This window comes from Ranitomeya imitator, chromosome 9 (assembly GCF_032444005.1).
Source record: "Ranitomeya imitator isolate aRanImi1 chromosome 9, aRanImi1.pri, whole genome shotgun sequence".
NCBI classification, from domain to species: Eukaryota; Metazoa; Chordata; class Amphibia; order Anura; family Dendrobatidae; genus Ranitomeya; species Ranitomeya imitator.
In genome coordinates, this window is record NC_091290.1 from 117665841 (window position 1) to 117726818 (window position 60978).

At 42.2% G+C, this 60978-nt stretch overlaps 1 protein-coding gene across 1 annotated transcript; it reads left to right on the forward strand.

The window, feature by feature from the left end:
- Positions 1 to 23397: 23397 nt before the first annotated feature.
- On the forward strand, positions 23398 to 48785 carry IRX6 (iroquois homeobox 6). The gene is made up of 7 exons (XM_069738414.1): positions 23398 to 23469; positions 24179 to 24433; positions 26126 to 26235; positions 37859 to 38151; positions 39025 to 39624; positions 47279 to 47387; positions 48535 to 48785. The coding sequence occupies exons 1-7, from the start codon at positions 23398 to 23400 to the stop codon at positions 48551 to 48553; spliced, it is 1458 nt and encodes a 485-aa protein (XP_069594515.1). The 3' UTR covers positions 48554 to 48785.
- Positions 48786 to 60978: the final 12193 nt, after the last annotated feature.

The following is a 60978-nucleotide window of genomic DNA, read 5'->3' on the forward strand; positions in this document are numbered from 1 at the left end:
TCAATGAAATTTCAATAAATTCTGTAAAAAAGCTGAAGTTGAAGAGAGGATGGCTTTTATAAATGGATTATGATCCTACACACAAGCCAAAATCCACAAAAGGTGCAAGTTGAAGGTCTTACAATGGCCCTCACTGTCCCCTGATCTGAACATCATTGAAAATCTGTGGCTATTCCTCAAAATAGCAATGCATATGAGACGCCCACCAGGGCCATGTGGTACTCGGTACCGGTACTTAAAGGGATGTGTCACGGTGCCGGTGACCCGGTCCGTGGCCCTGGGTGCCCATGTTAAAGGAAAGGTCTTTAAAGGGGTGTGTGAAATAATAAAAGTTTGTGACGCCACCTGTGGTATTCGGTCAGGGGTGACCAACGCTGCTTAAAAGGGTCCACTGGGGTGATGTTATGGCAGCAGGGATGGTATGGCTTCCCACAGGTGAAGCTTGGTCCCCATGGCTCCCGGTGTAGTAGGGACAGGTGGTAAGTGGTGTAGAAAGAAATGGAGGACAGAGGGTTGCTGTCTCTTTACCTCTTTACTGTATGATTCAGTCAGCCACAGTCCAGTGTACCGGATCACAGGTGCTGGTGGTGATCCGACTGGCTTGGAAGCGTCTCAGGAATCCCTTTAACCAGGTGGAGTTGGAAGCCTTCCTTCTAGCACTGTGTTGTTTTAATCCCTTGCTGCCTTAGGCCTCACACAAGGTCCTCACGTTCTCTCTGTCCCTCTTTAGGTATGACACTAACCCGTACGACAGGTAGCTCGAGCCTTTTTACAGGATCTCTATCACGGCCCGGGCTCTATCTGTTACTGTGTCCTTGGGTGTTAATGGTGGACAGGTAACTTGAAATCTATCAGTCCGCCAGTTTCTGCTGTGGGGCATGAAGTTATCCCCACAACCTCGGTCTTCCGGCTACCGGTATATGCGCTCAGCGTGGGGGAAGTTCAGTCACAACTTCTCTCTCCAGCTCTTCACTTTGCCTTTGCTCCTTCCTCCTTTCAGTCTCTTTACAAGTTGCTCTGCTCTCTTTTTCCTTCCCAGGAGCTGCACAATAACTCATCTGCATGGCCCCAGCTTTCCTTCCTCACTCCTCACTCTCCTCTCACCAACTGACCAACTCTCCCCAACTGCCTAGCAACTGACTCCTCCTCCTGACCAGAGAGAACAGCTCCCCTCAAGTAGGGTGTAGAGCTCCCCCTTCTGGCCTGGAGTCAGAATGGTGTTGTATGTGCTAAATACCTGTTAAAGGAATCCTTCCTCGCTTCCAAGCATGGCATCACTCTCCCCATGAGGAAAGCAATGCCACTGTAACAACCGGTTACCTGGGGTGTTACACTCCCCCATGTTAAATCCAGTACTCCCGGACTGGGAAAACAAAAACAATTAATTGGTTAAAATCATGTTCAAAAAATTTTAAAATGCATTTTAACTGGTAAAATAACTTTTTGTTCCCTTTATGGGAGGCTGTTTTCTTGAACGCTACATAACACAAGTGCAAACATTTTTCAAGTGCACAATATTGCATTCATAACACTTTTACTTCTTGTTCTAGGGCAGGTCCTCAGGCCTGCATCCTCCTGGACTAGAGGCCAGCTGGATCTTCTCTTTTGGGGGCACTAGCATGGACTGCATGATTTTGGTTAGCGCAGCGACACTATTGCTCAGTTCCTGGACCTGGAGATATAGGTCTGCAGAGTCTTTCTTTAAGGTCACTCAGCGAGTGGGACTCCCTTGAACACTGTGGCAGCCAGGCCGCTCCTGGTATATAGGGCTTGGATAAAGGCATTATGGGAGCTGTAGCTGCGGTTGGTTCGAGCCGTTTTATGGGCGTTGTGGCCACCGCGGGGTCTGGTGGCATCATGAGGGCTGCGGCTGCTGCCGGCACTATATCTCCACCTGGGCTGGACATAGCCCTTCCCCTGTGCTAACCTCAGCCAGGCCTGTCATCTGGTTACCAGTGTCTGCAGCAGACTCACCGGCGCTCTGTTCGGTGCTCCTTCCGGTTCTCCTGCCAGGGCTTTTGGTTTCTTCTCTTGCATACAGCTGAGCACAGAGCGCAGCGTCCTTCGTGCTCTTTCTTCAGGCTCTGCGCTTTTACTGCACTCATCGTGGCGCTCTTTCTGACGGCTATTTTTGGCAGCTATTTTGAAAATGTTATCGCGTGCACCGTGTGCTGCTGTTATGGCGATGTTTTGATGGCGATGTTTTAAAAGCTCATTAAAGTCTCTCGCACACAATTTAATAAAGTCTCTCTTAAGTACAGTCTCTTAGGCGCACAAGACCCAGTTTGCTGGGTTAGTCCATCCTGTTCGTGATGCCAAAATGAGACGCCGTGCGGTACTTGGTACCGGTACTTAAAGGGATGTGTCATGGCGGCGGTGATCCAGTCCGTGGCCCAGGGCGCGCATGTTAAAGGAAAGATCTTCAAAGGTCTGTGTGAAATAATAAAACTTTGTGACGCCACCTGTGGTATTCAGTCAGGGGTGACCAACGCTGCTTAAAGGGGTCCACTGGGGTGATGTTATGGCACCAGGGATGGTATGGCTTCCCACAGGTGAAGTCCCAAAAACCAAATATGTAATAGTAAAGTCCATAAATGAAAGACAGATTTGGTGGTGTGTGCTGTTTTTGTAGATTTGTTTTCTTAATTAATCATCTTTTATCTATTGGATTAGCTGATAAATGTCTGAATGTTTCAGATCCCATTTCTGGGCCCAGGGCCGGACTGGCCATATCACAATTCTGGCAAATGCCAGAAGGGCCTGTCTGATCATGTGCTGCCTTTTCTACTACGTTGTTATCGGTGTTCTCAAGATACCCATGCAGTTAAGAGTTGTGATGGAGCATCACTTACCCCAGCAGGTCATGAGTATCATTAGAAATATTGGACTTGTAGTAAATCTACCTTTCCTCCATCCAGGGTAATATTAGTGATATATCACATATGGCTCTTGGGGAACATGGGCCTGTGTGATTTCAAATGCCAGAACTGAATTTGAGCCCTAGTCCCGTACCTGGTGGAAAATGATTGTCCTTGTTTAGATTTGAACTAATAACCCTAGCAATGGAAACCTACAATGCTTATTGCATATATTACAACTACTATTTACTACTGTTTATTGGTGCATGAGTTTCTGTCTCCAACAATAGTGTTATATTGTCAAAAATACATTGTCTAAAAAAAAAGAGTACCAGGATGCTCTGGCTCACTGTTCACACTGTGTGTATCTGGAGCGCATTCTGCTTTCACTTTAGAAGCTGGCAGATGAGATGCTAAGATCCTGAGCTGTAAGAAATACCAGTTGTAAGCTGCGTTAACTTTGTTCATGAATAAATATATTTTCACTGTTGAATAGCTGGACTGTACACAGAAAAATCCACTGCCAACATAACCACCCAGCCACCGTGCTGTCCAAGAACTGTTTACTGGCTAAGTCATGAAAATGACTTTTCACAACCTTCTCATAGTTGTTAGAAGAGAAACTAGTTCCCATTGCAGCCACTCACTTCAATTTTTAAAGTGTGCCTGAGAGATGGAATCTCAGTGTGCTCTGTCCGAATTCAACCCATGGCTTCAACAACATTACTAACCACTGAGCCAAAGGGTGAAAAAAAGAACCTAAAGTATGGAAATCAAGATTATGATAAAACCTTACATGGGTGTATAAAAAATACCCAGATAAAATAATAAAAAAATAATAAAAACAAGGAAAGGTACAATGAACTAAAATGCCTTTATTACATAAATATATATATATTATACAGGGCAACAATAGGCAACCACAAAAGTGTGCCTGTAACTGGAGGACAGAATAATAAAAATAGCAGCAAAAAATAGCAGCAATATTGTAACGGACACAGAGAGGGCTAGGTGTATATAAAAAAGAAAGAAAAATATACAAAAAATAGAAATAAAGAGCAATATATATATGTACACTATGTATATAGATGGCAATATTAGTATAATATCCGTATGTAGAAAAATGGCCGTATAATAGAGGGAAAGGATGGGCACTGAGCAGGCTAAATGAGGGCTATGTAAAAAAATATAAAAAAATATATATACGAATGAATTTGTAAATTAAGAACACATAACGTGTAAGGTGTCCACAATGGAAAAGAGGTGCAAATGAAAGTGCAGTACAAAGCAAATCAGGCTAGAAGTACAAGAGGACTGCTAAGTGATCAAACACCAGTAAACACACAACGTGTAGGAGTGGTGAAAAATGAGCCCAAGATCACAGAAGCTGCTCAATGTAGAAATAACCATACGGCCACAAAAGATAATTACCTCTGCCAACTAAGTGTCCGGTCCTCCAGGTACAGCGCACCCCGACGCACATTTCGGACTGTGTCCTTCGTCGGGGTGCGCTGTACCTGGAGGACCGGACACTTAGTTGGCAGAGGTAATTATCTTTTGTGGCCGTATGGTTATTTCTACATTGAGCAGCTTCTGTGATCTTGGGCTCATTTTTCACCACTCCTACACGTTGTGTGTTTACTGGTGTTTGATCACTTAGCAGTCCTCTTGTACTTCTAGCCTGATTTGCTTTGTACTGCACTTTCATTTGCACCTCTTTTCCATTGTGGACACCTTACACGTTATGTGTTCTTAATTTACACATTCATTCGTATATATATATTTTTATATTTTTTTACATAGCCCTCATTTAGCCTGCTCAGTGCCCATCCTTTCCCTCTATTATACGGCCATTTTTCTACATACGGATATTATACTAATATTGCCATCTATATACATAGTATACATATATATATTGCTCTTTATTTCTATTTTTTTGTATATTTTTCTTTCTTTTTTATATACACCTAGCCCTCTCTGTGTCCGTTACAATATTGCTGCTATTTTTTGCTGCTATTTTTATTATTCTGTCCTCCAGTTACAGGCACACTTTTGTGGTTGCCTATTGTTGCCCTGTATAATATATATATATTTATGTAATAAAGGCATTTTAGTTCATTGTACCTTTCCTTGTTTTTATTATTTTTTTATTATTTTATCTGGGTATTTTTTATACACCCATGTAAGGTTTTATCATAATCTTGATTTCCATACTTTAGGTTCTTTTTTTCACCCTTACACCGAATGGTCTGCCATTCATGTATTAAGTAGTGGTCCTCTTGTATTTGCACATTTTGCACAACCTTTTTATTATTACTATTTCAGCCCATCTGTGGTTGTAATATCTTCAGTTATTTGATCGACCACTACTTCTGTCCCACTAAGCACTGAGCCACCATGCTGCGCAGGAAATTATTTATAGGTAGATTACACTGGTCAACACAATTTTTCTGGCAAAAGGTTTTAAAACATATTTTAAGTCAATTTTGGCTGCTGATTATGAATATGAACTCCGTTTTTGGCTATCACGTCAGGATTTCGAGATATTTTCAATTTTTGATGAAAATTACTCCTAACATTTTATGATAAAAACACATGATTTTCGGTACTACATTTTGTATATTTTTAATCAAGGAATAACAAAGATTACAAAGTCTATGTGCAGCAAATCAATTAAACTTACAGAATTAAACTACGAAATCTAAAAACACATATATATGGCACACAGATGAATGGCAAATGGCAGTTATTTGAACTTTCTTTTCTCGGCTGATCTGTGATGTACGGCTTCTGGGTTGTCTCTCATCAAGCTCCAGCAATAGTCAGCCATCATATGTGAGTCCCACTGGCCTTGATACCGTTCTTCCATTGTTTTAATGCCCTGATGAAAACGCTCCCCTTGTTCCTCGCTCGCATCCCCAAGGTTCTCTGGAAAAAAGTCCAAATGGCTGTGTAAATAGTGAATCTTGATGCTCATTCTCCATCCAAGATTTTGCAGACTCATTAGCAGCTCTTCCACTATCTCTTCATAGTTGTCGGCTTTCTTATTCCCTAGAAAATTCTGCACCACATTCCAAAATGCATTCCAAGCTCTTTCTTCTGTCTCATTCATTGATGTGATAAAATTTGGGTCTCTCATAAGTGTTCTTATTTGAGGTCCATCAAATATTCCAGCCTTTTTCATCTTTTCGCGAAGACCAGGAAAAGTTGAACATATATAGTTAAAGCATTCTCCACTGTGATTGAGAGCTTAGACGAACTGCTTCATCAATCCAAGTTTTATGTGTAAGGGAGGAAAGACAATGTCCTTCCTATCCACTAGAGGATCATGGATGACATTCTTATCGCCAGATGCCAAACTCTGTCGCTGAGGCCATTCAGTTTTCACCCAATGCTCTGCTGTAGCTCTACTGTCCCAGTAGCACAGAAAACAAGGGTGTTATCATAACAAATGGGAATTATGCATGTTCAAAGAAAACAAAGATATTCTCACATTTATTGGGAGACTAAATGAAAACTAAAATTACCTTAGTGAACCGTATGAACCGGCACTTTTCATACACTACGTATATTCATCATGCAGAACAATATTGTGGAAGAGATTGAGGTCACCAACATTATTATTTAACCCAAATGGGGTATACTCATATGTAGAAAAAATGGGACCAGAGGTAGGACCATAATGGACAAACTGCGATACCGAAGACCAAAGCAACCAAAGAAAAGAAGCAGCAAATTGATCTTCTTTGTGTTTCTCTGTATGGTTAGTAAGTGGATTTCTGTATATTGGAGGCACCTATCCCCTGCCCGTTTAGGTGCATGCTATGGGTAGCACGGGGATTGTTTCCTTCTGTCATGTTTTTATCTGGTATTATCATTAATAAAGTTTTTTGCATATTTATATATATTTGGACTATTTGCTGCTTCTTTTCTTTGGTTGGTTTTATATTTATCATGGAATTCATGAAAATGGGCTATATACCTATAGCGCAAAAACTTTATGTGATAGATAAATTATAAGATCAGATATGAATTCAGGACCCTCAAATTAGTCTAAAACTGTTCTTAAAGTCCATGCCAGAAACATTTTTTTTGTAGACCAGTGTTATGAATATGACTACCAGCAGCAATGGCAATATCATGAAAGAGAAAACTAGATGCCCAAGGCATCACCTCAGTTAATTGATTTTAATTTCTGAAGTGTACCTGAGAGGTGGAATGTCATTATTGTTGCTCATAGTTGAATCAATCACTCCAGTGCTAACCACTGAGCCACTGTAATAGCTGGCAACTATAGTGCCCGGCAACTGCCACTGTGCTACACTACAAGCATCACCAGGCCGCCACCATGCATCACTGTAGAAATCAATAAGCTCTCACTATGCATCACTGTAGACATCCCCAAGCCCCCCGCCATGCTTCACTGAAGGCAGGGTGTTCCTTTCAGTGTATGCTTCATTTTCTCTCCTCAAAACAGAATATAATGACACTGAAACTTGGGTTACAGCATAATGACACTAACACTTTGGGTACAGGGTAATGACATTGATACCTTGAATAGGGAGTAATGATGCTGACAAATTACAGAACAGAATAATTACACACTGATTCTTGGGATATATGATAATGACACTGAAACTTGGGGTTCTCCTCTTTCTGACTGGATATTCATCTAGTTCTTATCATCTATTAGTGACAATAACCCTGTGTCAAGAATGAAGCTACATTGTATCTCGTTGTTTCTACCTCCCCATACTGGTTTAAGCATGGTGAATCTTCTGATTTTCCTTCTCTGTAGTTTATGCTCATCCTAGAGCCGGTCATGCAGATAATGTGATCTTCTTCTCTTTGCACAATGATAACAATTATCAACAATCAAAATTTAATCAGTTTTTTTTAGGTGTGATATTTATATGAGGTCGAGATCTATACTGTCCTGCAGTCCAGAAAATTATCTACTATAACAATATGTAGAATATAATCGCAGCTCACATTCAAAACCTGCACTGGAGAATAAACATATGGGACCGGCTAAACACAGTGGTGAACCGTCCACTGACCCAGTGAGAGGATTAGGTGGTGTCACAATCCATTTTTGGATTAGTGGCAGATCTGGTTTCACTTTGATTTAAATGGAGCTTTTTTCCTTTTGGGACCAGCGGGGTTAATATCCGTTTCCCTTGCTGTAACCTTACTGCAACTGAAGAGTGGTTAGGTCAGCTGATGTGGGTGGTGACCACTCCCACCATCCGTTAAATAGTCACCTGATGCCTCTGGCTGCTGTGGTGTTTCAGCTGGTTTTGTGGTCTGGGTGCCTTTCTTCTGCTGTGCAGTGTTTTGCAACAGAGAAGGCTATTCAGCTAAGTTTGGTGTTTTTGTCCTCATCTGTCTCCTGTTTGTCACTGTCACCTGTGTTGTTCCATCTGCAGTAATGAGGCTAGCACCCCTTGCCGGCCAGTGCACTAGCCAGAGCAGTACTAGGTGACAGAGAGGGACGAAATTCCTGACGGCAATGGAGGGAAGAACCCACTTAGGGTGTTAAGGGACTGCAGGGTCAGTCTCAGGTTTGAGCAGGAGGTGTCCATCCCTCATTTCCCTATCAGTAGGGCCTTCCTCTCCCCATTTCCATCCCATTGTGTGTGTGTAGTGCCGTCCACTGAGCTACCCCCTGTAGGGTCGCTACATATCGTGACAGGCAGCCGCAGGGCACAGCGCTTTGTATATGGCATCATACAAATGCATTTGCAGGACTGGATTGCTTCACATAAATATGGCAAAAAATGGTAAACTGGGAAGGAATACACATTTAATCATTTAATTATTGTGATATCAAAAGTTCTGCAGCTTTCTTAACTAATCTCTGCTTCAATCCTATCTATCCATAATGCTTCCATCACCCATCTACATCATCTATCAGCCATCCATCTTACCGAGCACAGTGCGGCTTTAGAGGACCTGACTGTTGTCTCTTGGGGCCCGTTTCGTCCCTCTTTCTCCCACATACATTTATACCAGTTTCTCTTTGTTTCTCATGGCACCGCTGGGCATGAACAGGAGTGATGGAGATGATCTTGTTGAAGCTGCTTCACACCTCTTTTCTATTCATCACATGCGCTGTGTGCACACGCTGCAGCTGGCAATAAGTGACAGGCTGGAATTCTGATTTGCAAAGTGAGGAAATTGGCTATTGCTGCCAGAACTCCTAAAATTGATTCCATCTTGAAGACACGTGCTGGAAAAGGGGCAATTGTGGATCAAGCCACTCAGTGGGGAGGCACCTATTTAATGATTGACCGATTGCTTGAGCTGAAACCCTTTCTTGTAGATATGGCCGACCCTCAGGTACCACAAGATGAAGGTCAATGGACACAGGTGGCTAAATTGAAGGAATTGCTTCATCACCCATTTACAGTGACTAAAAAGTTACAAGCAGAGGATTTAACTCCTGGCATTTTTATAAAGGAGTGGAAGAACTTGTTGTTTTGCCTGTCCCAAAGAGGAGGTTTAATCGCAGATGGCATTGCTGCTTCAGTAAAACGGAGAGAGACACTGCTACTAGAAAATAAAATTCTTCTGGCAGCTGTTTATGTGGACCCGAGTCATCGTATATTGCAGGATGATCAACAGCTTACTAAAGGAAAATAAGCTCTGATTGAGGTAGCAGTTAGGATGAGTGGGCTACAGGACGGCCAAGAGTAATAGTAGAGAGGTTGTTCTGTAGATTTGAGATCATCTATGAAGGAGGATCTGATGGAGGCAATACTATTCCTCAGAACAAATTCATAGACCGCACAAATGCTATTCAGTGCGTTTTTGTTAAAAACTGTTTATTTTCCACTTACTGCATAGTGTATAATAAATTGTAAATATGCAAAAGTCTTTTTTTCTAAAGTTGTATTCCAATGAATATATTTTATGTTCTATCTAATGGCTTGATTGTTGTATCATAATAATGATTATGTTACCATTTTACTACTGTAAATGTATCACTGAAACTTAAACATGAGCCATGTATGAGGGAGTCTGAGTCGTGGAGTCGGAGTCATGGAAATGGAGGAGTCTGAGTCGGAGTCAGAGGTTTGGCTTACCGACTCCACAGTCCTGATTTTGTGTGACTGTGTGGGTTTTCTTCCATGTTCTGAAGGAGATATGACCCCTGATGGGTGCAGTGATGTCTGTAAAGTGCTGTACAATCAATATGCTTATTTATTATGCTTCATAAGAACGGACTCACTTTGCAGACATTATTGCCCCATCAGGACTCACATCCTATCAGTATGTCTTTGGAAGTGGAGCTGCTCATACTCTGCTCCATTCATTGTTTATGGGACCGTCTGAGAATGCAGAGCTCCGTTATTTCCAGACAGTTCCATAGACAATGAATGCAATGGAGGATAAGCCTGCGCACCTCTGCTCCATTCATTGTTTATTTCCAGACAGTCCCATAGACAATGAATGCAGTGGAGGATAAGCCTGTGTACCTCTGCTCCATTCAAGAATGGGATGGATCTGCGACACTTGTGCACTGAGCTCTGGAGACCGTGTCATGGAGATTATTACGTGATGTTTTCTACTACGTGGACGTGTCAGAAATGTCCCACAGTGAATGGCCATCATCGCTGGTCTCTTGTCTGAGAACACAGAGACTAAAAGCCTTTTGTTCCCATCTCATAGATCGGTGCACAGCCTGCTGTTGCTGGTGGTTAAGCACCCATGGGGCAGTATGGTGACACTGCTGATTTCTTTTTCTTGTTGCTGTTTTCATTGGCTCAGCTCTGACCAAGAACAATGAGATTCCTCCTCTCAGACATCTCAGAAAATGAAATTAGCGACCACAAGGGAACCTGTTCTTCCTTTTCATAACCTGTCGGTGGGTACTGATAGACATATTGATGACCTAGCCATCAGGTAATTCTATGGTGGCTCCGTGGTTACCACAGTTCCCTTTCAACACTTGGGTCCTTAGTTCATTTCTGATTGAGGTCTGAGTAATTCTACCTCTCAGTTGTGCTTTAGAAATTGCAAATGGACCTGCTCTCGTTTTTTCCTGATCATCCCATTGGTGCTGGTAGTAATATCAATGACTTTGCCAAAGGTTAACTCTCGAGCATCCTGGTAGCTCAGTGGAAAGCACTGATGCTTTGCAGCATGGGAGTCCAGGGTTCTCGTCCCACCATTAGAAATTGCAAATGGACCTGCTTTAGCTTTTCCTTATCTTTCCATTGCTAGTAGTAACATCAATGACTTTGCCAAAAGTTAGCTACTAAGCAGAGCAGTAGCTCAGTGGAGAGCACTGATGCTTTGCAGCATGGGAGTGCAGGATTCAAATCCCACCATGGGAAATTGCAAATTGACCTGCTTTAGCTTTTCCTTATCTTCCCATTGATGCTGCGAGTCAAATCACTGACTTTGCCAAAGGTTAACTACTGAGCAGCACGGTAGCTCAGTGGAAAGCACTGGTGCTTTGCAGTATGGGAGTCCAGGGTTCAAATCCCACTCTGGGAAATTGCAAATGTGCATTCACTAGCTTTTCCTGATCTTCACCTAGTTGTAATATCAATGACTTTGGCAAAATTAACTTCCAAGCTGCAGGGTAGCTCAGTGGAAAGCACTGAAGCTTTGCAGCATGGGAGTCCAGGGTTCAAATCCCACGGAGAGAAACTGCGAATGGACATTCTTTTGTTTTTCCTCATCTTCACCTAGGTGCTGGTAGTAATATCAATGACTTTGGCAAAGTTAACTTCCAAGCCGCAAGGTAGCTCAGTGGAAAGCACTGATGCTTTGTAGCATGGGAGTCCAGGGTTCAAATCCCACTGTGGGAAATTGTAAATACAACTTCTCTAATTTTTCCTGATCTTCCCATAGGTGCTTGTAGTAATATCAATGACTTTGCCAAAAGTTAGGTTCTGAGCAGCAAAGTAGCTCAGTGGAAAGCACTGATGCTTTGTAGCATGGGATTCCTGGGTTCTAATCCCACTGTTAGAAACTGCAATTGCAAATTCCCTTGCCCTAGTTTTTCCTGATCTTCCCATTGATGCTGGAAGTAATATCAATGACTTCCGAAAAGATTGTCTTCTGAGCAGCATGGTAGTCCAGTGGTAAGCACTGGTGCTTTGCAGCATGGGATTCCAGGGTTCTAATCCCACCATTGGAAATTGCAAACAAGCCAGTTCTAGCTTTTCCTTATTTTTCCATTGATGCTGGAAGTAATATCAATGACTTCCGAAAAAATTACATTCTGAGCAGCACGGTAGTCCAGTGGTAAGTACTGGTGCTTTGCTGTATGGGAGCCCAGGTTCTAATCCCACCATGAGAACTTGCTAATGGACATGTTCTAGTTTTTCCTGTTCTTCTCATTGGTGCTGGTACTAATATCAATGACTTCCGAAAAGGTTGTCTTCTGAGCAGCACGGTAGCCCAGTGGTAAGCACTGGTGCTTTGCAGTCTGGGATTCCAGGGTTCTAATCCCGGATGACACTGCAAGGAGTTTGTATGTTCTCCCCGTGCTCAGGTGGTCTGCCACCCATGCTCTAAAGACATACAGGTAGGGTCCAGTGATGATGGTGTCACCTGTGCAGCATTCAGGGCTGCTTGCCCCCTTTCCTTGGGCAAGTATCCTGATTGGATGAATGTTCTGGTACAAATAACAAGATATTCACTTGTTAAATTGAGCAGCTCAGTCCTGGCCTGGCTGAGCTGCACTCTTTAAAACAATAATATTTTTTCTATTAAAGAGTGCAGCTCAGCCAGGCCAGGACTGAGCTGCTCAATTTAACAAGTGAATATCTTGTTATTTGTACCAGAACATTCATCCAATCAGGATACTTGCCCAAGGAAAGGGGGCAAGCAGCCCTGAATGCTGCACAGGTGACACCATCATCACTGGACCCTACCTGTATGTCTTTAGAGCATGGGTGGCAGACCACCTGAGCACGGGGAGAACATACAAACTCCTTGCAGTGTCATCCGGGATTAGAACCCTGGAATCCCAGACTGCAAAGCACCAGTGCTTACCACTGGGCTACCGTGCTGCTCAGAAGATAACCGTTTCGGAAGTCATTGTTATTACTACCAGCACCAATGAGAAGAACAGGAAAAACTAGAACATGTCCATTAGCAAGTTCTCATGGTGGGATTAGAACCTGGGCTCCCATACAGCAAAGCACCAGTACTTACCACTGGACTACCGTGCTGCTCAGAATGTAATTTTTTCGGAAGTCATTGATATTACTTCCAGCATCAATGGAAAAATAAGGAAAAGCTAGAACTGGCTTGTTTGCAATTTCCAATGGTGGGATTAGAACCCTGGAATCCCATGCTGCAAAGTACCAGTGCTTACCACTGGGCTACCATGCTGCTCGGAAGATAACTGTTGGCGAAGTCATTGATATTACTACGAGCACCTATGGGAAGATCAGGAAAAATTAGAGAAGTTGTATTTGCAATTTCCCGCAGTGGGATTTGAACCCTGGAATCCCATGCTACAAAGCATCAGTACTTTCCACTGAGCTACCGTGCATCTTAGAAGTTAAATTTGCAAAAGTCATTGATATAACTACCAGCACCTAGGTGAAGATGAGGAAAAACAAGAGAATGTCCATTTGCAATTTCCCATAGTGGGATTTGAACCTTGGACTCCCATGCTGCAAGGCATCAGTGCTTTCCACTGAGCTACCGTGCATCTTAGAAGTTAACTTTGCCAAAGTCATTGATATTACAACCAGCACCTAGGTGAAGATCAGGAAAAACTAGAGAACGTCCATTTGCAATTTCCTATAGTGGGATTTGAACCTTGGACTCCCATGCTGCAAAGCATCAGTGCTTTCCACTGAGCTACTGTGCTGCTCAGAAGCTAACTTTTAGCAAAGTCATTGACATTGGTCAGCACCAATGTGAAAATCAGGAAAACTATAGAGAGTAGTGATGAGCGAGTATACTCGTTACTCGAGATATCCCGAGCACGCTCGGGTGTCCTCCGAGTATTTTTTAGTGCTTGGAGATTTAGTTTTTATTGCAGCAGCTGAATGATTTACATCTGTTAGCCAACATAAGTACATGTGAGGGTTGCCTGATTGCTAGGGAATCCCCACATGTACTTATGCTGCGGCAATAAAAACTAAATCTCCCAGCACTAAAAAATACTCGGGGGACACCCGAACGTGCTCTGGAAATCTCGAGTAACAAGTATATTCGCTCATCACTAATAGAAAGTACATTTGCAATTTCTAAAGTACAACTGAGAAGTAGAATAACTCAGACCTCAATCAGAATTGAACTCAGGACCCAAGCATTGATAGGTAGGGTTGAGCGACTTTTACTTTTATAGGATCGGGTCGGGTTTCACGAAACCCGACTTTCTCAAAAGTCGGGTCGAGTGAAATCGGCCGATCCTATAGAAAAGTCGGGGTCGGGGTCGTCCGAAACACGAAACCCAATGCAGTGCATTGGGTTTCTTATGGTTCCCAGGGTCTGAAGGAGAGGAAACTCTCCTTCAGGTCCTGGGATCCATATTTAAGTGTAAAATAAAGAATTAAAATAAAAAATATTGCTATACTCACCCTCTGACGCGCCCTGGTACTAACCGGCAGCCTTCCTTCCTTAGAATCAGCGCGTGAAAGACCTTAGATGACGTTGCGGCTTCTGATTGGTCGCGCGACCGCCCATGTGACCGCTCACGCGACCAATCACAAGCCGCGACGTCACCGAAGGTCCTTCAAGCGCTGATTCTTAGGAAGGAAGGCTGCCGGAAAGAAGCAGGGCGCGTCCGAGGGTGAGTATATACCTAATATGAATATTGTTTTCTACTACGTGGACGTGTCAGAAATGTCCGACAGTGAACGGCCGCCCACGCCAGTCTCCTGTCTGAGAACACAGAGACTAAAAGCCTTTTGTTCCCATCTCATAGATCGGTGCACAGCCTGCTGTTGCTGGTGGTTAAGCACCCATGGGGCAGCATGGTAACACTGCTGATTTCTTTTTCTTGTTGCTGTTTTCATTGGTTCAGCTCTGACCAAGAACAATGAGATTCCTCCTCTCAGACATCTCAGAAAATGAAATCAGTGACCGCAAGGGAACCTGTTCTTCCTTTTCATGACCTGTCGGTGGGTACTGATAGGCATATAGATGAGTTAGGCAACAGGTAATTGTATGGTGGCTCAGTGGTTACCACTATTACCTTTCAACACTTGGGTCCTTAGTTCATTTCTGATTGAGGTCTGAGTAATTCTACCTCTCAGTTGTGCTTTAGAAATTGCAAATGGACCTGATCTCGTTTTTTCCTGATCTTCCCATTGGTGCTGGTAGTAATATCAATGACTTTGCCAAAGGTTATCTTCTAAGCAGCATGGTAGCTCTGTGGAAATCACTGATGCTTTGCAGCATGGGAGTCCAGGGTTCTCGTCCCACCATTAGAAATTGCAAATGGACCTGCTTTAGCTTTTCCTTATCTTTCCATTGCTAGTATTAACATCAATGACTTTGCCAAAGGGTAGCTACTAAGCAGAACAGTAGCTCAGTGGAAAGCGCTGGTGCTTTGCAGCATGGGAGTGCAGGGTTCAAATCCCACCATGGGAAATTGCAAATTGACCTGCTTTACCTTTTCCTTATCTTCCCATTGATGCTGCAAGTCAAATCACTGACTTTGCCAAAGGTTAACTCCCGAGCAGCATGGTAGCTCAGTGGAAAGCACTGGTGCTTTACAGTATGGGAGTCCAGGGTTCAAATCCCACTATGGGAAATTGCAAATGGACATTCTCTTGTTTTTCCTCATCTTCACCTAGGTGCTGGTAGTACTATCAATGACTTTGGCAAAGTTAACTTCCAAGCTGCAAGGTAGCTCAGTGGAAAGCACTGATTCCTTGCAGCATGGGACTCCAGGCTCAAATCCCACTGCGGGAAATTGCAAATAACACTTCTCTAATTTTTCCTGATCTTCCCATAGGTGCTCGTAGTAATATCAATGACTTTGCCAAAGGTTAGATTCCGAGCAGCAAAGTAGCTCAGTGGAAAGCACTGATGCTTTGCAGTATGGGATTCCTGGGTTCTAATCCCACTGTGGGAAACTGCAATTACAAATTCACTTGCCCTAGTTTTTCCTGATCTTCCCATTGGTGCTGGTAGTAATATCAATGACTCCCAAAAAGATTGCCTTCTGAGCAGCACGGTAGTCCAGTGGTAAATACTGGTGCTTTGCAGCATGGGATTCCAGGGTTCTAATCCTACCATGAGATCTTGCAAATGGACCTGCTTTAGTTTTTCCTGTTCTTCTCATTGGTGCTGGTAGTAATATCAATGACTTCCGAAAAGGTTACCTTCTGAGCAGCATGGTAGCCCAGTGGTAAGCACTGGTGCTTTGCAGTCTGGGATTCCAGGGTTCTAATCCCGGATGACACTGCAAGGAGTTTGTATGTTCTCCCCGTGCTCAGGTGGTCTGCCACCCATGCTCTAAAGACATACAGGTAGGGTCCAGTGATGATGGTGTCACCTGTGCAGCATTCAGGGCTGCTTGCCCCCTTTCCTTGGGCAAGTATCCTGATTGGATGAATGTTCTGGTACAAATAACAAGATGTTCACTTGTTAAATTGAGCAGCTCAGTCCTGGCCCGGCTGAGCTGCACTCTTTAATAGAAAAAATATTATTGTTTTAAAGAGTGCAGCTCAGCCGGGCCAGGACTGAGCTGCTCAATTTAACAAGTGAATATCTTGTTATTTGTACATTCATCCAATCAGGATACTTGCCCAAGGAAAGGGGGCAAGCAGCCCTGAATGCTGCACAGGTGACACCATCATCACTGGACCCTACCTGTATGTCTTTAGAGCATGGGTGGCAGACCACCTGAGCACGGGGAGAACATACAAACTCCTTGCAGTGTCATCCGGGATTAGAACCCTGGAATCCCAGACTGCAAAGCACCAGTGCTTACCACTGGGCTACCGTGCTGCTCAGAAGATAACCTTTTCGGAAGTCATTGATATTACTACCAGCACCAATGAGAAGAACAGGAAAAACTAAAGCAGGCCCATTTGCAAGTTGTCAGGATGGGATTAGAACCCTGGAATCCCAGACTGCAAAGCACCAGTGCTTACCACTAGGCTACCATGCTGCTCAGAAGGCAATCTTTTCGGAATTCATTGATATCACTACCAGCACCAATGAGAAGAACAGGAAAAACTAGAGCAGGTCTATTTGCAAGATCTCATGGTGGGATTAGAACCCTGGAATTCCATGCTGCAAAGTACCAGTGCTTACCACTGGGCTACCATGCTGCTCAGAAGATAACTGTTGGCGAAGTCATTGATATTACTACGAGCACCTATGGGGAGATCAGGAAAAATTAGAGAAGTTGTATTTACAATTTCCCACAGTGGGATTTGAACCCTGGACTCCCATGCTACAAAGCATCAGTGCTTTCCACTGAGCTACCGTGCGTCTTGGAAGTCAAATTTGCCAAAGTCATTGATATAACTACCAGCACCTATATGAAGATTAGGAAAAACAAGAGAATGTCCATTTGCAATGTCCCAAAGTGGGATTTGAACCCTGGACTCACATGCTGCAAAGCATCAGTGCTTTCCACTTGAGCAACTGCGCTGCTTGGAAGCTAACCTTTGGCAATGTCATTGATATTCCTACCAGCACCAATGGGAAGATCAGGAAAAACTAGAGGAGGTCTATTTGCAATTTCTAATGGTGGGATTAGAACCCTGGACTCCCATGCTGCAAAGCATCAGTGCTTTCCACTGAGCTACCGTGCTGCTCAGAAGGTAACCTTTAGCAAAGTCATTGATATTACTGCCAGCACCAATGTGAAAATCAGGAAAACTATAGAGTAGTGATGAGCGAATATACGCGTTACTCGAGATTTCCAGAGCACGCTCGGGTGTCCTCCGAGTATTTTTTAGTGCTGGGAGATTTAGTTTTTATTGCAGCAGTTGAATGATTTACATCTGTTAGCCAACATAAGTACATGTGAGGGTTGCCTGATTGCTAGGGAATCCCCACATGTACTTATGCTGCGGCAATAAAAACTAAATCTCCCAGCACTAAAAAATACTCGGAGGACACCCGAGCGTGCTCTGGAAATCTCGAGTAAATAGTATATTCGCTCATCTCTAATAGAAAGAACATTTGCAATTTCTAAAGTACAACTGAGAGGTAGAATAACTCAGACCTCAATCAGAATTGAACTTAGGACCCAAGCATTGACAGGTAATTGAGCTAACCATGGAGCCACCATGCTGCATTACACGATAGCTAGGTTATCAATATGTCTATCATTGCCCACCAACAGGTCATAAAAGACTAAAGCAGGTCAATTTGCAATATCTAAAGTACAACTGAGAGGTAGAATTACTCAGACCTCAATCAGAAGTGAACTCAGGACCCAAGCATTGACAGGTAATTGAGCTAACCACTGAGCCACTGCGCTGCCTGAGAATTACTTGATGGCTAGGTCATCAATATGTCTTTCTGTATCCATCGACACGTCATGAAAAGGAAGAGCAGGCTTCATTTGAGGTCTCTTCATTTTCTAAGATGTGTCTGAGAGGAGAAATCTCATTGTCCTCAGTCAAAGTTGAACCCAGGACACCAGCATTGGACAGCAGCAGTGCTAACCACTGGGCCATTATGCTGTCTGAGAACCAAACTCCAGGTAAGTAATCAATATGACTCTCAGCACCTATGGGAAGGTCAGAAAGAATTAGAGCAGGTACCATTTCAATCACTGTCTACAATTCTAAAGTACACCTGAGTGGAGGAATCTCATTGACCTCAGTCATAGTTGAACTAAGGCTATAAAGGCACAGATGATTGGCCTCGGGGAGACCAAAACATCCAACACCGCGGAGACACCATCACATGTTTCTCAACGCAGTGATTCCAGAACACTGCCCCCATCCTTATGGGAAATATGCAGATGCATGTAAAGAAGCTGCGGAGACACCATCACGTGTTTCTCGACGCAAGCAGTGAATAGCCAGGCCTTTCCCCGGGAAGGAACATCCTATGAAGGAAAGCCACCTATGCCAAGCATGGTATCCATCCACAGACAGCTGTTTCGGGGTTTTTGCCCCTTATCAGTGTGGAGTAGGAATCTGGCTATTAGGAGCAGTGCCTAGTAAAAAGGCTATAAAGGCACGGATGATTGGCCTCGGGGAGACCAAAACATCCAACACCGCGGAGACACCATCACGTGTTTCTCAACGCAGTGATTCCAGAACACTGCCCCCATCCCTTATGGGAAATATGCAGATGCATGTAAAGAAGCTGCGGAGACACCATCACGTGTTTCTCGACGCAAGCAGTGAATAGCCAGGCCTTTCCCCGGGAAGGAACAACCACGGGAAGGGCAGCATCCTATGAAGGAAAGCCACCTATGCCAAGCATGGTATCCATCCACAGACAGCTGTTTCGGTGTTTTTGCCCCTCATCAGTGTGGAGTAGGAATCTGGCTATTAGGAGCAGTGCCTAGTAAAAAGGCTATAAAGGCACAGATGATTGCCAAGCATATAATAGCCAGATTCCTACTGACACGTGATAGGTGGATGTCCTGTTACAGACTTTGTCTAGAAGTTTAATGCAGTCCAATTAAGAGTATGTGCAAGTAGAGTCTTTTTGCTGAAATTTTGATGCAGAGAATCCAAGTTTTTGAGAAGTTTTGCATTTTCGGGGATTTAGAGTGTTTCTGCTCAGTCTCCGAAAAAACTGATTGAGAATAATAAAACACAGATGTGATGTATATACTTTTGTTTCAATTATGACTGTATTCTCCCATGTGATGTATATACTTTTGTTTTTTTCTGTTTTTTTGTTTATGTTTATTTTCATATTTTGTTCTTTTTTTATACATTGGATGTCACTTTCTCTGTATATATTTCCCTACAGCACACTGATGAAGGTCCAGTAACGACCGAAACGTTTGTGAATACTGTATGTAAATAAAACCCCCACTTTGCATCACAACACTTTTGGAGTGTGCTAGTCACTTGCATTTTACATAAAGGCTTGGGAACCTATGACCGTGCACCTCCTCCTTTTGGCTGTGCTGAACATTTTCTATATAACTACTGGGTTCACCTTGTTGGGCTAGATGGCTTTTACACTTTTCTGATCAAAAGAGCGTCAATTAGAATCATAGAATGTTAGAGTTGGATTGGACCTCCATGGTCATCGTGTCCAACCCCCTAGTCAATGCAGGAGTCACTAAACCATCTCAGACAGATGTCAGTCCAGCTTTTGTTTGAAAACTTCCATTTAAGGAGAACTCACCACTTCTCGTGGAAGCCTCTTCCACTCATTATTATCTAATATTCACTTAATTGTTTACATGTACTATCACTATTTAATATTGTCTTTTCCGCATAAAACTATGGAAACTGGAAATTATAAGAGAACTATAAAAACAAAAAAGAATGCGGAAAGCAGTGACAAAATGATTACAAGTAGTAGATTTCTGTCTCGCTCACTGCATGGCGCTCCTTTATTCTGTACAGTGCGTAAAACAAGGACATTTTCATTACTTAATTGAGGCAATTACCCAGCAGTGGTATTAGGCAGATTGGTCTCTTGGCAGTCATCAATCACTCCACAACTGACCTGTCAAAATCCAAGCAAAATGTCAGGTAGGGCAACTTTTCTTTATTATAGGGAAAGCAGATAACTTTTCCTAATTAATTAAGTAAGACGTCATTGTGTCCACATAAAGTGTCTTTGTCCTAGATGTGCTCCTGAATGTTCTACAGGTATTCTAGAAATGTCTTCTTCTTGGAATCTTACGTTTTTATTACATCTACAATTGTTAAAGATGAAAGCAATAAATCTTTTCTCTATAGAGTTGCCAACATTTAGAATTAACCTATTTAAACCCTGGATAATTATGGCTCTTAGAATTAGTTTTTTAGGGGCTTTGCTCATTCTGATCTTGTGTTCCCTTTAGGGCGCAGACAGACGGGCGTATCTATCGGAACAAGATCGGAACACAAGCAGCTCTCGAGACCTGAGCGTGACAGCTTCATGTATTTCTATGCAGCTCTCGCGATCGGGTGGGGAGAGCGGCCGGCCAGTCCGTGCACTACGTTCCGATCCCGTTCCAATTTATATGGCCATCGAACGTTGCAGTTAAGCTGAGCAATCTTGGAAAGAAAGGGTTAAAATAATTCACTATTGAGGTTCCATTATATGGATTTTTTTAAATTGTATGACTAATATCATGTCATTAATATCATTGATATCTATTACATTTCTTTATTTAGTTCATTTTTCTTGAACTTTTTCTATGTTTTTTTATTTCTTTATTTTATTTTTTACATATTTGATATCTTTTTACCATGTGCATGCCTAAATACACAAGCAGATTAGATCAGAGGTCCCCAACTCCAGTCCTCAAGGCCCACCAACAGGTCATGTTTTCAGGATTTCCTTTGTATAGCACAGGTGATGCAATTATTACCTGGGCAAGACTAAGGAAATCCTGAAAACATGACCTGTTGGTGGGCCTTGAGGACTGGAGTTGGGGACCTCTGGATTAGATTATAGGATCCGTACTATTCCATGGTCAACATTGACCTCTGCATAGACTGGGCTAAATGACTGGTTTCAGAATTAGAGATGAACGGACCTTTTGAAATCTGAATTGCCCATAATTTCTATTAACGGAGAATAAATTCCAGTAAATAATACGGTCTTTTTAATACATATCCTGAACACACACACACCAGGAACATGAACTATGATTCTATAGTGAGGGTGATCAGTGAGTGGAAAAGGCTGCCGCGAGAGGTGGTGAGTTCTCCTTCAATCGAAATCTTCAAACTGGACAGACATCTGTCTGAGATGGTTTAGTGACTCCTGCATTGACCAGAAGGTTGGACATGATGACCCTGGAGGTCCCTTCCAACTCTAACATTCTAGGATTCTATGAATGAGTATGGGTGTAGGGGGAGAACATAAATAAGAAAAAAACTAAATGCATTTTGAAACAAGCCGCGTTCTTAAATTTGGTCTGAGTATGAGAACTTGGCTTGTATTTGAAACGCGTTTTTTTAATGATGTTCTTCACATGCCCCCCATGCACATTCATGCTCCTAGTGTGTATGTAGTTTAAGGATATTTTTTTAAGATTATCATATTGGAAGGTAGATCGTTTTTCTTTTCATCAAGTCCCATGAAGTCTGTGCAGTAGCGTGATCATGGATCGTTTGAACAAATTCACAAGGGTGAGCTGATGATTTTCTTACCTACCCATGATCATACGGTACAAGGTGCTACAATGTAGACCGTAAAACACCCCTGAGGGGCATTATTTGGAAGCCAGCGCTGCCTCGCAAACCGATATTATCCCGCTCAATGACTCTTCAGCAGGGAGGGTAACGGTGCCGGGAAAGTTTTTATTTTTCAAATGGTATCACGGAACCCCAAATTTCAGGAAATTTGACTCAAATTTGAGATTCTGCAGATCGCTCTCAGATACTACTGTAGTAGAAAACTACTGCCAGCTCGATGAATCGAGAGGTCATCATCAGCCAAATTATTTTATTTCTCTCTAATTTGAGCTATCATTTTATTTTATGGCTAAATGAGTATTTTAGGGGGTAAAACATATTTATATCTAAGAAATGACGACATGGGTGCTGCACTTTTACGATTATTTTGGTTCTATCCAGACGTAGCATTTTGTTTAGATGTTGTGTTGCGTAGTCTTCGTAGAGAAATAGGTTGGTCGTGTGTTCAGATTTCTCAATGTGCTTTGTCTTTTTTTTTTTTTTAGATGAACATAGATGAATATTTCATGAGAATAAAGCAATATAGTGGCATTGTTTCCAGACTTGCCACCATTCCTAGGACAAATTAATTTGACTGAACACAGAGCCGTCACTAATGAAGATCGGAAAATGCCAAGTCAAACGCGTCAAGTAAAACATTTCCATCCGCACCTTGGGCACACGCAATATAGGATAGTCAAACCTAGATTTTTAATTTTACTCGAAGGATTAAAACCACATTGGGATTAGGAACGTTTAACATTTCGAAACGATTTCTTTTACAAATCGCTCAAGTTCTTTGATCCGACCGCCAAAAGGGAGACGACGATTCGGAACGAAGACGTAGGGCGTTCTTATTAATGTTGTCCAAACGTTGTTTCTTTGGGCTTCGATGAGTTAAATCAACATGAAACAACTTGAAAGATGCTGAATATGATTGGGATCCTATCCTGCCCTGGGCTTTGGGATTACCGTGACGTCATTTTTCCTCCTCTCCCGTGGATAAATGCTAAAGAACTATAGATAAGCAAATAATACAACAAGCCGTCATCATATCTAGCAAGATTTATTCATCTTTTTTTTTTTTTAACTCTTGTCTGCTAAAGCCATCTCTCCTGATTTATTATTCTGACAGGAAGCCTAACCTCCTCGTAGCATTGTCCTGCAAGCTCAAGATGCCGTTAAGTGCAATCATATATAATTAAGTAAAAAGCCGGGGCTCGAGATGGGCATCTGATTCCGCCTTCGGTTACGACTCATCTGCGGGTAAACTATTATCTATGGTAATAAAAAAATCAGGAGCAGAGATGTCATTTTCTCAGTTTGGATATCCATATAACGGCAACTCTCAGGTAAGTGACAGCACTGCACGGCCGATCCGAATAGATAGTCATGGAAATTGGAAATCCTGGCTTTTTTTCAGATTTAAAGTTATATTTATTTTTATTTTATATTTTTTTTTTTCATTTTTTTAAGTTATATTTAAAAAAATAATAATTTATTTCCTAAATCATGCAAAACATTATATATATATATGTATATATATATATATATATATATATATATATATGTGTGTGCATGTATATATATATATATATATATATATATATATATATACACACGCATATATAATGTAAACTTTAACTTGTATATTAAGTAAATATCAAAATTTAACAATGCATCATTACATTCATAAAGAGGATCAGATCTAAAAAGAAAAGAAAATTTTTGCACATATATATATTTATACATAATGTAAAATTGTGAACTTCAACTTTCATAACTAAATATCAATTTGTAAGAATGTATCACAGTTTATTTGAAAAATAGACAGCAATATTATTTTTACTTAGCTAAAAAGAGAACCGTTACTAGGAATTAATAAGTAATTAATGGTGCTATATAAATAAATAATAATAAGTATAATCATACTAAGACTTTCCAGTAACATATGGCATGTATTATTACTTGTGGACTTTAATTGAATTTTGCCTTTTTATATTGCTTTATATACTTTATTTTGTTTTTCATTTTATACATTATGTTATGCTTTATTTGCAGTTTTTGGTTACTACAAATCCAGGCACAATGTGTTATGACTCCTCAGTCTCCAGATCTCTGCCTGAGGTCTCTGCGGCTTCTGCCCAGACCCCAACCATCTGCTGCCCCTCTTATGAGAACAGGCTGCTGGTCAGCACAAGGACTGATCTCAGCGCAGCGCTCGGAGTGTATAACCCTCAGTATAGCACCGCCAGCCCCAGCTACACTAGTTACCTACCCTGCAGCTCCGACCCAACAGCCTTATATTCTACTTTGGTAAGTAATAGAGATGAAATCATTAGTTGCATTATTAGATAGATAGATAGATAGATAGATAGATAGATAGATAGATAGATGATAGATAGATAGATAATAGATAGATAGATAGATAGATAGATAGATAGATAGATAGATAGATAGATAGATAGATAATAGATAGATGATAGATAGATATATAGATAGATAATAAATAGATTGAAAGATAGATAATAGATAGATGATAGATAGATAATATACAATAGATATATAGATAGATAGATAATAGATATATAGTAGATAATAGATAGATAGATAGATAGATAGATAGATAGATAGATAGATAATAAATAATAGATAGATAGATAGATAGATAGATAGATAGATAATAGATAGATAGATAGATAGATAGATAGATAGATAGATAGATAGATGATAGATAGATAGATAGATAATAGACAGATAGATAGATAAATGATAGATAGATAATAGATAGATAGATAGATAGATAGATAGATAATAGATAGATAATAGATAATAGATAGATATATAATAGATAGATAGATAGATAGATAGATAGATAGATAATAGATAGATAGATAGATAGATAGATAAATAGATAGATAGATAGATAGATAATAGATAGATAGATAATAGATAGATAATAGATAGATAGATATATAATAGATAGATAGATATATAATAGATAGATAGATAATAGATAGATAATAGATAGATAGATATATAATAGATAGATAGATAGATAGATAGATAGATAGATAATAGATAGATAGATAGATAATAGATAGATAGATAGATAATAGATAGATAGATAGATAATAGATAATATATAGATATATAATAGATAGATAGATAGATAGATAGATAGATAGATATAGATAGATAGATAGATAGATAGATAGATAGATAGATAGATAGATAGATAGATAGATAGATAGATAAAAGATAGATAGATAATAGATAGATAGATAATAGATAGATAATAGATAATAGATAGATAGATATATAATAGATAGATAGATATATAATAGATAGATAGATAGATAATAGATAGATAATAGATAGATAGATATATAATAGATAGATAGATAGATAGATAGATAGATAAATAGATAGATAGATAATAGATAGATAGATAGATAGATAATAGATAGATAGATAGATAATAGATAGATAGATAATAGATAGATAGATAATAGATAGATAGATAATAGATAGATAGATAGATAGATAGATAATAGATAGATAGATAGATAGATAGATAGATAGATAGATAGATAATAGATAATAGATAGATATATAATAGATAGATAGATAGATAGATAGATAGAGATAGATAGATAGATAAAAGATAGATAGATAGATATGAGATGGATAAATTGATAGATAAATATGCATATAAAAAATGTGTGTGTACAGCTGTATACATCTATATATGTGAACACACACATTTATATCTAGATTTATTCCTTCTCGAACATAAATTCTTTTTTCTTAATGAATCACTTAGAATATATTTACATTTTTTTGTTTCAGTGGAAATTGCTGCATATGATTTCTATACATGTGAATGGATATATATATATATATTGTAAGAGCGCAGTGTCTGTGAGAACGTCTTGTCTTCCGGCACTTGGTCCCATTAGCATCAATAATGTTTTGGCCAATTCTTTCTTTATCAATATATTGCAGACCTCACAGTATGACACGAAGGACGGCTCCGGATCCTTCCATCCAGGGCTCGCTCAGCCCGCTGCCTACTATCCATACGATCACTCCTTGGGGCAGTACCAGTACGACAGGTAACATTTTCTTTGATCAATAAGAATAACTAATGTTCTGCCTGTGATGCTGCAACAGACATCAAACCCCACCATTTCCCAGGGACGATCACTACATACGATGAATCCCAAAGCAAGCTTATAACACAGGAAATGTTTGTAATCTCATCAACTAAGTAAGACCCTAGCATGGCAGAATGCTAATGTGGAATTACATTGCAGAATCACCCACACTGCCACTCGTCTTACTTTCTAAGAATACTTCATTACACAAAATAAAAATCATGCCCTTTACAGTGGGTACGGAAAGTATTTAGACCCCTTTAAATTTTTCACTTTTTGTTTCATTGCATCCATTTGGTAAATTAAAAAAAGGTCATTTTTTTTCCTCATTAATGTACACTCTGCACCCCATCTTGACTGAAAAAAAACAGAAACATAATAATTTTTGCAAATTTATTAACAAAGAAAAACTGAAATATCACATGGTCATAAGTATTCAGACCCTTTGCTCAGACACTCATATTTAAGTCACATGCTGACCATTTCCTTGTGATCCTCCTTGAGATGGTTCTACTCCTTCATTGGAGTCCAGCTGTGTGTAATTACACTGATAGGACTTAATTTGGAATGGCGCACACCTGTCTATACAAGACCTCACAGCTCACAGTGCATGTCAGACAAAATTAGAATCATGGGATCAAAGGAACTGGCCAAGGAGCTCAGAGACAGAATTGTGGCAAGGCACAGATCTGGCCAAGGTTACAACAGAATTTCTGCAGTACTCAAGGTTCCTAAGAGCACAGTGTCCTCCATAATCTTTAAATGGAAGAAGTTTGGACCACCAGAAGTCTTCCTAGACCTGGCCGTCCAGCCAAACTGAGCAATCATGGGAGAAGAGCCTTGGTGAGAGAGGTAAAGATGAACCCCAAGATCACTGTGGCTGAGCTCCACAGATGCAGGAGGGAGATGGGAGAAAGTTCCACAAAGTCAACTATCACTGCAGCCCTCCACCAGTCAGGCCTTTATGGCAGAGTGGCCCAACGGAAGCCTCTCCTCAGTTCAAGATATATGAAAGAGTTTGCTAAAAAACACATGAAGGACTCCCAGACTGTGAGAAATAAGATTCTCTGGTCTGACAAGACGAAGATAGACCTTTTTGGTGATTATTCTACTCGGTATGTGTGGAGAAAACCAGGCACTGCTCATCACCTGCCCAATACAATCCCAACAGTGAAACATGGTGGGGGCAGCATCATGCTATGGGGGTGTTTTCAGCTGCAGGGACAGGACGACTGGTTGTCTTTGAAGGAAACATGAATACGGCCAAGTACAGAGATGTCCTGGATGAAAACCTCTTCCAGAGTGTTCTGGACCTCAGACTTGGCCAAAGGTTCACCTTCCAACAAGACAATGACCCTAAGCACACAGCTAAAATTACAAAGGAGTGGCTTCAGGACTATTCTGTGTCCATTCTTGACTGGCCCAGCCAGAGTCCTGACCTAAACCCAATTGAGCATCTCTGGAGAGACCAGAAAATGGCTGTCCATAACATTCACCATCCAACCTGACGGAACTGGAGAGGATCTGCAAGGAATAATGGCAGAGGATCCCCAAATCCAGGTGTGAAAAACTTGTTGCATCATTCCCAAGAAGACTCATGGCTGTACTAGCTCAAAAGGGGGCTTCTACTCAATACTGAGCAAAGGGCCTGAGTACTTATGACCATGTGATATTTCAGTTTTTCTTTTTTAATAAATTAGGAAAAATTTCTACATTTCAGTTTTTTTTCAGTCAAGATGGGGTGCGGAGTGTACATTAATGAGAAAAACATTTCTTGTGATTTTAAAATAGGTAATCTATAGTATATGATAGATAATAGACAGATAGATATTGGATGCATAGAATGATAGATGATAGAGAGATAAATAAATAGATAATGCTGAAGATAGAATCTATCTAACATATACTATAGATTACCTACTTTAAAATAACAAGAAACACAACATTTATTTATTTACGTTTCTGTCTTTTTTTTTTTACAAAATGCAAAATGTCTTCATGAAATTAATAGCTAACAATCTACTAAACAGTACATATAAATGAATATGGATAATACATTATTAAAAACCACGCTTCTCCAGTGTCTAATAAATTACACTCTTCTCTTATAACACCAGAACGGAAATCCTTTAGATATCAGGACAAAGTTTCAAAATCATTTTAGTAACTGGCCGATATGTGGTAAGATTGTTCTCAGTGGCAGCTGTGTATATCCGCATACAAGTGAGACTTCCCGCACATGTATCCACTGGATCATACCCTGAAATGTCCACTAGATGGTGGACCAACACCACAAATGCTTCTTCTAAATCTTCACCTTTAGCTGTCTGATCTCTGCTTAATAAATATGATGTGTCTGGAAATAATGAATCAAGAGGAATAAAGAAGAACCAGAAAGCCGACGAGTAAAACCTTCATCGTAATCCATGGCAATACCAGGCGCTGCAGCAGACCTCCGAGAAGATACAGTAATGTCTCATCCTCTCGCTCTGCAGCAGGGCGCGTGCTCCTGTGATGGGGACCTGGGAATTACCATAAAATGTCAGGAACCCTGAAGTTACGAATTACTGCCTGCTATATCTGCTATATGTACTCTTCTGACATGTCTGACTTAGTATATCATCGTTTTATAGATCCCTTTTGCAATGTCACCTTGTTCTGTTCCTCAGTTATGCCTCCTGGAAAAGTCTAAAACATTTTTTACTGCTGGTAGTTTCCATTTGCCTTGTCACGTTGTGATACCATCCAGTCAGTACTTACAGCGTCAGGCTAGGGCAAATCTTTATGAGACTACAAAGGACAACACCTAGTTGTCAATTTACATATAGTTTACACGGAGGAATAACAGAGGAACAGCACACAGAAGATCTTTGAAATTGTTATTCCATGAGTGTTAAAGAGGTATTCCCATCTCCAAGATCACATCCCAATATGTAATAGGTGTAATAATAATAACATTAGGGAATACCTCCAATTAGAAATGTAGTGTAGTTCTTCTGATTCGCTATGTTTCTTTCCTCATGTGCAGTGTAACAAATGGAAACGGAGGCACAGATGGTGAAGTGAACATTCATTTAATTAAATTTTCATGGAACCATAGGACCACTGTCCGGGGGGTCTCCGAAGGGGGCATGACTAAGCAAGCCCTAAACACCTGTAGCAAGACCCCTCAAACAGGGACAGGTTAGAATGCCCAGGGGACGCAAGGTGCTACCTCCAGTTAGACCCCGAACAAGTGGAAGCTGACCCAGCAGGACAGGCAGGCAGGAACTGCAGGTGGCGTGGAACTGGATGGACGACAGACAACAGGAGTGGGTAGCAGACGGCAGCTGGTAGGCTCTGGAGCCGGAGGTACTGACGGCTGAAGAGAGGTGGTGGAACCCGGGAGGTACTCTGAGAAGACAAACCGGAGTGAGCAAGAGGCTTGCTGAGTAAAGGCACGCTGGTACAGGAACCTGAGTATAGTGTGGCACCGCAGGAGTTCGGGTACCACAGTGGTGCTGTCTTCATCTCAGGGAGGGTAATGCCATGCCTGGAGACAGGAGAGATCCTTTGGCAGGTAATCTTACATGCAATATTTTCTGACTCCAGGCCCGAAGGGGAGCTCTAAACCCAGTTTAAGGGGAACTTCCCTATATACATCCTGGTCTGGAGGAGGAGTCAGTTAGTCTGGTGCAGACAAGCAGGGCAGGCAGTTGGCAGTTAGTAGCAGACAGTGAAGGAGCAGAGAAGGACTTAGGAGCTAGAGGAGGGCTGCAACTGGGCCCCTCTAAGCTGAGCGCAGAAACCGGGCAACAGGAGCCCGAGGTCGTGAGGAACTACACGTCCCACGGCAGAACTGGAGTGCAGGAAACTGAAAGGGACTTGCCCACATAATACCTGAGGTACAGCAGCAATCACAGCTTGGAGTCACCATGGACAGAGACCCCAAAGAGATGGCTCAAGTCGCCTACCATGCAGGTACTGTCCCTGGACAGGGGAAAAAGAGAACCTTGTTAGACAACTACAGGCAGAAAGGGAGTACAGACCAGTGCATAGTGGAAGGCTCCCAAACTGACCTGTCAAAGGGATTTCCACTTGTCTTCAGACTGCCTGGACTCCATCTACACCTGTTGCCGGTAACCTGGACGGAGGCTGCTTAATACCAGTAAACCAGGTAAAGACTGCAACCCTGTGTCCTCCATTTATTTGCCAGCATTCACCATCCTTGCCGAATACACTAGGAGCCCTGAGGACCCCGCTTCACCTGGGAAGCGACACCATCTGTGCTGCAGCACCTTCGCCCCCAGAGGACTCCTTTAAGCAGCGTCGGTCACCTCTGACTGAGAACCACAGGTGACGTCATAAACTTTCATTATTTCTACAACCCCTTTAAAGACCGTCCCTTTTACTTGGGCACCCAGGGCCATGGACCGGATCGCTGCCACCGTGACCACCCCATTAATTGCGACCGAACCCAGTACCGAGTATCCCCACTGCCCTAGCGGGCGACTCAATAGCAACAGGAAACACTTTTTGCTCAGGCACCTCCACAAGGTAAGAGGTGACAGAAATAGTTCGAGACGCTCCCCGGTTGGTTAAGACTAATTCAGTCTGCAAAAATTCTCTCCAGTAGGAGAGGGGCATGAATATTCTCCTTAGGTTCCCACGATTTGCCCTAAGGACCGAAGCCCTTCGAATCTACCAAGAAAAAGGTCTTTCCTCTTACATCTTCGTGGCCAAAATATTCGCTACCTCAAATACATCCTCCACGCCGACGGGATCAGGAGTAGCACCCAGGTCCTTAAAGAAAGAGCTCAAGATTACTGGTTTGAGGAGAGAGACATGAAAGGAGTTAGGCAAACACAAAGAGGCAGGTAATTTCAATTAGTAAGAAACTGCATTGATTTGTTTCAAGACCTTGAAGGGACCAATGAAGCGAGGTCCCAACTTGTAACATGGCATCTTCAGGTGGATGCACTTGGTGGAGAGCCAAACTTTATCCCCAGGCAGAAAGGTCGGAGCATCCAGATGTCGTTTTTTAGCATGTTTCTTCAGATGCTGGGATGCTTTCTTGTGAGTGGCTTTGGTGTTCCTCCACACTTTCGAGAAATCTTCAGTAAGAGCGTCTGCAGCCAGAATACCCAAGGCCCTAAGACAGGAAGAGGAATTCCGGGTTGGGGACCAAACACAATATGGTAGGGAGACTTCGCAGAGGATTGACTTATGTGGTTGTTATAGGAGAACTCTGCCCACGATAGTACTTTGACCCAGTCATAAGTCATCATGATGTACATTGACGAAGTGACGCAGGACCCCGGACACAATCTGATTGATCCTCTCCACCTGACCATTGGACTGGGGATGATAAGCAGAAGAGAAACTCAGCTCCACACTCATGAGTTTACAAGTTGCTCTCCAAAACTTAGAAGTGAACTGGACACAATGTGGAGAGGAAAGCCATGTAGGGGAAAAATGTGTTGAATTAAGTAGTCTGCAAGTTCCGGAGCGGAAGGAAGACCTGGCAGAGGAATAAAGTGAGCCATTTTGGAAAAACGATCCACTACAACCCAAATGACGGAGCAGCCATAGGAGACGGGAAGATTCGTAAAGAAATCCATAGCAATGTGTTGCCAGGGAACTGAGGGGATGGGAAGTGGCAGAAGATGTCTGGATGGTAGATTCTTAGCGGATTTGTTTCGGGCATAGAAGGGACAAGCAGAGACATATTCCAACATGTCCTTACCCATGGTAGGCCACCAGTAGTGATGGGAAATGAGTTGCAAAGTCTTCTTCTGCCCGGCATCACCTTGAAAGAGTGACCCCATTGAAGAACTCGCCTCTGGTCCAAACTGGAAACCAACATCTAATCGTGAGGAACCTGAGATATGTCAACTGAGGACACAGTCACTATTCTGGGTGGCTCAATGATGTGCTGGGGTTCTTCATCCAAGTCAGGAGGCAGAAACGCTGAAGAAAGTGTGTCAGCTTTGATGTTCTTGCTGGCTGGGTGAAAGTGCAGAACGAAGTTGAACCGTGCGAAAAACAAAGACCACCTGGCCTGGCAGGGATTTAGCCTCTGTGCAGAGTGGAGGTAGACTAGGTTCTTACGGTCTGTGAAAGCTACAACCAGATGGACTGCTCCTTTGAGTAGATGCCCCCACTCCTGAAAAGTTAACTTGATTGTCAGCAGTTCTCGATCTCCAATGGAATAATTTATTTCGGGCACGGAAAAGATCTTTGAGAAGAAGCCACAGGAAACCATCCGTCCGGTAGAGAACTTCTGGTAGAGAACCACCCTAGCACCTGTGGAAGAAGCATGCTCTTCCAAGAAGAATTGCTTATCCGCGTCAGGTCGATGTAGGATGAGCACAGAAGAGAAGGCTTTCTTTAGTGAAGTAAAAGCCTCGTAAGTCACAGGAGACCAATCCTCGGAATTGGTGCCTTTTTGGATCAGAGTTAAGATGGGAGCCACTTGGGATGTGAAGTGCGGAATAAATTAGCGGTAGTAGTTAGCGAATCCTTGGAACTGCTGTATTGCCTTAACCCAGGTGGGGCGGGCTACTTGAGGGTAGCAGCTAACTTCTCTGGATCCATCTTCAGACGACTGGACGAGACAATATAACCGAAGAAGGGAAGAGAGGATTGCTCAAAAACACACATCTCAAACTAAGCATACAGTCTGTGCTCCCTGAGTCTCTGCAGGACCTGACGGACACTCCTCCGATGCGAAGCCCAGACTGGAGAGTAGATCAGGATGTCATCCAGGTAGACGACCACGCAAGAATAGAGGAGATCCCTAAAAATGTAATTAACAAATTCCTGGAAAACCGCGGGAGCATTACTGAGCCCGAACTGCATGACCCAGGACTCGTAGTAGCCATCTCGGGTGTTGAAGGCAGTCTTCCACTCATCTCCCTGGCGGATGTGGATGTGGACGTGGACATGGATGTAGAGATCCATCTTTCTTCTTTACAAAGAAGAAACCTGACCAGTAGGAAGATGGTAATCCTGGTAAGGTAGATGGTGCTGCAGGAAGGCGAACTGGGCGGATGAGAGGTAGACATCTGTGAAAACAGAAATCTCCCCAGAGTAGGATTTTACCAGTCTTCCAGTTTGAGACAGGCTCATGTGCACGAAGCTATGGTAGACCTAAAAGCAAGTGGATAGACAAACCGGGCAACACATGGAGGGAGATTTTCTCAGGGTGTGTCAGACCTAGTCGAAGTTCCACTGGCACAGTCTTGAAATGAACGGGCTCAGTCAAAGTTCTGCCATCTACAGATGGCACAGGGTTCTGGAGGTGCAGGACACCATGGCTTGTTGGATGAATTTCCCAGAGGACCCCGAATCCAGGTAACCTGATGCAGAAAAACTGACCGTGACAAAGGACATTGACATAAGCAAAAGAAGGAGAGGAATGATTTACACAGAGGGAAGCCTCACCTACACACCGTAGGTGCTGAAGTTTCCCGGCCTCTCTGGACATGAATGAATCAGATGCTCAGAACTGCCCCAATAGAAACACCTTCCCTCCGAGCCATGCACCTCTTGGCTCTGCTTCGCCAAAGCCACCTGGTCAACTTGCATAGGCTCTGGAGAAGAAGCAGAGTTATGAGAAACAGTCAATTTTTGGAAACTGGGAGCCGAACAAAATGGTCTCTTCTCTCACTTAACCTCCCTGGAGCGCTCTTGAAACTGGAGATCAATTTGAGTCGCCAGTGAAGTCAGATCATCCAGAGACGTAAGTCCTACCAGACAGACCCTCTCAGAGGGCGGCCACCAACACCTCATCATTCCAGGACAATTCAGAAGAGAGAGTACAGAACCACACAGCATACTGAGCCACCATAAGAACCTCCTGGCGAAGGCGAAGAAGGGAGGAGGCAGTCGAAGCAGCACGACCAGGCTCGTCAAAGGTCCTGCGGAATGCCCCGATGAGAGACTGGAGGTCATTGACCAGAATTTCCCTTCTCTCCCATAATGGATTCAGCCAAGCGAGGGCCTCACCAGCAAGGTGAGACATAATGAAGGCCACCTTGGCCCAATCAGATGAAAACAGATCTCCCAGGAGTTCAAAGTGCAGCGTGCACTGATTAATGAACCCCCGACACTAGGTAGGCTCGCCATCAAACCGGGTGGGAGCCGCCAAACGAGGTCCTTTACAGACGCATACCTGGGGACCTGGAAACCAGCCACTGAGGGGATCACAGGCTGGGCATAAACGGAGGAAGCTGAGGATATCACCGACTCCACGCATGTAGACAAGTTGCACAGATAGTTGTGATCTTCTCCTGCTGGTCTCTCAGGTGTGAGACTTCTTGACATAGCTCTGTGGCCGGAGGTGCTAGAAAGCCAGCGGGTTCCATGGCCTGAGCAATCTCTAACAAATAGAAACAGAGACACAGATGGTGAAGTGAACATTCATTTAATGAAATTTTCATGGAACCACAGGACCACTGTCCAGGAGGCTCTGAAGAGGGCGTGACTAAGTGAACCCTAGACACCAGTAGCAAGACCCCTCAAACAGGGATAGGTTGGAATGCCCAGGGGACACAAGGTGCTACCTCCAGTTAGACCCCCAAAAAGTGGAAGATGACCCAGCGAGACAGGCAGGCAGGCAGGAACCAGAGACGGCGTGGAACTGGATGGATGGCAGACAGCGGGAGTGGATAACAGGCAGCAGCTGGCAGGTTCTGGTGCTGAAGGTACTGATATTGTCCAAAGAGAGGTGGTGGAACTCCGCAGGTACTCTGTAAAGACAAATCGGTGTTACCAAGAGGCTTGCAAAGTAAAGGCACACTGGTACAGGAACCTGAGTATAGCAACAGGAAACACTTGTTGCTCAGTCACCTCCATAAGGGAAGAGGTGCCAGAAATAGTTCGAGACACTCCCCCATTGGTTAAGACTAATTCAGGAAATGGTGTGCTGTCTCTTCAAGAGACCGGAGTGCGTGCCCACGCACCCTTAGAACCATGCCCGGAGACCTGCAGACCCCATGCCTGGACCAAGAAGCGACAGCAGAAGAAAACAGCGTGGAACATGGGACACAGGCCTCTGGGGGATGGTGCCGGGAAGCCGACTGGGAGGTAAACCGAGGCGCTGGCGCTACATGCAGGCATTACAGGACCTTAGATATCCATGGTTACGACCATCACTAATGAGCTAACTTACTGTCTCTCTATCAGTGGTAATAACCATGGATACCTAAGGTCCTACAATATCTGTTTTTTTCTTACAAAATCCAATGACAAAATTGACAAATGGGTGTTACCTGTTGGGGCGTGTCCCTACACACTCTTATACTGTCTAATCAGTGCTGACTTTGTGGAGACGCAGGCATTTTAGAAGGAAAACAGTAACACAAAATTATCGATTTTGTAAATACATTTCCAAAAGGAGGAACGGCAGAATAGGGCAATCACTGGCTCCTTGACCTGCACTTCCACTTCCTACTAATATCACTTATCCCCTATTATGGCTCCACGGTTTAAGTCATTGAGCTTTAGTACAACCCATATTACTTGCTAGTATTTGCCTATGAGGATTACTTGGCTGTGTGCTTTCTGCCAGAGAAAGCTGAATTCAGAGCTACAGAAGTCCCAAAGAGAATGAAAGGAGCAGTGTCACGATATATAAATCGACCTCGCGGGGGGTCGGTAGCGGATGGCACAATAAAGACAACGGGATGGAAAAGGGAGGAGAAAGGCCCTATCAATAGGGAAATGAAGGAATGGTCACCTTATGCTCAAACCTGAGCCTGACTCTGTACTCCCCTAATGCCCTAAGCAGGTCCTTCCCCCCACCACTGTCAGGAACCTTGTCCCTCACTGCCACCTCACACTGCAATGGCTAGTGCACTGTCCGGCAAGTAGCGGTAGCCTCACCACTGAATATGGTACCACACAGGGGACAGTGACAAACACAAAAGGACAAGGAGCAAACACAGCACTTAGTTTCCAGATACCACTACCAAGCTCCACACTGTGGATAGCACAGCAACAGGACTCCAAAACACCAGAAGTGGCTGACACCTGAGAGCTGCTCCTGCAAGGCTGGTCTCCATAGAGAAATTCGATCACCAACAGTCAGCTGATGCATCAAGTGACCATTTAAAGGATGGTGGGAGTGGTCACTACCACATCAGCTGACCCAACAGCACTGCAGTTACACCAGATTGCCAGCGGGGGAAAAAACTGACATTAACCCCCGATGGTCCTGAAAGGAAAAAAAACTACATTTAAAACAGAGTGTAACCAGAGCTACCATGAATCCAAAAGTGGATTGTGACGAGCATCATGTCGGCGATTAATGGGGGTTTCAACAGTTGCACCTCAAACAAAATAAAAGTTATCCCCTAACATTAAACTTGTTTGCATTGAACAATACCTTTAACCTCTTAACACAATGTCATTGTACATCATTGTTGGGGTGTCTATGTGTTGGAAGGGCTCAGGAGCTGAGCTCCAATGGTCGATATATGTGTTTAACAGAAGAGACCAGAGCTGAGCTCCGTTTGCTGCTGGTAACCAAAATGATATCAATCTCTGCCAGCAGTGTTTAAAAGACCAGTTTTCGGTGCGCACACCTACTTGCCCCCAGCAGACGCCCTCAAGGCAATCTTGGAATACTAAAGGGTTACCATGGCCGGGGTGCTTGTTAAAGGCTCCCATTGCTGCCATCTTGCTATAATATAAAAATTGGATTCACCACCTTTTCCACCATTAAAAATAAAATAAACAAATACAGTATATTTGGTATGGTTGTTCCCGTAATTGTCCGCTTTATCAAAATATAAAACTAAAGAAAATATATCAATAGGATCAACCCTTCTATGACATCTATAAAGCATGACTGTCATAGAAAGTTGAATAAAATGATACCTTAAAATTTGAAATTCGAGGTCTTATTCTAGAGATAGCCATGTTTTTTTCTACATCGCCTCCAGGCTATGGGCAGGCTATGGGTCGAGCATAGATATCCATGATAATCTGCCTCCAGAGCTAATTTTAAATGAATGGGAGAGATACCAGTGTGAGACATATGACTAACACAGAACCGTAGAACTGAACTTTGTCTCTTTACAAACACATTAGCAGCTGCAGCTCTCACAGCTCTGCTGTATTTCTACAATATTGCAAACCTATTAGCCTGCGAGCTGGTAGATGAAGCATTGAGAGGAACCTGCAAATGTGTCAGTTACTTCCGAAGTAAGTAAGAGTGATGTGGTGGCTGATTGGCTGCAGGGTTCACGTGACATAACCAGCTCCCATAAAGATAAAGAATTGCCACCCGAGGGCTTATAAGAGACGCTCTAGGAGCTGCTGGACTACAAGTTTGATCCCAGGTACTGAACAACTTGCATAATGAAAGTGAGAGCAATAAAGTATCTTTACTGTGCTTTTCAATGTTTTTTTTTCCTCTGTAAATAATGTTGAAGGAAATTAGGATTAATCAGTCTAAAGAAAGTTTTACTTTTTTTCTGGCAAACTTGTTTAGCGAGCACTCTGCTTGAAACACTTTTACAGAAAAAGGAATTTTATATGTCAGTTCAATGAGAATGCATTTGATACAGTTTCTCAAATATTGATCTGTTGAAAGGTTTGGAACACTTGATTTTACTGTCTCGACAAGACGGAAAAATGCAACCAGAGAGACCACAAGCACCCTTAAGACCTGGTTATATGAACATAGGAAAAATCCCTATCCAACAAAAGGTGAAAAAATTATGTTGGCGATTATTACAAAGATGACGCTCACACAAGTCTCAACTTGGTTTGCCAATGCAAGAAGGAGGTTAAAAAAGGAAAATAAGATGACGTGGTCACCAAAAAATAAGCCTGGAGATGAAGGTAAAGAAGCCAAAAGTGATGTAGACGACTACAGTCCAGGAGGTGACAGTCCAGGTAAGCTAAACATCTACAAATAGGTACAATATAGCAATACCCGTTGTATTAAGGGGGCTCTCCAGGATTGTTATATTGGCAGCCTATCCTTAGGATAGGCCATTAGTGTGTCGTTGGTAAAGATCTGAAATCAAAAGCTATTTCCTTTTAGCATTTGGGCCATGGAGGTATTGCAATTGCAACATCTAGAGATGATCAATTCAATTAATTCTGCCTTATTCCGGCGTCTAGGCCAGTTTTTCTTCACTTCTGCACCTGGCGTTCTCAGCTCTGCATCCTGGACAGCTCTGGCACTCACTTGACCCCACTATGACATGATATCATAGAAGCCCAAGTGACATCACAGGGCCTAACACGCTCTAGAGAAGGAGTCCCCAATCTGTTCCTCGGGAGCTACATGTGGCTCGTGGGCAAAAGATGTGTGCCTCGCGGCTGACTGCTACCTGGGTGCATTTAGGGCAATATTTTGGACAAGGGTAGGTGAGGGTTATGAGGAGCGGCACCAGCAAAGCTAAAGTTAAAAGATAAATATATATATTTTAAAACTTCCCCAGATCGATGACTGTGTGATTGACATTCAAGTATTAGCTAGGTAGAAAGGCAAAATGAGCAATTGTAAGTACACAGTGTCATATAATATGATGATTGCAATATATTAAGAGTATAAAAACCTTGAAGGGAGAACGTCTTTTAATGCAGCAGCACATTACAGTAGAATGGCATATGTAATGGGTAATAATGCATACAAGCCTAAAGACACACCCCAGAGGATCTTGTAAGTAATGCTCCCTTAGTAATGGCCATAAAAATTAATATTGTAATTATGTTTTATATATTTTGGTCTTGTTCTTTATCTTTCAGATGAAAAAATGTGTAAAAGTGACAAGGAGCTGAAGCAAACTGATCTGGATGGCACTGAGGAAGAGCCCAACAGCCTACAGAGTGAAGACAAGACCATGGATTATCATCATGACTTGGCCAGATCCAGCTTATACGCTTCAGGAACCGGTGAAAGCATTTTGACACAAAATTGCAATGCAGCGACCAATCCATGTAATAAAGATAATACAGAAGACTTTTTAGGACTAATGGTGGAGAAAAAAAGCTTCCAAGGATACAGCGAACACATAGTAAGTTGTGAGAATGCTGAAAAACCTAGAATATGGTCGTTGGCGCACACAGCAGGTGCCACGATTACTGTGGACACTGAAAGTGGTAATAGTAGGTCAATGAGCCCTGACTGTCTCTTTGTGAGAAGAAGACACTCTACCCATGGCTTGTGCAATGAGACGAGGTCCTTGCATAGTATAAAGACTCAAACTCACACCGAATGTTCTTTCGAAGAAATGTCCCAGTCAGCTAAAGTTTATAGGACTTCAACATTCAACTTACAATCATTTCAACTCAGCTGTCCATACCCTGTATTGGGAGAATCATGTGAATATTCCTCTGGAGTGGAAGGTATCTACTCATCCTTGTTACTGTAAAAGCTATTGAGACCCATTGTGGGAATATAATACATGCACCCTTAATTGACAAGTGATTTTTTTTATTACCTAACCACCATAATTAGGGTAGTAATCTAATTAAAACATTCCTAAAATATTAATTTTAGTCAATGCATGTTCCCCAGGAAAAAAAAAATCTAGGGCAACTTTTCTTAGAACTCATTGTTGTGCCGTTATCCCTACTGAAAATGCATGAATAGCTTGAAAAGTGTTAAGGTGCCCATAAATGTCGTACGATCTCACCTAACAAGCCTAGAATTCATGTTTTCTCTAGTGAGAGAGCAGAGTAACCATTACTAGATTAATCTGGCCAAAACTTATCTGCCTGGAGAAGAAAAGGAGCAGCCATTTCACATCACGGGAGGTCAAGAGGCCCAATACATATTTGAAGATCTGCCGATCTCAGCATATTTGGCCAATTTCAATCTTTTGTGTGTGAGGCATTTTAGATTCGCTATATTATATGGGTGTGCAAAACAAATAATACCAGGGGAGAAAAAGATTGGACAGTTGGAATTATTGTTTATATGTTGTGATGCAGCAGTAGGACCATACACAGTGAAACGGCAGTGACCCAAGCAAGTTCAAACAAAACGTTTCTTTATTGTGTTACTTCACACAGTCTATTGGCAATACATATTAAACGGCTTCTTCATCCAGGCCAAAGGAAAATGTACAGTACACGACTTCTTAACACAGTCCATCAGAAATACACAGTAGCCGGCTTTACTATTGCAGTCCCTACACAGGCCAGACTTCCCTTTGTCCAGTTTCCCTGGGGAGACCGCCCGCCGATACCAAGTCTCTACTCACGCCGTGCACATCACGCTATCCTCCGGATTGCAACCTGGCAACACAAGACAGCCCGGGACGCAGGGTGTCAGTTCCTTTTGCCCCTCCACACACAAAGAGCTCTGCAGACAACTGCTCTGTCTGCTTCCAATCCAACACTGACACACCTCCCCCTCTACTACAGGGCTTGTAATCAGTCAGTGCTTCACTATTCTAATTACAGCCACACCTGTGTCTGCAGTACGCCCTCATGGCCTCACTACGCTTCCATGCACATTCTGGAGAGCACATACAGCGCTCTCTAGCTGTAACAGGGGTCACTGCCTCACAATGTGTATCTTGAATAGCCATCTTTAATGGTCAATATACACCAGTTGCCTACGGGTGTAGGCGGTTCAATTAGACTCAGAGAATATTAGAGTTGAAAATGGACTCCAGGGTAATCGTGTGCAATCCCCTGCTCAATGCAGGACTCACTAAACCATTTCAGGCACATGTCTGTCGAGCCTCTGTTTGAAGACTTCCATTGAAGGAGAACTCACAACCTCTCCTGGCAGCCTGTTCCACTCATTGATCACCCTCACTGTCAAAAAGTTTTTTCTAATATCTAATCTGTATCTTCTCCCCTTCAGTTTCATTCCATTGCTTCTCATGTTTTCATGTTCAAATGAAAATAAGTGAATCTCTGGTCTGACTCTTTAGGAAGTATTACCCTTGTAGCCTTGCAATGAATGCAGCATTCGCATCTTACAGTATTTGGAAAAGTGGACACTAAAGTCCTTTGTCAGGTTGAATTTTTGAATTTTGTTAATGCCTTAATGCTTTCTAGAGTCTGCAACCCAGATGTCTATGCCATATGTGGACAGTCATTGTGTTCATGCTTTATTGTATTGAGTGTGACAAAGTTACTGGCAAGGTGCTGGAGGGGAGATATGTTTTGCTGAGGCTAATGGCTTCAGTGATGTGAACCCAGAAGTTTCCTCCAGAACATTAAGTGTTGCAAGGGGTTAAGTAACCATTTTGTTGAAAGGCTGGGTTTTTGTAGGTTGAGGGATCACACTGTGTTGGGGGTCATCATACTTTGCCAGTGGAGTTGATGGGGGTTCAATAAGGGTCATCAAACTGTGCATATGGAGGACACAGTAGAGGAAGTCACTGTGTGGATATCATACAGTATTTCTGTAGCACTTTTGTTGGCATCATACTTTAAGGGTGCAATGAAAGGGGAATGTAGGGCTTCAGTAGGAAGAAAAACACTTTGTAAAGGCTATAAAGTTATGAGATATGCTCTTCTGTGACCCCGCCAAATATTAGTTCTTTTCTTTTTTTGTTGGGGGGCAATTAGAACTTATGCTATGTGACCTCATGGTTTCAATGCACGCCCCTGCTCAGCACTCAGACATCGGGGGATAATTTGTTATTTTGCTTTGTAAATACAACAATCATTGCCTTCATCATCCCAATATGGAAAAATGCAGGAAAAAACTTAAACACACTAAAACTTGAGAGGTTATACATTAGAATCTACAATAACAACATGCACATAAACAAGCTGCAACAGTTAAAACGGTGCCATCTGCTTTTTGACGAAGGTACTCCAAACCATAAGCCTGCAGCTGTTGCACACTATAATAGTCCTTCTCAACACTTAAAGGCTGTATATTCCAAAAGGAAAAACTGGGAAAAAGGGAAAAATTATACTTTAGTTTTTTTCCATTGGTAACTAAATGTAATTTGCTTAATCAAACAAGTTTATGGCACAAAAGAATCTTTGCACTCCCCCTTACATACAAAATATATGTAATGCGAAGGTCTAATTTATTTCTCTCATGCCTGGTGTCATTATTTGGTATGTAGTACATGGAAACTGTGCTAAGCACCGATGTAGACAATTTTTTATTGTGAGAATAACCAATGGATATGGCTGAAGAGACAAAAGCTAATGACCGTAGATAAATTATATGGCTTTAACATATAGCGATTTTGAAAAATATGAAAAAAAATGTAATGTCAGAAAAAAATGCATCCAATTCAATTGAGACCTATTCTTGACACAAGCAATGGAACTGGGCTGGGAAAGTCAAAATGTATATATATATATATATATATATATATATATATATATATATATATATATATACGTATATATAAAAAGGTTTTGTGCATATATACAGACCAAACGTTTGCACACACATTCTCATTTAAAGATTTTTCTGTATTTTCATGACTATGAAAATTGTACATTCACACTGAGGGCATCAAAACTATGAATTAACACATGTGGAATTATATACTTAACAAAAAAGTGTGAAACAACTGAAAATATGTCTTATATTCTAGGTTCTTCAAAGTAGCCACCTTTTGCTTTGATGATGGCTTTGCACACTCTTGGCATTCTCTTGATGAGCTTCAAGAGGTAGTCACCGGGAATGGTTTTCCAACAATCTTGAAGGAGTTCCCAGAGATGCTTAGCACTTGTTGGCTCTTTTGTCTGGTTGCTAGGGAATCCCCACATGTAGCAGGCTAGTAGCTGTAAATCATTCAGCTGCCGCAATGAAAACTAAATCTCCGAGCAGTCATAAATACTCGGTGGTCACCCAAGCGTGCTCAGGAAAACCCGAGCAAGGAGTACACTCGCTCATCACTACTGTTTACAATAACAGTAATTTTGACCAGGGGTGTCCAAACATTCACATTCCATTGTATACATTTAAGGTGTGAATCTATATATATAATTGTCTAAGGGGTACTTCCGTCTTTCTGGTGGCAACTTCCGTCACGGAAATCTCGCGTCTCTGATTGGTCTCGCCAGCTGCTTCTCATGGCTGCCGCGACCAATCAGCAATGGGCACAGTCCGATTAGTCCCTCCCTACTCCCCTGCAGTCAGTGCCCGGCACCAGCTCCATACTCTCCTCCAGTCACCGCTCACACAGGGTTAATGCCAGCGATAACGGGCCGCATTATGCCGCAGTGTGACGCACTCCATTACCGCTGCTATTAACCCTGTGTGTCCCCAACTTTTTGCTATTCATGCTGCCTATGCAGCATCAATAGTAAAAAGATGTAATGTTAACAATAATAAAAAAAACAAAAAACCTGCTATTCTCACCTTCCGTCGTCCGACGATGCGCTCACGCCATTCCCAGAGATGCATTGCGAAATTACCCAGAAGACTTAGCGGTCTCGCGAGACCGCTAAGTCATCTGGGAAATTTTGCAATGCATCCTGGGAACGGAAGATGGTGGCAGCCGAGCGCATCGCCAGAGCTTCGCTTTATTTTAATTATTTTTTTTAACAGGGATATGGTGCCCACACTGCTAAATACTGCATGGGCTGTGTTATATACCGCGTGGCTGCTATATACTACATGGGCAATGCTATATACTGCGTGGGCTGTGTGACATACTGCTTGGGCTGTGCTATATACTACGTGCCCTGTGTTATATACTACGTCGCCTGTGTTATATACTGCGTGGCTGCTATATACTGCATGGGCTGTGTTATATAGTATGTGGGCTGTGTTATATACTGTTTGGGCTGTGTTATATACCGCATGGCCACTGTTATATAAGGTGTGGCCTGTGTTATATACTGAGTGGCTGCTATATACTACGTGGTCAGTGTTATATACTATGTGGGCAGTGTTATATACTGTTTGGGCTGTGTTATATACTGCGTGGCCACTGTTATATAAGGTGTGGCCTGTGTTATATACTGCGTGGCTGCTATATACTACGTGGCCAATGTTATATACTATGCGGGCTGTGTTATATACTGTTTGGGCTGTGTTATATACTGCGTGGCCACTGTTAAATACTGCGTGGCCTGTATTAATGCATCGTGTATTCTACAATATGTATGTATGTATATAGCAGCCACATAGTATATAGCACAGGCCACGTAGTATTTGCTATATACTACATGGCTCCTATATACTACGTGACCTGTGCTATATACTATGTGGCTGCTATATACATACATACATATTCTAGAATACCCTATGCGTTAGAATCAGGCCACCATCTAGCATATAAATATAGGGGTAAAGTCAATCTTATGCAGCGGTGAACCTGACACATAACTATATTAAAATCAAAGTGTTAGAAAGTTCATGTACCTTGGAACTTGTGGAGCCTTACGTTGTGCTTGAACTTCTGACTCAAGTTTCCTATAAGTACGAGTGTCACTTAGGAGACGCATCGACTCTCTCATGTATTTCTCATGATCCAATACCACGATCCCCCTTTGTCTGCTGGACATATAATAATTTCCTTATTGTTCTGCAGTTGCTCAATGGCCTTCTGATCGGTCTGAGATAAATTGTTACCATCCACCTCTCGTGTCTCCCCTTTTCCTCATAGTTTGTAAGCTTGCGAGCAGGGCCCTCATTCCTCCTGGTATCTGTTTTGAACTGTATTCCTGTTATGCTGTAATGTCTATTGTCTGTGCAAGTCCCCTCTATAATTTGTAAAGCGCTGCGGAATATGTTGGCGCTATATAAATAAAAAATTATTATTATATTATTGTACCTGAATTTAGAACATCTCTTATTGCTAGGCCTCTGGATTATAAAAAAGAAACACCGACATTAACCAATAAATTCTTAAATAAAAGGTATGATAACCAGCTTCTAGCAGACGCAAGAACGGCAGTAGAAGTGAAATCACGATCAGATCCCCTTATGAGCTCCAAGGAACCCTCTATTCAAATAAACTGTATCCCCATCATTACCCAATATAATTCCAATTCCTACATACTAAAAAGAATAGTTGGAGAACACTGAAAGACAATAAAATTATGGGGGACAAGATCCCCACATCCCCTAGATTTATATATAGAAAAGTTTGAACACCCCTGGTCAAAATTACTGTTGTTGTGAACAGTTAAGCAAGCTAAAGATTAAGTGATCTCTAAAATGCTTAAAGTTAAAGATGGCACATTTCCTATGTATCTTAGGCAAAAGAAAATATACTGTTTTTTTTTGTTTGTTTGTTTGTTTTTTCATTTTAAAAATTACAAAAAGGAAAATGGGCCAATGCAAAACTTTGGGCACCTTTGGACATTTGTGTGCTTAGATCACTGTGACCAAGGTTTCAGACCTTAATTAGCCTGTTAGGGTTATGGCTTGTTCCCGATCATCGTTAGAAGGGCCAGGTGATACAATTTTCCCTGCTTTATAAAAACCCAGCCTCCTATAATCTTGTGCCAAAAAACTGCAACCATAGGTTCCTCTAAGCAGCTATTCAGCACTCTGAAAATGAAAATGGTGGTGACCCACAAAGCAAGAGAAGGCTATAAGAAGATAGCAAGGTGTTTTCAAGTTGCCATTTCCTCAGTTCGAAAAGTAACACCAGCTTGAGAAATGATTTTAAAATCCAAAGTGTTGGCCTACTGAAATGAATGTTCAGTAAATGCCTCAATACTTGGTCAAGGCTCCTTTTGCATCAATTACTGCATCAATGCAGCATAATTGATAGCAGCCTTTAGCTCGTCTGCATTGTTGGGTCTGGTGTCTCTCATCTTCCTCTTGACAACACCCCAATCTATGGGAGTTAAGGTCAGGCGAGTTTGCTGGCAAATCAAGCACAGCGATACTGTTGTTTTTAAACCAGGCATTGGTACTTTTGGCAGTGTGGACAGGTGGCCATGTCCTTCTGGAGAATAACATTTCCATCTCCAAAAAGCTTGTCAGCAGAGGGAAGCATGAAGTGCTCTAAAATTTCCTGGTAGATGGCTGCACTGACTTTGGTCTTAATAAAACACAGTGGACCTACACCAGCAGATGACATGGCTCCCCAAACCATCACTGATTGTGGAAACTTCACACTAGACCTCCAGCAGCTTGGATTGTGGCCTCTCCACTCTTCCTTCAGACTCTGTGACCTTGATTTCCAAATAAAATGCAAAATTTGCTTTCATCTGATAACAACACCTTGAACCATTGAGCCACAGTCCAGTTCTGTTTATCTTTGGCCCAGGTAAGAATCTTCTGATGTTGTCTATTGGTCACGAGTGACTTGGCACAAGGAATGTGACACTTGTAGCCCATGTCCTGGATACGTCTGTGTGTGGTGGCTCTTGAAGCAATGACTGCAGCAGCAGTCCTCTCCTTGTGAATCTCCCCAAAATTTTTGAATGGCCTTTTCTTAACAATCCTTTCAAGGCTGCGGTCATCCCGGTTGCTTGTGCACCTTTTTCTACCACACTTTTTCGTTCCACTCAACTTTGCATTATTAAACTTGGATACAGCACTCTATGATCACCCAGCTTCTTTAGCAAGGACCTTTTGTGACTTACCCTCCTTGTGGAGTGTGTCACTGATTGCCTTCTGGACATCTGTCAACTCAGCAGTCATCATGGAAGACTGTGGTCTCCTCCCACCAGCCCAGGAAGAGGTTGGCATACAATGGAGACCAGGGGCTCCCCATTTCAGTCCCCCTGAATCCCCTTGAGCTTGTGGTACATCTTTCCATTAAACAGAAAGCAATTGTGTGTAAATATATCTGACATAAGCTTAGATACAAAGCCCAACCCCTGGTAACATGTTCCCTTTAAGCACTTTTATCACTTATCACTGTATCTCTGAAACCATATGGTGGTTTTAAAAAACAAGGTAAAAGAAACACATACTCGGAGAAGCATGGAGAATAAAAAATGAAAAAAAATCACCAATTTAAATCCAGTGATAGGTCTTTTTTAAAAGAGTTTTCTGGTAATTAACCATTCTTGGCCCATCTGGAGAGTCACTGTCAGACAAACAGACGTTAAACCTGTAAGTGATAATTTTACAATGCTGTTTTTATTTTTTATACAGGGAGTGAAAGGTCAATGAAGACGAATAAAGATGTTTCAGAATACAGACATACCAGTTTTATGGATGACAATGACTTGCTAAGGACAGCCTTCAGGCCAGTTATGCGGAGGTGAGGCATTGCCAAGTATATTGTATCTTGATTATATTGATCATTTTTGCAACCAATTTATTATTTTCAGTACATCTAAAACAAAAAAAGGTAAACATCCCTGCAAATGATGGTAGTTGGCGATATTGAAGTTTATATATACAGTTCCCATGCAGACCTATGTGCTCCCAAGCTTAAAGACTATATGGAAACCATAGTCTCCTCCTGAAAAAAATAATCTCTTTTAACTGCTGTAGCAAAGCCTGGTAGGCTAGGGTTAAATCCTAGCTCTACAGGTGCTAATTATATCACCTGGCTGGCCTGCATATAACCAGTCTAGCTGCTCTCCTTAGTCAGTCACCTCAGGGAAGCTGACCACACTGGATGTGTCTTGGAGCTGAAGAGAGTGACAGGACAGAATTCCTCTCTGACAAGACATTGCACAGGCCATGTGCAGAGAACCACAAGCATCAGTGGTTTCAGTGGTTGCTATGGACAATATCTGTTTTGTGTGACAGAGCTGGGGCTAGCTTAGACATTTTTGAGTAGCCAGGGTCTATTCTGTTTAGTTAGGGCCTAGTCAAGGCTCGGGATTTATGTTTATGAGTTGCATGTGTTTGGACCAAAACTATTGTCTGTGTGAATGCTACCCAAGGTCTAATGTCTACCATAGAGAGTGAATCCCTACACTGCCATCTACTTTTTATTGACCTACTTATATAACAATACTGTATTTATGGAAATAGTCTCTTCAGAGAGCAAGAAGACTAGACCTCTAGTGCCCCCTATTGGAGAAAACAGTCATAAAAGTCAATATCAGCCCCCACTGTTGCCGCATGACAAGGGATAAAAAGCCAAACCAGACTATATTTATACATTTATACATTAAAATTAGTATGAATTATGCTCATAAGCACCTTCTAGTGTTGGATATATGTAGCCAGATGTATATCACGTAATATTACACTTATACTGGGAATTCGAAGCTATAAAATGGTGTATGTATGAGGCTAAAATATTGACTATTGTTTGATTTATGATTTAACATAGATAGATATTAGAACTGAAGTTGCTCCATAAAATATTATAATTCATTAAATATTCAATTCAATGATTTTCAGCAAAGCAAATAAGAATTTGTACACTAACTGAATGCTTTTTTTTTAAGAATCATTCACCAGGCCTAAATATGAAGTAGATTAGAAGGAAAAGAAACTTGCGTCAAAGAGAGGAAATGCTCCTACATGCCTGAAAATGTTTGAGAAATGATATGTTTAACTATCCATCATACTGACCATTAACTGACTGTTGTAATTTATGTTTACATTAGTCAAAATTAACTTTATATCATTCTTATGTTGTTCTAAGCCAGTGAAGCCAAACTGGTGACAAAAAGTGGCATTTTGCACTTGCATTCCAGATCTGTTGCCCAAGTGGTGGCCCAAAGTAGCATTTTGCTCTTGCATTCCAGACCTGTTGCTTAACTAGTAGCCCAAAGTTGCATTTTGCACTTGCACTTCTATTGTCCAAGGAAAAGCAAATTCTTATGACTTGACCCTTGTGGCCCAAAGTGGCATTTTGCACTTCCATTCCAGATCTGTTGCCCAAGTGGTGGCCCAAACTAGCATTTTGTTTTCCAGATCTGTTGGCCACCTAGTAGCCCAAAGTTGCATTTTGCACTTGCACTTCTATTGTCCCAGGACAAGCAAATTCTTATAACGTAGCTGTGTCTCGAGGATATGATGAGGCATAAATCTTCCCAACCATAAAGAACAGGAGATCTAGGGGTATTGTGGTATCTTCCCATTTCCAGTTGTTGTATCTTTGCTTTATATATACCATATATATGAGTTGCAAATCCCCCAAACAAAGCTGTGTAATAAAATATAAACATGTATTCCTACTACTTGGCCTGGCTCCAGCTGAATGGCATGTGTGACCCATTGGCGATGCCCTTGTTGCATTTAAGGCCCCCAAAATATGTTGGATTGAGCTCTACTGTATTTAGCATCTTGTCATTGAACACTCATGTTTCTTGCTTATCAATGGCATATGGTTCCTCACATACTTTCATCCAGGCAGTCTTCCTCGATATTGTAGCATCAAAGCCATGATTTGTAAGGAATATCCAGATGAAGTTATTTCAAAGCCGATTTCCATGCATTTTCCATAAAATAAATGACTTCTTTAGTGCCCGTTACATTATATTGTGATGTATTTTTCCTATATTTCAAAACTTTAAGTAAACATACAAAAATTTAACAGATTATTTTATTGCCATTGTTAAATTTGTGTATATTTATGTTTATTAGTTGTTTAATTTGTGCATTAGTGTCACACAGAATTTAGATTTTTTTATTTGCGAGTTTGTGTTGGTTTTGTATGTTTACATATTTATTTGATGACCACCCACTTTATCCTTCCCATAAATTTATCAATTTTTTAATTTAGAATCTGCATGAATTTGTTCTTCATTCCATCATGTTTGTTATTTATACCCTACAAGGGCTATAAACACTAACCCATGTTACGTAGTCCTGATATGTCTAAATAAAATGGGAATTGATCCGTTATGGTTTATTATTTTTGTAATATTGTCTAAGTTTTTAGTATTAAGATATTCAGAGTGTGACAGCAGTGGGTGTGGACCCACTGTGCCAAGGGCCGGACTTACCCTGGAGGGGTGTGACCAGGTGACTACCTGGATTTCACTAGATCCTCTGGTGGTGAGTATAGGCTTGGCCTCATGTAGTCACCAGGTGCCACTCCATGGCATATTGTTGATCTGCAGCAGCTGACCCACAGGTCAAAGCAGGAATACAGAGCACCAGAGGATTAACATAAAAGCTTAGTCAACAGTCTGAGATCAGGGCAGGCAGCACATATTCACAATACAAAGCTCAGGTATAGAGTGGAGAGATCAGACAGGCCATGTTCGGCACAGGAGTGGCGAGACAAAATATCAATGTCCTGGACCTGTAGAAGCGAGTAATCACAAAACGGCCGTCGTCTGTCTCTCACCTCCCCCAGCGTCCTGGTTATCCTCTCTTTTGTCCATGGCACAAATGTGAAATAAAGGACATGTAACTTTTCACTTCAGCCGGTGAGTGCTGCTTTTTTTTCTTCATGAATCATTAAAATATCAATTAACCTCATTGCTGCAGACAGACAAGAACCAGGAACCTAAGTTAAGGCAGAGAATAGGTAGAGGAGTCGCCTAATATATCCTTTGCTGACAGGCGATAGGCTAGGGAAGCAAAACCCTGCAGGACACAGCAGGGTTAAATTCCTGCAAGATCTGGCCACACCTCCCTATAGCCAGGTGGAAAGAGAAGGAAGATGTTGGGAGAGCAGCATGAGGTAACTCAGCAAGGCAGCCTTACATGGGGAGGAGCAGAGTGGCGAACGCACCACAGCATGGAGAACATGTGCAATTTACTGTCGTGTCACAGAGATTGGTCTGTGACAGTATATTAAAGAGATTGTCCAGTCTGGAAAATTATTTCTCAGTGGAAAATATTTAGTCAGTGGAAGCTGTGGTTAGTTAGATATTTGCACTGCAGCAAAAATGTGGCATGGTTTAGCACCAATGCAAATTAAATTGGATATTATGTAATACATAGTCATTCTATGTCCTACAGAGTGGGAAGAAAGCTTCTGTTAATAGGTACCAGTTGACCCCAGGAGTCTGGTGAATTAACATATATTAACATATAAACTACATTAATAAAATATATAGAATATTTAACATAGAAATTACATAAATAAAATATATAATATATTAACATAGAAACTATAAACATATCTGCTATGTCTGCGCACAGCAGAATAGGTCATGAGAGGAAAAAAAAGAAGATTTCAATAATGTCAAGATGGCCAACAAGTATGAAAGGTAAGCTGTCTTTATTTATTTAATCACTTATATAGCACTATTAGTTCCACAGCACTTTGCTGACTTCATTACTGTCCCTATTTGGGTTCACAATCTACATTCCCTATCAATATGTCCCTGGAGTGTGGGAAAAATTGGGAGAACTCAGAGGAAACACATGTAAACATGGGGAGAACATACAAACTCCTTGCAGATGTTGTCCTTGGTGGGATTTGAACCCAAGTGCTTCAAAGCAACAGGGCTAACCACTTAGCCACCGTGCTGCTGCACCGGGAGACACTGTACCTGTTACTTCTTTAACCTCTAGAGAAGATCAAATCCATCCAATGCAAATTGATTTGGGGTCAAATTTCATGAAAATTAACAGATTCCGGAGTATTCAAACAATTTGTATTTCGATTTGCATGGATCGCTGAAAAATGCACCTCACCGTTTCACACCTTGCCCAGGAAAACATCAGCCAGAGAGCGGGCTCAATTTATGTGGCTGCGAGGCTTACCCATAATGCCTTGCAGCTACAGTATCACATCACATGGTCTAGCATAGCCAATAAGACGTAACTATCACAGCCACTATAAAAGATAAAGGCAAGGAAAGCAGTGGCCATTTTTGAATTTTACAACCTATGGATAGGAGGTCAGAGCGCATAACTCATCATTTGAGAGCGGGATTGAAGGGTCTAAATCAGAGCGTATTGTACCACTATACCGCTGAAGAACATAGAAAATGGGAATGGTAGTCTCACTCTGTGATTTATAATCCAAAGATTCAAGTGGTAGGGAGGTGCTTGACCTGCAGAGTCAGTGTGACTGTGAATTAATTAATCTTTCACAGACTGCAGTACAGCACTCTAATAACATTTTTTTTTCATTCATTTCTATGTACTTCAAGGAAACTAAAGCAGTGTAAGTCTTTTCAGCCCTTATTTTGCTTTTGACTAATGCTGCTGAAACCAAGAAAGTCTGCCTGAGAAAGTGTGCTAACTGTAGCAATATGTTATATGTTCATGTGCACTAACTGGCTTCTGAGATGGTCAAGCCATAAGCAATTTCTTTTACGAAGGGTTTTTATTAATTTTTTTTAAGTCTTTTTAAGACAAAAGAAAAGTCTCAACTTTTTAAAAATTCAAATTTAACAGGCTACCTCACAAAGTGTTTAAAAAAAATATATGATTTTTGCACACTGGCTTTAATAGTCCAATAATACATCCATATACAGTCATGCTCATAGTTATTGGCACCCACGAAATTTAAGTAAATAATGGGGAATATCTACTGAAAAAAATGAATCAAGTGAACAGTTTTTTTGCATAGAGCACTCATGTTAAATACAAAAGAGCAAATGATAACCAATAATTTAAAACAAAAAACAATGGAAGAGAAAAATAGAAAAATCTAATGCTTGCTATGTCACTGGTATTGACATTCTTTACATTAAACTAGTATGGAAACACATTTTGACTCGCCTGTGGTAAATCACAAATGAGAATCACCTCGTCGTTACCCATGTGACATGTAATTAGCCAATTAATGACGAAGCCGACGCGAAACGCGCGTTGGGGCCGTGGCGGTGACCCCTGTGTTCCTGTCCCATGGGTAAGAGACCTTGTGCCTGATCGAGTATGTTAGCAGCCACATTTGGCGCTTAGTATCCCACTATGGGAAATATAGTGATAGACTTGTAGCCATCTGGTTCATATGGCGTCTCTCACCTTTACATGCACTATTGGCACTTTATGATGTTGTAACTGACAGGGATTCACAGGGGCTGCTGCCTTGCAGTGACTTTTTTCAGTGCTGTCCTCTGGTTCCTCTCTGAGTAATGTATGTCTGTAACGATTTATTATTTATATTGCTTTGTATTTGATGGTCTTACTAATAAAGATATGTATTTATACTTTGTTTACATGGGACTCTTACTCCGTGTTCTCTCTGGTGTTTCCATGTTATAAAATAGTCTTATACTCTTTATTATGCCCATGGTGGGAGGTGGGCAAATATTTAGTAGGGCATGTCCCTTGCTCACACTCATTAGATGCTTCAGTACAGAAGATAGGGTTAGTGTCTGTTGATTATGTACATGTGTTGTTTCCTGAAACAACAGAAAGTTAGAGTCTAAAACATCCCCAGCGGCTGGTGTAAATATAGCAAGATTTCTCCTTTTTTATATGCAACAATAAAGTGACGAAAAATACATTTTAACACAAAAAACACATCTAAACAATGTCATTTTCTAATTATTGATTCCCTTTTCATTTAAAAGTGTGATATCGGAGTCTTATTTAAATTTGGGTTCAACTAACATCAGAATTAAGCATTTGTAATCATCAAGTATCTCTGGTATCTGCATCTCATCGGCAGTGTTGGCCATATCATAACTATTAAAAGCACAGTGCATAGGAAAGGGTATAGTTTTCATGTCATAGGCAGTGCAAACTCCACAGGATGACCATAACCTTCTATCCTTGATGTGAAGATAACTCGGTGGAAAGTCAATGTCAACAGCAAAAACACACAAGATTATGAAGATTCGTGGTTGTAACCATGCTCATTTCTGTTGTTTACAGAGGTGTTATCAGACATCACGAAAACAGGCGAGAATTTGTATCGGAAACTATAACATTATCACAGATTTTATAGACAATTTTCATGTCAACTCAAGCAAGAGAAGTGTAGACATTAGTTGAGCATCAAGCTGAAGATGTAAATGTAAGCAGCTTAGTGCTGCCGCACTGGAAATCTACTTAATCAGACAACATTGTTACTCGGTTAAGGGGGACTGTAATAGCAATGACCAACTCTGGTGAGATTATTCAAGATTATTTGGTCCGTACAACAATGCCATGGTTTATAGTGGTATAGAAAAGCCTTCATGTTATAAGAGCGCATTGTAAGATCAAGGGGCTGCTGTAATAAAGATTACATGCCAAATACATTTTTGTCTAAGACTTATAAAAGAAAAAGTAGTATCCTCTCTTCTCCAAGTGATATCCCACTGTCTACAGTACTTAATAACTTGATATAATGTCATATTTTAAGGATATAGACATCTTTGGGGAATTTTTTTTTTTTTTTTTTACTTTAATGCATTTTGGGCTAAAAATATTCCTATATTTTTTAAATTGGGTTTTATTACAAGCTTGATAGTATTTGGCTCTTACAAGCGATTTATTTGGACATTGCAAGCTGAATAATGACTTAAAGGGATTGTACAGGCTTGGGGCTCAAGTCTGCAGTCACTCTATGTGACTGCAGACTTGTGAATCCTCACAGCGCACACACTACGTGTGGTCGGGATTCGCCGGTGTTGGCCCCGGGAGCTGGAGGAAATGTGACCGCAAGTATGTTATGTGATTGTATACTAGACTAGATGTGTGTGGCCTCGCTCAATACAAAGTGAATTGAGTGAGGCCAGACACGTCTAGTCAGAATGTGGCCGGAGGTGTGCAAATTCCATACTTACGGTCACATGGCCTCCCTCTCCCGGCACCAGAATATCCTAACAGTGCACAATGCGAACGCTGTGAGGATTCACAAGTCTGCAGTCAATCTATGTGACCTGAGCCCCAAGCCTGGACAACTTCTTTAACTGAGAATATATCAGTGAGCTTGTTCTGATGCAGAATTTGTAACAGTTTAATCTTTTGCTGAACTCTTCTGCGATGATTTATGACAATAGTCTACATCAAAGATGAGCTGATGTTAGGGTTGGCAGAACGCACCGAATATATTTATTAAGTGAGATTGGTGCGTTCGCAACCCGGGATCCACCGTGCAGGAAAGAACCTGCTGCTAAGTAAATGGCGGCACTATATGGCGGTATGAACCAGCTCTGTTAGCTTCACAGAGCAGCCGAGAAGGCAAAGCTCTGTGCCCTGTTAGACTTTCACAGAGGCACAGGCTAACCACCCAATGAGAGCAGCCAATGGTCATGCATTCACACAAAACTCCTCGCCGGAGATGCCAGCATTCTAGGTGCTTATTTCAGTCGGGTCCCAGAACACACAAACACAAACTCCTCGCCGGAGGTGCCAGCATTCTAGGGGCTTATTTCAGCTGGGTCCCTGAACACATGCAAACACAATGCCATACTGGCGCAAAGCACATAACAAATGAAGATACTAGCGCATGGCCATGCAAGCCTTAAATAGTTGCAGCACGTTCAGGACCTTTCAAAGAAGGACCAATGGAGTTGCTGCAGTACCTGAGCATGTGGCCCTAGATCTCTACTGAGAGATCTTGCCCTGGGCATGCTCAGTGTGTGCAAAGCAGAACTTAGTCCTAGCACCTTCAGGACCTTCCAAGAAGGACCAATGGAAGTCGCTGCAGTACCTGAGCATGTGACCCTAGATCTCCACTGAGAGATCCTGCCCTGGGCATGCTCAGTGTGTGTAAAGTAGGACTTAGTCCCAGAAAAGCCTGCTCACCGCAGAACAGTGCAGGGTACAATAGCAGAGCCTGGAGAGGCAGTAGTAACCCTTTGCACAGTACCAGTCTCAGCGAGACGCTGGGAGCGACGTCTCCGCTGAGCAGGCTCCAAGGCCCGTGCAGAATGTAACCGTGGAAGCGGCACCAAGTGCACCATCTTAGAGAAATGGTCGGTGACAACCCAGATAACGGTGCAGCTACGTGACTTGGGTAATCCCACCACGAAGTCCATCCCAACCATCTCCCAGGGCCTGTCTGCCACCGGTAGAGGGTAAAGCAACCCAGCAGGCCGTTGCCGAGGAGACCGATTCTGGGCACAGGAAACGCACGCCCGAATATAGTCCCCGACATCACGAGCCATATGCGGCCACCAGTACCTTCTCGCCAAAAGCTCGGATGTCCTTTTGGTCCCAAAATGCCCACCCACTCTGGACGAGTGAGCCCAAGCGAGAACCTCCGGTCGCAAATTCGCTGGTACGAAAGTCTTGCCCGGGGGCACAGACTCTAGCGAAACCGGAGCTACAGTTCTCAGGCTCTCAGAAGGGACAATAAGCCGAGGCTCCTCCTCTTCAGATGACACTACTGAGTGGGATAGAGCGTCGACACGAATGTTCTTCTCCCCGGAGAGAAAATGGAGAGTAAAATGGAACCGGGAGAAGAACAGTGACCATCTAGCCTGGTGAGAATTCAGTCGCTGAGCCATCTGTATATATACCAAGTTCTTGTGGTCAGTGAACACTTGGAAGGGAAAGCGAGCTCCCTCCAAGAGGTGTCTCCACTCTGAAAATGCCAACTTCATGGCTAGCAACTCCCTGTCCCCGATGGAATAATTCCTCTCCGCTCGTGTGAAGGTCTTGGAGAAGAAGAAGCAAGGATGCTTCCGACCTTGAGCATCAGTTTGAAAAAGGACTGCTCCAGCACCAAAGGATGAGGCATCCACCTCCATGATAAATGGTTTATCTACATCGGGGCGATGTAGGATGGGAGCGCTAGCAAAGTGTGACTTAATCGAGAGAAAGGCCTTGGAGACCTCCTCTGACCACAACTTGGGATTTGCTCCCTTCTTGGTGAGGGCAACCAAGGGAGCTACCAAAGTTGAGAAGTGTGGAATGAACTGACGATAGTAGTTAATGAACCCCATAAAGTGCTGCACCGCTTTAAGTGAATGGGGTTCCTGCCAGTCCATCACAGCCTGTAGCTTGGCAGGATCCATAGCCAAACCCTGGGCAGAGATAATATAACCAAGGAAAGGCAAGGACTCCTGCTCAAACACACACTTCTCCAACTTGGCATAGAGGGAGTTTTCCCGTAAGAGGTCGAAGACTTTGCGAACATCTCTCTGATGGGAGTCAATATCTGGAGAGTAGATGAGAATATCATCCAGATAAACTATGACCGAGGTGGTGAGCATATCCCGGAAAATGTCGTTCACAATGTCTTGGAAAACGGGTGGCGCATTACAGAGCCCGAAGGGCATCACCAGATATTCATAGTGCCCATCCCTGGTGTTAAAAGCCATGTTCCATTCGTCCCCCTCACGGATGTGAATCAGGTTGTAAGCACCCCGCAGATCTAATTTTGTAAATACCCTTGCTCCCCGTAGCCTATCAAAAAGCTCAGATATCAGGGGTAATGGGTACTTGTTGTTGACAACTTTGAGGCAAACGTCGCCGTGTCTAGGGTACCTCCTCCAACTGCCACTAGACGCTGATGTTTCCCCGACCGCTGAGGACACTTGGAGGCAAGATGTCCTGACTGCCGGCAAACATGACAGACCTTATGTGCATGAGCGGACTGGGACTTGGATCCCACTCGTGTCACCTCTATGGCCTCATGTGACTCGGACGCCTGGACTGGAGATTCCAAAGGTTTGGCGAAGGTGGGAGCCAGCCGAAACCTCTGCCTACACTGGGCTCGCTCCAACTTTCGCTCATGAAAACGAAGGTCTATGCGAGTAGATACAGCTATGAGCTCCTCCAATGTGGCGGGAATCTCCCTAGTAGCCAAAGCGTCCTTCACATGGTCAGCCAGCCCCCTCCAAAATATGGGAATGAGGGTTTTATCTGGCCATTCCAACTCAGACGCTAATGTCCGGAAGAGAACAGCAAAATGGCCAACCATGGTTGAACCCCGAGTCAAAGCCAGCAGTTGGAGCGCTGTATCATGGGTGACTTGAGGTCCTACAAAGACCTGTTTCAGAGTGTCCAAAAACAGCGGCGTAGCCCACTCCAACGCCCTGTCCGACAAGAGAGATATTATGAATCCCACCTTTGCCCGCTCTGTGGGAAAACGTGCAGCCAGGAGCTCGAGGTGTATACCACACTGGCTCACAAAACCCCTACAGGACTTACTGTCCCCAGAGTATTTCTCAGGCAAAGCGAGGTGAGATAGGGTCGGAACAGAGGTGGCAGTGGGTAAAGCTGCTGCAGCCACGCTAGCAGCCTGAACAGCTATTGTGGTAACATCCACCGCCGAGGTTGCACGCTCAAGAGACGCCAACCGGCCCTCCAGCAGCTGGATGTACCCCTGCAATCGCTGTTTGTCCGCCATTACTTAGCCAGATCCTGGCACTAGTATACTGTTAGGGTTGGCGGAAAGCACCGAATATATTTATTAAGTGAGATTGGTGCGTTCGCAACCCGGGATCCACCGTGCAGGAAAGAACCTGCTGCTAAGTAAATGGCGGCACTATATGGCGGTATGAACCAGCTCTGTTAGCTTCACAGAGCAGCCGAGAAGGCAAAGCTCTGTGCCCTGTTAGACTTTCACAGAGGCACAGGCTAACCACCCAATGAGAGCAGTCAGTGGTCATGCATGCACACAAAACTCCTCGCCGGAGGTGCCAGCATTCTAGGGGCTTATTTCAGCCAGGTCCCTGAACACATGCAAACACATGACCATACTGGCGCAAAGCACATAACATATGAAGATACTAGTGCATGGCTGTGCAGCCATGCGAGCCTTAAATAGTTGCAGCACGTTCAGGACCTTTCAAAGAAGGACCAATGGAGTTGCTGCAGTACCTGATCATGTGACCCTAGATCTCCACTGAGAGATCTTGCCCTGGGCATGCTCAGTGTGTGCAAAGCAGAACTTAGTTCTAGCACCTTCAGGACCTTCCAAGAAGGACCATTGGAAGTCGCTGCAGTACCTGAGCATGTGACCCTAGATCTCCACTGAGAGATCCTGCCCTGGGCATGCTCAGTGTGTGCAAAGTAGGACTTAGTCCCAGAAAAGCCTGCTCACCGCAGAACAGTGCAGGGTACAATAGCAGAGCCTGGAGAGGCAGTAGTAACCCTTTGCACAGTACCAGTCTCAGCGAGATGCTGGGAGCGACGTCTCCGCTGAGCCGGCTTCACTGCGGCTGATGCAGAATGGGAGACCACAGCAGACACGGATCGAGATTCCCCCTGTGCAGCAGAGGAAACTTGACTCCTAACAGCTGAACTTTGATGTGGTCATACATCTACCAATATTGATGATCAATTAAGTATTCTTAACAAGTTTTTACTTGGCATTATGTCAATCTGATATGGATAATCATCAATCATATGAGCCAGAGGCAGGTATTGGTATTGGCTAGTTGGTAGCTCGAAGCGTCTGGGTTCCAATGGGCCAAAGTAAGTCATAGCCTTGTGTCTATTCATGTAAAAAGCCAAAAGCTGACTTGATGCTCACTATTTGATCCATTTTTTCCTCTTAGTAATGCAACCTAAGTGAGGAGTGACCATATTTTTCAGTTTTTTGTTTTTTTTTTGCTTTAACCCTATTGACCATGGTCAAAGGGAGATATAATCTCTCAAATTTTTCGATGCCTTCAGCATTCTGTCTGAAAGAGACAACTGTTGATTATCTTTATTGTCTTCTAATTAGTACAAGTAAACACTTTATTTCCCTTTCATTGTACGAGACACGATGAACTATGTACTACGGGATTTAGGCCTCTCATTATGTGGTGGGAAATTTACAAAACAAACTTTGAATGCCGGTCGACTGGAGTTCAAATGTTAACGGGAAGGCAGTGTGCACACTTCATTACATCTATTTAAATGAGAACAGTTCAACGTGTTTTCATTATTCGACATCTTGTATTCTACAACCTTTGGAATTTCTCGACCATTGATGTCCTGTTAATTACTTCTGACAATGACAATTTTTGAGTTGTATAACAAGAACTTAAAAAGATGCCTTTGTGCATATTACAAAGACTACGAAATCTTTCCAAAATCATAATGTGCCCCTTGAATGACCTATTTACTGGTGCCATCGTATATCTCGGAAACATTCTGTTGGCAGTTGGATGATTAGGGCTTGCCCCAATGACCTACATTCCATTATGAAATCATAAATCAGTAATGTGGCATTCTGAAATCTACTTGTCGAAAGAGGTAAAAAATATTTTAGTAAGTTTTTGTGCTTCCAATTACTTAAAAAAACTTTCCAAGCCATCTTAATTTACCAATAATTCATTCATTTACTTATTAATTAATTTATTCATACATGAAAAATATTTTTTCGTGACAGTGAATATATCTTAACAATAACCTAATATGTTTTTTTTTTATATGTAGACCTCATCAGAATGGTCAAGCAAGTTTGTTTTTTTTGCACCCAATACCTTGTTAGTGTTGAGCTTTATAAAAAAAAAAATCACAAATCATTGTTATATAAGGGTTTGTGTACTTTGTTTAGTCACAAATTTTTGGAGATTTGCTGGAGGTAGTCAGGCTTGATGGGGTTAATTCAATCTCCTAGAGCCATTTCTTAACATATTAGTTTAGAATCAATCCGAGCTCCTATTTTTTAATCAAAATAGTATTCAGAATATGATTCCTAAAGATTATATTTTGCTAGATTTGCGATACATATCTGGTCCGTATGACAGATTGCATTCGCACTTGAGCTGCCTGGATAATCTAAAGTCAGTTGACCTTTAATAAAGGGGAGGAAAATGCCATCCTTAAAAGAGAGGCACAGCAGGTCACCTTAATATGCTTCTATCCTTAAAAATACACCAAGGAGTTTAAGCATTGCTTTAATCATTTCTGAAAAAAAATAATCTGCAAGGAACAAACAGATATGTGTCTATATTAAATATGAATGTAATCTTTGTGTTTCACTGATGTCGTCTTGGGCAAACACAGATGGCGATTGCTGGTGGCTACGAATTTCATTTCAGAAGGATGCAAAGAGAAGCACTAAAGTTAACGTTTCATTATCTTATTAACCTGTAAATAGGAATTTGTTTTCTAAGTTAACATATGAAAATCAATGTTGAGTTGTATCTGTGTAG

What these genes read in the sequence shown, in the direction of transcription:
- IRX6 (XM_069738414.1), top strand. Translation starts at nt 23,398, where the DNA reads ATGGTAATAAAAAAATCAGGAGCAGAGATGTCATTTTCTCAGTTTGGA. An exon ending in GGGCAGTACCAGTACGACAG is followed by an intron (nt 26,236 to 37,858) that starts GTAACATTTTCT and finishes ATCTGTTGAAAG; the next exon opens with GTTTGGAACACTTGATTTTA. An exon ending in ATATTCCTCTGGAGTGGAAG is followed by an intron (nt 39,625 to 47,278) that starts GTATCTACTCAT and finishes TTTTTTATACAG; the next exon opens with GGAGTGAAAGGTCAATGAAG.